Here is a 71,008-nt window from a genome sequence, read left to right as displayed (position 1 = left end):
AATTAAATGAAGAAATTTTGGATATACTCAATGGAGATTTTCACACATATTTGAGCGATGATCCCATTGATTCAACAGATGATGCTGAAAAGGAAGATTTTCCCCTCGAATTTCTTAATAGTATCACTCCTTCAGGAATGCCATGTCATAAATTAAAATTGAAAGTGGGTGCAATCATCATGCTATTGAGAAATATCAATAGTAAATGGGGTCTTTGTAATGGTACCAGATTTATTATCAAAAGATTACAACCTAACATTATCGAAGCTGAAGTATTAACAGGATCTGCAGAGGGAGAGGTTGTTCTGATTCCAAGAATTGATTTGTCCCTATCTGACACTGCACTCCCATTTAAATTGATTTGACAACAGTTTCCTGTGATGCCAGCGTTTGCAATGACTATTAATAAATCACAAGGACAAACTCTAGACAGAGTAGGCATATTCCTACCTGAACCCATTTTCGCACGTGGTCAGTTATATGTTGCTTTCTCTCGAGTTTGAAGAGCATGTGATGTTAATGTTAAAGTTCTAAATAGTTCATCACAAGGGAAATTAGTCAAGCACTCTGAAAGTGTTTTCACTCTTAATGTGATATACAGGGAGACATTGGAATAAGTTTAATCACTTTATCAGTCATTGTTTGCATCACTGTTGTTTTTATTCACGTTTTTGTTGTTTTTATATCATGTTTTTGTTGTTTTTATATCATGCCTCTGTTGTTGTTATATCCTTTTGTTACTGTTTACCCCATATAATAAAAGGCTAATATGCAAATTGACCAAATGGCAGAATGACTGGTCATTATAATGTGCACTGACCACCAGGGGGCAGTTGCTCAATGCAGGAGCTTCCCCCTGGTGGTCAGTGTGCTCCAGAGGCAATGCTAAGGAGCAGGGAGCCTGGCTTCCCACAGAGGGAGTGCCACTCAGCCAGAAGCTGGGCTTACAGCTGGTGAAAGCCTCTCCCACCTCCACAGCAGTGCTAAGGACCCCTCAGGGGATGTCCAACTGCCTACTTGGGCCCACTCCCCTAAGGACATACCCCGAGGGGTCCTGGACTGCGAGAGGGCGCAGGCCAGGCTGAGGGACCCCCCACCCCAGTGCACAAATGTCATGCACTGGGCCTCTAGTTTATTAATAAATTTATATATTATTTTCATATGCATTTTACTAATTTCCTTTCATCTCTCACACTTCTATTATAGAGAAAGGGCAAATAGCAATATTAAAATATTTCCTCTAATTAATTTTCTTTTAATGTGCATGAATTTCATGCACAGGCTACTAGTCTATATATACAAAAGCCTAAGTGACAGTTCAATCATTCAACCGCTCGACCATTCGACCAGTAGCTGATGCTCACTGATCACCAGGGGGCATGTGGTCAACACACAGGCATGAAAACATTAATAGACTGATGAATCTCAGAGGAAAGGGGGGAAGGGGAAGGGCTGGAAGTGATTAACCTAAGATCTTATATGCATACTAGAGGCCCGGTGCACGAATTTGTGCACCAGTGGGGTCCCTCGGCCTGGCCTGCAGGGATCAGGCCGAATTCATGCACTAGGCCTCTGACATCCCCCAAGGGGTCCCGGATTGCGAGAGGATGCAGGCCAGGCTAAGGGATCCCTCCAGTGTACGAATTCGTGCACCAGGCCTCTAGTTACAAAAAAGAACTCAAAAGTTGGTTTTTGCATCTTATCTCCTGTCAATCAATACCGTAAGTGGTCCTGACCAGGCACACATGGCATGAATCCCAAGCCGCAGGGATAGGTGACCCTTGGTGTGCATGCTGGTTTGACTTATCTGGTCATGGAGTTCATCTGCTCCCCCAAGACATGTTTCCTTTTACCAGCCAAGAGTTTTAGGAGGCTGATTTCTTGAGAAGGAATGTAGGGAAATACCCTGAGAATAGCTCTCAGCAGCAGCTGGAAAATCCCCACAGTCCCACACTCCCTAGATCGGCCTGCCACATGTCCAGCCTGAGCCTTCCAGAACTTACCGAGGTCCATACTGACCTACATAATCACACACACACACACACACACACACACACACACACACACACACATGTAACCAAACAAAAAACCCACGGAAAAACAAAACAAAACACAACACAACACAACACAAAACAAAACAAAACAAAACAAAAACTCTAGGGAAGTTTGGCTGCCAGTGGCAATAAAAGCCACACTCATGAGGTAGGTGCTGAAGCAAAAGGAAAGGTTTATTCAGGTGCTGCAAGACCTGGGAGAATGGTGGACTTATATCTCAAAGACCATCTCCCATTCCTTCTCAAGCCTGCTGTTCTTAGAGGGTTAGGTAGGGGAGAGTTTTGGTTTTTTTTCCTATCCAATTATCTTAATAGCTTTTGGCATACTCAGATCCTATCCATTTATCCTTCTAGCTTTTGGTGTTCAAAATGTAAGAACCTCCCTCTGCACCATCTTGGTCAATGAGGGAGACTTCTTGGCGCTCTGTCTATGGTAACAGAACCACCATGGTCTATAGATTCTGTGTTTGCCTTACTTGGCCCAGGTTTAACTCAAATACTGTATAATGTTTCAGACTCTCTTGCAGATCAAAGCAGCCAATAGACAGAGTTCTGACCAATAAAATGAACCCCCTGGGAAGGGTCCATTTTAAAATAATAAAATGAATTACTGCTCCACATTTGTGCTCTGCTACTGTTTTATATATTTCTCCCCATCTTTGCTTGTAGGACAGGAGCCGTTAGACTTGTGGCAGCTGGATTTTGACTGTGAAGAGGACATGTACTCCATGTGGACAGTGGAGCAGGAGGATGTCAGAAGCCTGTCCGTGAGGCCCAGGTTGAGCCATGTCACCCATCTCCCAGGCTGCCCAAGACAGATTGTTGTGACTTGGGAAAAACACGCTCCTTACTTTCTGTAGCCACTGGTGGCTGGGATGCTGGGGTCCTGGTGTTGGCTGCAAGCAGTGTGACACCTGGACTGGGAGGGTTGGCATCTTCCCCTCTGACAGGTACGAACTGCCATCCCGGGGAGTCCTGGCTTTGCTTCACTCACGAGTCAGAGGCCACATGTGTCCACTTCTCACAAGTACCTGTACTCGTTTTTTTGTGAATGTCCTTTCTTTTTTGTCATATGTTTTGGGAAATGCAATAGCTGGCCCATTTTTTTCTGTAGAAATTTAGGATTTATTTTTAAATTTGGGATATTAGCTCTTTGTCTGAAGCCCAGCAAATCATTTCCAGAGTTTGTAAATTCTCTTTTTGGCTTTTTCTCTTGTCTACACAGATACTTTGGATTTTTATGTCATTTTCTTTCTTTCTTTCTTTTTGTAATGTTTGTGTTTTGTTCCTCTGCCCCTCCCCACTAAAGTTTATAAAAGTTAGTGCTTTTGTATCTTGTTGGTAGAAGTTGAGAGTCTCAGGGAGAATGATAGTAAAGGTTTGCATAACACTGTTTGTCATTTTGAGTCTTTTCAGGGAAAAATTTCCGAATAGAAGTGGCCATAGGGAAAAGATGAATTTGAAGATTCTATCAGTTCAACCTACGTTCAGCGTAGAATTTGAAACCGTGGTTAAAGGATGTCTGTGGCAACCCTGAAAAAGGGCAAGGAAGATAGAAAGATGCTTGTCTACTTGAAAGAAGGCTTTTATGCATCTCAGTGGGTTCACAGCAGCCTGCCTGGCTGAAGGTCCTGTCATTGGGATTATTAAAAACATTATTTCTTGCCAGAATTTTATTAAAATTTGCCTTTCTAAGTCTTCATGGAATCTCCCCGTGGTTTGGGACTTGATCTACTCAGCTCAGCGACAGCAACGCTTGTATCTTTGGCCATAGATGTAACAGGTCCCAGAAGGACTCTCAAAGGACTTGCAGAAGCGGTTGGGTCGGCACGTGCAGCGTCTTAGTTTCCAAAAGCCTGTGGAGGGAGGAGGAGGGTCAGGCACAGTGTGGAACAGGCAGGGAGGAAAGACATAGCCAGGCTCATGGAGATCTTCTGAGACACCAGGTGACTACTCACCATAGACAATACCTGACAGGTTAGGGTGGAAGGATCCATGTGCTAGTCATAAATCACAAGGAATCTTACCGGCTCTGTATTGTTCTGCTCCGAGTCTATGATGTAGAGCAGTGATGGTGAACCTTTGGAGCTCGGCGTGTCAGCATTTTGAAAAACCCTAACTTAACTCTGGTGCTGTGTCACATATAGAAATTTTTTGATATTTGCAACCATAGTAAGACAAAGATTTATATTTTTGATATTTATTTTATATATTTAAATGCCATTTAACAAAGAAAAATCAACCAAAAAATGAGTTCATGTGTCATCTCTGACACGCATGTCAAAGGTTCGCCAACGCTGATGTAGATGCTTATGTCCTGACCCTGCTCCCCAACCCTCCTCCAAATTGGAATACCTACTCTTCACTCCACCTCATCCTCTCACCCAATTTTGAGCTCTAACTCTATTACCTGCTCACAAGCCCCTCTAATGGGCCACAGATCCCAAAAGCACATTGGCTGTTGTCTCACCAATACCTTGAGTGAAGCGTTCCTCTCCTGTGAAGGACATGGCCACGTCCTGGTCATCAACCCCGGCCTGGTCCTGGTCCTCAGCCCAGATGTCTTCGGCCTTGGGCTGCTCCTGGGAAGAAACCTGGTCAGCTGTCTCTTGGAGGGTCTGAGTCTGGGCCTGGAGGGCCAAGAGGAGAAGGGCAATGAGGAGAGTGAGGGTCCTCATGGCTGAGGGTCACCTGGAGCTCAAGGTCAAGTGAGAGGACAGGAGTGAGTGTATGGAGGGCACAGTCAGCCTGTACTTATAGGTCAAAGGAGAGGAGAATCAGAGTCACATGGTGCAGGAGAGAAGCTGTGCCTTTGGCTGAACTGGGGCCAAGGCCACCGTCACCCTCAAAGCCTCTTTGATGCTCCTGTTCCTGCCCCTCCATCACAGCACGTGTCCGTGTGCCGAGTGTCCACACTTGTTTCAAGGTGATAACGATGATAAGGACCTGGCGTGTTTTCTGTTTCCCATCTGCTTGGGCACTTACCTTCTGATGTTAAAAAAAACAAGGAACTGTGCTCTCATTGAGTAAGTCAGGGACCAGAGGCCTCTGATTTCTGTTGTGGGCCCTGCTCACCTCTGAGTCCTTGTCCCTGGGACCCGCCCATCCCCGATGGAGTGGAGGGTCCATCCTGCAGGTTCAGGCATCACTCCCTGTGGGGGAGCTTGTCAGGTCCTGGGGTGTAGGCTCCTGTGGTGGAGGGGACAGTGACTCAGGCTCAGGTGGAGTGAGCACTTGAGGACTCCAGGGAAGGAGTTGGTCAGTGCGAAGCTGCAGGAGAGATTTATTTCAGGACGTCAGTGTGATCTACATGCATGGCACATACCGCTCACCACTTACTTGTGCCTTTTTGGAGAAATAGCAAACATAACCGGTTTCCAAAGTCAACTTCTAAAATTTCTGATCTTTAAAAAGAAAATATCTATATCTATATCTATATACATTTACATATTTGCACAAAGAACAAAATTCATAAGATAAATGAGTGAAAAGTAACCATCTCCCCTCCCAGAGTCAGCCCTGCGTTCCTTCTGCAGGAACCCTAACTAAACAAGAAATGGAGGTTTGCCTGCCTGTGGCAATGAAAGCCAAACTCGTGAGGCAGGTGCTGGTGCTTAAGGAAAGAGGTTTATTTATGTGCTGTATGACATGGGAGGATGTTGGATTCTCATCTCAAAGACCATCTCCCCTTCCTGCTCATGCCCAAGGTTCTCCTAGAAATAGGGATAACTGGATAGAAATGGTACTTTCTATCCAATTATCTTGCGAGCTTTTGGTGTGCTGGGGTCCTGTCTGTTCATCTGTCCAGATTTCCATGCAATCATGTTCTGTCCATTCATACTTCTAGCTTTTGGTGTTCTCAGTGTAAGAACCTCCCCTGCAATATCATGGCCAATGGAGGAGACTCCCTGGTGCTCTGATTCTCAGTGTATGGTTACAGAACCACCACAGTCCAAAGAGTCTGTGTTTGCCTTTCTCTGTCCAGGCTTAACTTGAACATTGTTATATCAACAGGTACAGAGCTGCATCCTTACTTTTACAGCATATACTATCCCAATGTTTTCATATGTCATCACTTAACTATTTCTTATTGATCATTAAATTCTTACAATTTAGTTATTTCTAAACGTTTGCAGTTGTCAGCATAACTGCAATAGATATCATTTTACACACATCATCTTGCTTATTTGTGACTGTCTTTTCCTTAAATTTCTCAAAGTAGATTGTGGGGCCAAAGCACACATGTTTTATATTTAACAGACATTAGTTTACTGTCCTCTGCAAAGGTTGTTCCAACATCACTCACTGAAATACATGAGCACAACTGCTCCCCACACACACTTGAAGGACCCTGAGATTCCCCCATTTCAACATCCTTTCTCCTGCCTGGGACCTGGGCAGTGATGTGCTGTGTTACAAAAACACTTAATGTCTCAGACTCTCTTGCAGCTCAGAGTAGCCAATGAAATTTTAGTTCTGACCACTAAAATGTACGCCCTGGAAAAGGCACATGTTTTAAAATATAAAATCAATTACTGTTACTGCTCCACATTAGTGCTATGCTATTGTTTTATGTATTTCTCCCGTTCTGCTTGGAGGAATTGTGGCTGCTCTGTTTTGTCCACGAAGAGGACGGTTATTCCACGTGGACAGTAGAACAGGAGGATTGGAGAAGCTCATCCTTGAGGCCTAGGTTGAGCCATGTCACTCAGTTCCCAGGCTGCCCATGACAGGTTGTTGTGCCTTGAGAAAAACACACTCCTTACTTTCTACAGCAGCCAGTGGCTGGAATCCTAGGGACCTGGAGTTGACTGAAAGCAGTGTGACACCTGGACTATGAGGGTTGGTATCCTTCCCATCTGACAGATAAGAACTACATTCCCAGGGGATTCCTGGCTTTGCTTTTCTCAAGAGTCAGGGGTCACGTGTGTCCAAGTCTAACAAGGACCTGTACTTGTTTTCTCTGAGATATTATTTGGCATCTGTTTTGGAAAATGAAATAATGGGCCTGTTTATTTTTACTGAATAGTATAGTATATTTACAAATTCAGGAAATTAGTTCTTTGTTCCAAGAGCTGCAAGTCATTTCCAGAGTTTGTCCATTTTCCTTTAGCTTTTTCTCCTCTGTACAAGATGTTTTGGATTTTCATGTAGTTTTAAAAAGTTGTGTTTTGGTAATTGCTGAATTTTGTGTTTTTCCCACTGATGTTTGTAGAGTGCAGTCTTCCATGTGTTAGTGCTTCTGTGTCCTGGTGGTGGAAGCTGAGAGGGGTCCATGGAGATTGATAATAAAGATTGAAAATAAAATTGTTTCTCATTTTCAGTCTATTCTGGAAAAAAATTCTCTAAATGGAAGTGGCCACAGGGCAAAGATGAAATCAAGCGTACTATCAGTACAACATAGGTTCAGGATAGAATACAGGTTATGGCTGTAAGGATTTCCATGGCAACTCAAAAGGGGAAATGGAGGGCAGAGAGATTTGTTTTTCTTCTAGAAAAATCTTCTATGACTCTCAATGGCTTGACAGCAGCCTGCCTTTTGGGAGTGAAAGCCTGTCAATGGTATTATGAAAAACATATTGTTTCTTGGTAGAATTTAATTACAAGTACTAGAGGTCCAGTGCACAAAAACTTGTGCACTCGGGAGGGGAAGTGGTCCCACAGCCTGGCCTGTGCCCTCTCACAGTCTGGGACCCCTCGGGGGATGTCCACCTGCTGGCTTAGGCCTGCTCCCTTGGTGATAGGGCCTAAGGTGGCAGTCAGACATACCTCTGGCAGCCCAGGAACCCTTGGGGGATGTCCACTTGCCCGTGGGAAGCTGGCCTAAGCTGCAGTCGGACATCCTTAGCACTGCTGAGGTGGCAGGAGAGGCTCCCACCATCACCGCTGTACTGGCAGGCATCAGCCTGGCTTGTGGCAGAGCAGAGCTCCCCCTGTGGGAGCACACTGACCACCAGGGGGCAGCTCCTGCATTGAGCGTGTACCCCCTGGTGGTCAGTGTGTGTCATAGTGACCAATCATTCCCAGTCGTTCTGCTGTTAGGGTCAATTTGCATATTACACTTTTATTATGTAGGATAGAGGTCTGGTGTATGGGTGGGGCCCGGCTGGTTAGCCCTGAATGGTGTCCCAGATCAGGGTTGGGGTCCTGCTGGGGTGACTTGCCAGCCTTGGTGAAGGGCTGAGGGCCGTTTTCAGGCTGGCCACACCCACTTCAGGGAGGAAGGTCCTGCTGGGGTGCCTGGGCAGCCTGGGTGAGGGGCTGAGGGCCATTTTCAGGCTGGCCACACCCCCTTCATGCCGGGGGTCCCCGCTGGGGTGCCTGGACAGCCTGGGTGAGGGACTGATGGCTCTTTGCAGGCTGGCCACAGCCCCTTCAGGGTGTGGGTCCCCTGGGATGCCTGGCCAACATGGATAAGGGGCTGATGGTTGTTTGCAGGCTGGCCACAGCCCTTTCAGGGTGCAGGTTGCCACTAGGGTAGCTGGCTGGCCTGGGTGAGGGGCTGATGGCTGTTTTCAGGCTGGCCATGGCCCCCAGCCACCAAGCTCCCGGTGGAGACTGGCTGGAAGCAGGTATCTGGGGATTTATTTATCTTCTATGATTGAAACTTTGTTGCCTTTAGTGGAGGCCTGGGGGAAGCTTGGCTTTCTCCATCAACGGGGCAACCAAGCCTCCTGCTTGCTCCAGATCCATGGCTGCCGGCCGCCATCTTGGTTGGGTTATTGAAACTTTGTTGCCTTTAGCGGAGGCCTTCTGGAAGTTTGGCTTCCTCCATCGCCAGAGCACCCAAGCCTCCTGCTTGCTCCAGCTACGAGGCTGCCCACTGCCATCTTGGTTGAATAAATTTGCATATAGTCGCTCTGATTGGCTGGTGGGCTTGGCTTGGGGCATAGCGAAGTTATGTTCAATTTGCATGTTTCTCTTTTATTAGAGTAGATTACTGGTTTAATGTAACTAGTAGACTCGATCTCTTTAAAGAGAGAGAGAGAATTGAGACCAACTCTTTCTTTGGACATTGGGATCATCTACCTTTTGGATTTAAAGGGGACCCTTTCTTTCACTGGTCATTTGGCAAAACCATCTCTACTGACCAGTTTCTGCACTCCCCTTCTCTGGTCATTATTTGAGACCACTGATGCTTGTCAGTACCCTCGGTTTTTGGTGTTGCTGGCACACTGAACCACTAGTTCACACTATCTGGCAGATACAGCTAGGAACAATGTGTATGCTTATCATCAGAAAATATCCACACACATCAATGCCCTTCCACTTCTTAATATTAAAGAACAGTTGACATAGCACAATGGATCCACCTAACCTGGAGTCAACAACACTTTCTGGACACTCCACAGAAACCTTTCACTTTTGAGTTCTATCACAAATGGATTGAATCTTGTAGGTTAAAATCGTCTTAATTAAGAATTATGGAGCTGGCCAGGTAGCTCAGTTGGTTAGAGCATAGTTCTGATACATCAAGTTTGTGGGGGTTTTTCCCCCTCTCAGGGAACATGTAAGAAGCAACCAACAAATGGATAATAAGTGGAACAGCAAATCCTTGTTTCTCTCTCTCAAAAATCAATAAAAAAAGAATTATGCTCATTTTCTTGGTTTGTTGTTGCTGTGTGATGCTGTAGCTGTGCACCACTGAGATGCAAAGGCCAATCAACTTATTGTAGACAATTCAGGGCAGAATTCTCTACACAACTGAACCACACATATGAGTCTTATGGAAAAAACAGAAAAGCCAAACAGTGAGTTTAATGCTTGAAGTTTATTATGGAGAGAGAAAGAAGAAAAGGCACAGGTACAAAGTCTGAAAGCTGCTTCAGTTCTTCAGTGGCATCTCGCAGTGCTTCGGGTTTCTGTGCAAAAGCTTACTAACAGCAAAGCCTGCGTATACGGCCAAGCGACCGGCATAACCCATATTTTTTCCTAGGGAAATTGCACAATTTTCTGTGTGTGCATGTGCATGTGGCTTGTTTCTTAATTCCTGTGGAGAGAAGAGGAGTGTCAGGCACAGGGGGAAAGGGACAGGGAGGAGAGGCACAGCCGGCTTCAAGGAGATCTTCTGAGAGACGAACTCTCTACTCACTCTAGACAATAGCTACCAGGTTAGGATGAGAGGATTCACGTGCTAGTCATAAATCACAAGGAATCTTACTGACTCTGTGTGGTCATGGAGGATCATGAATTTTCTCTGATCCTACTGTATCATGTACATGTTTATGTCCTGTCCCTCGCCTCACGACCCTCCTCTTCAACTCGAGGTACCTACTCCTCACCCCCCTCATCCTCACACCCAATTTTAAGCCCAGACTCCCCATCCCCTCTCACAAGCCCCTCTAATGGGTGACAGATCCCAATTGCACGTTGGCTGATGTCTCACCTAAAGCTCGAGTGAGGCGTTCCTCTCCTGTGAAGGAGATGGCCACGTCCTGGTCACTGTCCTCAGCCTGGTCCTGGTCCTGGTCCTCGGCCCAAACTTCGCCTTGGTCCTTGGCTTCAGGCTGGTCCTGGGCGGGAAGCTGGTCAGCTGTCTCTTGGAGGGTCTGAGCCTGGGCCTGGAGGGCCAAGAGGAGAAGGGCAGCGAGGAGAGTGAGGGTCCTCATGGCTGAGGGTCACCTGGAGCTCAGGTTCAAGTGAGAGGACAGGAGAGAGTGGTGTGCAGGGCACAGTCAGCCTGTACTTATAGGTCAGAGGGGAGGAGAATCAGAGACACACGGCGCAGGAGAGAAGCTGTGCCTTTGGCTGGTCTGGGGCCAAGGCCACTGTCACCCTCAAAGCCTCTTTGATGCTCTTGTTCCTGCCCCTCCATCACAGCACGTGTCCGTGTGCTGAGTGTCCACACTTGTTTCAAGTTGATAACGATGATAAGGACCTGGCGTGTTTTCTGTTTCCCATCTGCTTGGGCACTTACCTTCTGATGTTAAAAAAACAAGGAACTGTGCTCTCATTGATTAAGTCAGGGACCAGAGGCCTCTGCTTTCTGATGTGGGCCCTGCTCACCTCTGAGTCCCTGTCCCTGGGACCCGCCCTTCCCCGATGGAGTGGAGGGTCCATCCTGCAGGTTCAGGCATCACTCCCTGTGGGGGAGCTTGTCAGGTCCTGGGGTGTAGGCTCCTGTGGTGGAGGGGACAGTGACTCAGGCTCAGGTGGAGTGAGCACTTGAGGACTCCAGGGAAGGAGTTGGTCAGAGCGAAGTTGCAGGAGAGATTTATTTCAGGATGTCAGTGTGATCTACATGCATGGCACATACCGCTCACCACTTACTTGTGCCTTTTTGGAGAAATAGCAAACATAACCGGTTCCCAAAGTCAACTTCTAAAATTTCTAATCTTTAAAAAGTATATCCTATCTAATAAAAGATAAACATGGTAATTAGCCATACCTCCACTACCCTTCCCATTGGCTAATCAGGGTGATATGCAAATTAACTGCCAGCCAAGATGGCAGCTGGCAGCCAGGCAGCTTGAAGCGAACATGAGGCTTGCTTGCTTCAGTGACGGAGGAAGCCAACGTTTCCCTCCTGCTGCTGCCGGCCTCTGAGCTTGCAGTTTGAAACATTGTTACAAATATAGAAGCTAAACAAAACCCCAGGAACCTGCTTTCAGCCAGCCGGGATCTCAGAGCTGGCATTGAAACAGTGTTTTGATTATAGACCCCAAACAAACCAGATACCTACTTTCAGCAGCGGAGGCCTCAGAGCTAAAGCTGGCCCAGAATTTTTTTAAAAAAGAGAAAAAAGGGCAGTTGGGAGCTTCAGTCACCCTCCAGCCTGAAAACAGCCCTCAGCCCCTCACCCAGACTGACCAGGCACCCAAGCGGGACCCCCACCCTGATCCAGGACACCCTTCAGGGCAAACCAGCCGGCCCCCACCTGTGCACCAGGCCTCTATCCTATATAGTAAAAGGGTAATATGCCTCCCAGCACCGGGATCAGCGGAGCCGCGAGGCCTCCTGGCACCAGGATAAGTGTGACAGGGGGCAGCCACCAAACACCCTGATTGCCCTGCGGCTCTGTGTGTGACAGGGGGCGGGGCCACAACCTCCCTATCCGACCTGCTCTGTTCGTGACAGGGGAACGCGCCCCAACCCCCTGATCAGCCCTGCTCTGTGCCTGATAGGGGGGAGCTCCCCAACCCCCTGATTGGCCCTGCTCTGTGTGTGACAGGGTGTGGCTCCCCTATCCCCCCCCACACACACGGGCCCTGTTCTGTGTGTGACAGGGTAGAGCCATAACCTCCCCATCAGCCCTGCCCTGAGTGTGACAGGGGGCGGTGCCCCAACTCCACTATCGGCCCTACTCTGTGAGTGACAGGGGGGAGCTCCTCAACCACCTGATGGGCCCTGCTCTGTGCATGACAAGGGGGAGCTGCCCAACCCCCTGATGGGCCCTGCTCTGTGCGTGACAGGGGGTGGCGCCGCAACCTCCCCATCGACCCTGCCTTGAGTGTGACTGGGGGCAGTGCCCCAACCCCCAAATCGGCCCCACCCTGATCGTGACTGAGGGTGGCATCGCAACCTTCTGATCCTCCCTGCTCTGTGCATGACAGGGGGGGAGCCCCAACTCCCCAATCAGCCCTGCTCTGAGCCCAACCAGGGGCTGCACCTAGGGATTGGGCCTGCCCTCTGCCACCCGGGAGCAGGCCTAAGCCAGCAGGTCGTTATCTCCCGAGGGGTCCCAGACTGGGAGAGGGCACAGGCTGGGCTGAGGGACCCCCCTCCCTCCGGAGTGCACAAATTTTTGTGCACCAGGCCTCTAGTGTTTATATATATATACAAAATTCATAAGGTAGAAGATAAATGAGTGAAAAGTAACCTTCTCCCCTCCCAGAGTCAGCCCTGCGTTCCTTCTGCAGGAACCCTAACTGAACAAAGAAATGGAGGTTTGCCTGCCTGTGGCAATGAAAGCCAAACTCGTGAGGCAGGTGCTGGTGCTTAAGGAAAGAGGTTTATTTATGTGCTGTATGACATGGGAGGATGTTGGATTCTCATCTCAAAGACCATCTCCCCTTCCTGCTCATGCCCAAGGTTCTCCTAGAAATAGGGATAACTGGATAGAAATGGTACTTTCTATCCAATTATCTTGCTAGCTTTTGGTGTGCTGGGGTCCTGTCTGTTCATCTGTCCAGATTTCCATGCAATCATGTTCTGTCCATTCATACTTCTAGCTTTTGGTGTTCTCAGTGTAAGAACCTCCCCTGCAATATCATGGCCAATGGAGGAGACTCCCTGGTGCTCTGATTCTCAGTGTATGGTTACAGAACCACCACAGTCCAAAGAGTCTGTGTTTGCCTTTCTCTGTCCAGGCTTAACTTGAACACTGTTATATCAACAGGTACAGAACTGCATCCTTACTTTTACAGCATATACTATCCCAATGTTTTCATATGTCATCACTTAACTATTTCTTATTGATCATTAAATTCTTACAATTTAGTTATTTCTAAACGTTTGCAGTTGTCAGCATAACTGCAATAGATATCATTTTACACACATCATCTTGCTTATTTGTGACTGTCTTTTCCTTAAATTTCTCAAAGTAGATTGTGGGGCCAAAGCACACATGTTTTATATTTAACAGACATTAGTTTACTGTCCTCTGCAAAGGTTGTTCCAACATCACTCACTGAAATACATGAGCACAACTGCTCCCCACACACACTTGAAGGACCCTGAGATTCCCCCATTTCAACATCCTTTCTCCTGCCTGGGACCTGGGCAGTGATGTGCTGTGTTACAAAAACACTTAATGTCTCAGACTCTCTTGCAGCTCAGAGTAGCCAATGAAATTTTAGTTCTGACCACTAAAATGTACGCCCTGGAAAAGGCACATGTTTTAAAATATAAAATCAATTACTGTTACTGCTCCACATTAGTGCTATGCTATTGTTTTATGTATTTCTCCTGTTCTGCTTGGAGGAATTGTGGCTGCTGTGTTTTGTCCGTGAAGAGGACGGTTATTCCACGTGGACAGTAGAACAGGAGGATTGGAGAAGCTCATCCTTGAGGCCTAGGTTGAGCCATGTCACCCAGCTCCCAGGCTGCCCATGACAGGTTGTTGTGCCTTGAGAAAAACACACTCCTTACTTTCTACAGCAGCCAGTGGCTGGAATACTAGGGACCTGGAGTTGACTGAAAGCAGTGTGACACCTGGACTATGAGGGTTGGTATCCTTCCCATCTGACAGATAAGAACTACATTCCCAGGGGATTCCTGGCTTTGCTTTTCTCAAGAGTCAGGGGTCACGCGTGTCCAAGTCTAACAAGGACATGTACTTGTTTTCTCTGAGATATTATTTGGCATCTGTTTTGGAAAATGAAATAATGGGCCTGTTTATTTTTACTGAATAGTATAGTATATTTACAAATTCAGGAAATCAGTTCTTTGTTCCAAGAACTGCAAGTCATTTCCAGAGTTTGTCCATTTTCTTTTAGCTTTTTCTCCTCTGTACAAGATATTTTGGATTTTCATGTAGTTTTAAAAAGTTGTCTTTTGGTAATTGCTGAATTTTGTGTTTTTCCCACTGATGTTTGTAGAGTGCAGTCTTCCATGTGTTAGTGCTTCTGTGTCCCGGTGGTGGAAGCTGAGAGGGGTCCATGGAGATTGATAATAAAGGTTGAAAATAAAATTGTTTCTCATTTTCAGTCTATTCTGGAAAAAAATTCTCTAAATGGAAGTGTGCCATGCGGCAAAGATGAAATCAAGCGTACTATCAGTACAACATGGGTTCAGTGTAGAATACAGGTTATGGCTGTAAGGATTTCCATGGCAACTCAAAAAGGGAAATGGAGGGCAGAGAGATTTGTTTTTCTTCTAGAAAAAAGTCTTCTATGAATCTCAATGGCTTGACAGCAGCCTGCCTTTTGGGGGTGAAACACCAGTCAATGGTATTATGAAAAACATATTGTTTCTTGTTAGAATTTTAGTAAAATTATTGCTGGTTTAATATAACTAGTAGATGCGATCTCTTCAAAGAGAGAGAGAGTTGAGATCAACTCTTTCTTTGGACATTGGGGTCATCTACGTTTTTTATTTAAAGGGGACCCTTTCTTTCACTGGTCATTGGGCAAGACCATCTCTACTGACCAGTTTCTGCACTCCCCTTCTCTGGTCATTATTTGAGACCACTGATGCTTGTCAGTACCCTCGGTTTTTGGTGTTGCTGGCACACTGAACCACTAGTTCACCCTATCTGGAAGGTACAGCTAGGAACAATGTGTATGCTTATCATCAGAAAATATCCACACACACATCAATGCCCTTCCACTTCTTAATATTAAAGAACAGGTGACATAGCCCAATGGATCCACCTAACCTGGAGTCAACAACACTTTCTGGACACTCCATAGAAACCTTTCACTTTTGAGTTCTATCACAAATGGATTGAATCTTGTAGGTTAAAATCGTCTTAATTAAGAATTATGGAGCTGGCCAGGTAGCTCAGTTGGTTAGAGCATAGTTCTGATACATCAAGTTTGTGGGGGTTTTTCCCCCCTCTCAGGGAACATGTAAGAAGCAACCAACAAATGGATAAGTGGAACAACAAACCTTTGTTTCTCTCTCTCAAAAATCAATAAAAAAAAGAATTATGCTCATTTTCTTGGTTTGTTGTTGCTGTGTGATGCTGTAGCTGTGCACCACTGAGATGCAAAGGCCAATCAACTTATTGTAGACAATTCAGGGCAGAATTCTCTACACAACTGAACCACACATATGAGTCTTATGGAAAAAACAGAAAAGCCAAACAGTGAGTTTAATGCTTGAAGTTTATTATGGAGAGAGAAAGAAGAAAAGGCACAGGTACAAAGACTGAAAGCTGCTTCAGTTCTTCAGTGGCATCTCGCAGTGCTTCGGGTCTCTGTGCAAAAGCTTAGCGACAGCAAAGCGTGCGTCGGCGGCCATACAACCAGCAGGACCCAGCTTTCCTTACTGGGAAGTTGCAGAAATTTTTGAGTGTGCAAAAGCAATAGGTTCCTGTCCCACTTCCTGTGGAGAGAAGAGGAGGGTCAGGCACAGCGGGAAGGGATAAGGAGGAGAGGCACAGCCGGCTTCATGGAGATCTTCTGAGAGACGAACTCTCTACTCACTCTAGACAATAGCTACCAGGTTAGGATGAGAGGATTCACGTGCTAGTCATAAATCACAAGGAATCTTACTGACTCTGTGTGGTCATGGAGGATCATGAATTTTCTCTGATCCTACTGTATCATGTACATGTTTATGTCCTGTCCCTCGCCTCACGACCCTCCTCTTCAACTCGAGGTACCTACTCCTCACCCCCCTCATCCTCACACCCAATTTTAAGCCCAGACTCCCCATCCCCTCTCACAAGTCCCTCTATTGGGACACAGACCCCAATTGCACGTTGGCTGATGTCTCACCTGAAGCTCGAGTGAGGCCTTCCTCTCCTGTGAGGGAGATGGCCAGGTCCTGGTCACTGTCCCCTGCCTGGTCCTCGTCCTCGGCCCAAAGGTGGTCCTGGGGAGGAACCTGGTCAGCTGTCTCTTGGAGGGTTTCAGCCTGGGCCTGGAGAGTCAATAGGAGAAGAGTAGCCAGGAGAGTGAGGGTCCTCATGGCTGGGGTCACTTGGAGATCAGGATCAGGTGAGAGGGCAAGAGTGAGTGGTCTGGAGGGCACAGTCAACCTGTACTTATACGTCAAACGGGAGGAGAATCAGAGACATATGGACCAGGAGAGAAGCTGTGCCTTTGGCTGGCTTGGGGCCAAATCCACCGTCGCCCTCAAAGCCTCTTTGATGCCTCTGTTCCTGCCCTTTCATCACAGCCCCTGTCTCTGTGCTGAGTGTCCACACTTGTTTCAAGTTGATCATGATGATAAGGACATTGAGGTGTTTTCTGTTTCCCATCTGCTTGGATATTTACCTTCTGATGTTCAGAAAATACAGGGAGCGGAGCTCTCATTGAGTAAGTCAGGGATGAGAGGCCTCTGGTGTTGGGCCTTGCTCTCTCATCTACACAGATACTTTGCATTTTTATATAGTTTACAAACAAATCTGTTTTTCGGGTTGGCTCTGACCAACTCCTTCCCTCATGTCCCACTGTCCTCCCTCCACCTGAGCTGAGTCACTGTCCCCTCTTTCCCCGCAGGAGCCTACCCACCAGATCCTGACAAGTTCCCCCAAAGGGAGTGATGCCCTGAACCTGCAGGATGGACCCTCCAGTCTCAAGAGCTGTACCTTGCACCCCAATGACGTGTGTCTACAGCCTCGTTGTGCATGGTGGGCTGCACCCTCCTCTTCATCCAAAAGCACACAGCACATGGCTTGCAAAACTGTGTCCGGTTGTAGCCCCATGAAAGAGAGACTCTAAGGCCTTAATGTCTTGTCAGAGTGATGAAGCTGGGATTAATATGAAGTGCCTTGTCAGATGTCTTTGATGTGGACATGAATCAAGAGCATGGTGTCACAGAGAGCACTGCAGGGCACAGCATTTGCATAAAACAACCTATCACTGGCCTCCATTCCCATGCACGTCCCAGCCTTCCAGCCCAGCCTCCATCCCCACTGCCATCAGGAGAATTAATGTTTTTAAGCACTTGCTTTTCCCAGCATGTATCAATGGGCTTAATCCCTCTACTTGTTCCATCAACCTGGTGAAGTAGGTTCTGTCATGTATTTTACAAGTGAAGGCGGTGAAGCACGGGGTGGTTGAATAACTTGTGTGCAGCCACATGGCCAGTTATAGGCAGCCTGGGGGTTCAGAGCCAGCAGTGCTAACCCCCAGGCTTCGAGCCTGTGTGAGTTCACTTCCTGCCCCCATGTGACGTGTGGTTTCATTGTGTGGGGAAGTACTTACAGGGGACTCGCCTAATAATGACACTCTTTCCTGGAGTTTTGATGAAGAATGAGAAGAAAAATTAGAAAATAGGAGACAAAAATGTGTAGCGAGGGAGTTGTGTGAACGTTCCTTTTGTGAGCACTTTTTAATCATATTTTCAAATGTTATTTATTTGCTGTTTCCAACCAAGCCACGTTCAACCCATTTGTTTCAAACTTATTCACCATCGTAGCTGTAACGAAGCCCCCCAATTTAATAGAAACACATTTTCCCCGTCTTCCCCTCTTTTCCATGTATTCCAGCTCTCATGGTCTCAGTCTCCCCTGGTGACACAAAGAGTCCCGGCCTGGGCACACACTAAGGCAGCACCAGATTCCCTGAGACACCCGTGCGCCCGCTGAGCTTTTGGTGGGAGAGTCACTTTCCTGTCACCTTCCTGAGGAGCAGGACTGTGCTGACCTCCGGCATCTCTGGGGCTCCTGTCCCTGAAGACATTTGCTGCTAGCCAAACCCACTTCACCAGCGCCGATGGGTGCCGGTTATTGTCCCTGGGTGGCTGCCAGGACCATGCAGCTCAGCTGGGAATTGCACGCTCAGTGGCTTATCCGGTTTGCTTGCTGCAGTGTGAGCAGAACACCAGCAGGCCACTGGCCTCACCTTCAGGAACAACCCGAGAATGAAGAATCAGCTGAGTGAACGGGCTGCTGCCTACAGGAGGGAGAGGAGGTGAGTGCAGACTGAGCAGGGTTTGGGACTGGCAGGAGGTCAAGCCCGGCTGTGTTGAGTCCCTACAGTGTTCGGCAAAACATCCCATTACACTGAGGCCAGCACCTCATTCTCACCCCTTTCACTCATCTGCCCTCCGGCACCTGCATCCTCTCAGCAGCACCTGGAGCCAGAGGGCTCGGAACTGAGGAGGAGACTTGGGATGTTGCTGAGGAGGGATCTGAGGCCCAGACAGGTGGTGAGACTTGTAAGTCAGGGGCAGAGCCAGAACCTAGGAATCCAAAATCTTAGTGCATGTTTTCTTTTCCGTGTCATGTTCTCAAGCTCCTCGAGCTATTTCTGTGGCTGGATCCAGGTTGCATAAAGCGAAGAGGCAGGTGCTGTGCACGTAGGTGGGACTCACATGAGTTTGGGTCCCATGCGAGTGTCCACCATCGGTCCTATGGCCTCATCCATACAGCAGTGTCCTATGACGGTTTTGAGGATGAAATGACCACCCAGGGAACCTGGCATGATGCCATGCCGGTGGTGAGGGCTCAATGGCACTTAACTTTGGGCACTTTTTAAAAAATACATTTTTATTGATTTCAGAGAGAGGAAGGGAGAGGGAGAGAGAGATAGAAGCATCAATAATGAGAAAGAATCATTGATCAGCTGCCTCCTGCACTCCCCCTACTGGGGATCAAGCTCCCCCCCACCCCACCATGTGCCCTTGACTGGGAATAGAACTGTGACCTCCCGGTTCATAAGTTGATGCTTACCCACTGAGCCACTCAGGTCGGGGAGGCTGATCCTGGGATTCATGGCTGGGCCACTGGCCTCCATATGCAGATGACCTGTTTCACTTAAACTGACCTGAAGTAAACTACTGGGAGCTTGTGATGGTGTTTGTCGGGTTCTCACACGAAGCAGGACGTTGGCAGATTGGCGCATGCTCAGCAGTGGACAACCGCCTCTGAGGGACCCAGGTTCCTGGTAAGGAGCAGAGCCGGGGCTCTTGAGGCAGAGAAGGGAGGCCTCAGCCAACTCGGTCTGGGCTTCTGGAATCCTGGGCTCCATGGTTTTTGAACAGTGTTTCCTGGTTTTAGGCTAAAGTTGTTCCGTCTGATTCATGCCAAAGGGCTCAGCGCCAAGGAGACAAAGCCTAAACACACCCAGGCTGGCGCTTTCAAAACCTTGTCATCTCATGGTGACCAGGGGGTCAGCAGGGACAGAGCACCAGCTGGTCCTGATGGCGAGATGGCTCTGTCTTTGTGTCAGAGAAGCGGTTCCTCCTGTACACGTGGCCTGTCTAGTTAGGGTAAGGCCTCCTGGGTCAGAGAGTTGGGAGCATGAAGCAGCCTGCGCTGTTTTCTCAACAGGAAGAAGAGTAGTGACACTAAGGCAGGGCCACCTGCCACCTGCTTGGGGGCGTCTGCCCTTCTGGTTGGGCTCTCACAGGGGAACAGGTATGGGGGCCTTTATTGTCCCCAAAAGCAAGGAGAATTTTTGTAAGAGTTTCACATTCTCTCCCCCACTTCTCTCTCTCTCTCTCTCTCTCTCTCTCTCTCTCTCTCTCTCCTCTCTCTCTCTCCACCTCTGCTTTCTTTCCTCCCTTCATTACCATTTTCTTTCTTTAAAAATATCAGCCATCCTTACATTTGACAATTTCTCTCACCATCCCTACATGTTCCAGAGCTTTCTCTCAGGGCTTATGAACAGTAGTGGCCCAAATTTCTGGACCCAAAGTGGATTTTCTCTGGCTCTATCTTTTCAATAAAAAAATCTCGACTTGAACTCAGTAGGCTCGATTTTGGGCCCTAAAAGAGTGGCAGACGCAGTCCGAGGGTCACAGATGTGGGGTTCTGTGTTGTCATTAAAATTCTCCTGGGTCCTTCACTGGACGCTGCCCCATTTCTGAGCCCCCAAGACATGGGCTGACACCGCAGCCTGTACTTAATGCATGAGTTGAAAGTCTTCATCATGTCCTGGAAGAACAATCAAAGGTTTTTTCGGAAGAAAACACATTAACAAAAAACGACTGAAGCATTTGTTTTTTAAAAAAACTTTCTTTTTAAAAAACTATGTTTGATAAAATCTTGTTTGGTTCTTTTGGATATTAAGGAAGTCAATCTTTGATATGAGAAGGGAGGAGTAAGAGAAACAAGAGAGCAGAAACTGGGGGATGGGGACAGACAGGGAATTTTTTATTGTGGTTCCAGAGTTCTGCAAAGTCAGGGGCCTTGGCCACAGGCTGACCGCGTGACAGGACCGTGACCTCTGTGGTTTGGCTGTGGCCTCTTCCTCCGTGAAGTGAAAGGTGGGTTATGTGGTCTCCAAAGGCCAGAGATTGTTAGACACTGTGATTCGATGAGAGAAGAAAACTGTAGGCCTCTACCCCATGGTCAGGAGGTTGACTAATTGTTATTACAAAGTCGTGATTTGGTGATCGAAAAACCATTGAGAAGTAACCACGCAAAAATAAAAAATAAGAGTTTAACCCATAGGCAAGTGACAAAATTATTACACAAAATCTTTCTCTATGCAAATAGTAGCCAATTATAAAGTACAATGAGAGAAGAATGTGACTCAAAAAGAAAGAAAAGCATAAACTACTGAGGAAAGTTGTTACAGAACACATCCCGGGCTCCCATGAAGACCTTCCTAAAGGGCACAGCAACGTGACATGAAAAGAGAACAAAAACATGGAAGGTGAGATTTTATTGTTACAAAGACTGCATCATCCATGGCATTTTTCTTAAATAAAACCTGGACCATCTATGCAGTGTTAGTAAAGCAATAGAATTGGTTTTGATGCGATGAAGGAACAAGAAGTTACTTTGTAAGAGTGAAGCATTGAGAGTGGCATGGTGAATGCGAAGAATGGGTGAGAGGGAGCTTCCACCACCAGGAGTGCCAGGAGCTGGGGCAGGGAGGTCGTGCCATGCTGGCTGGGAGCACGGGTGAGACCAGAATCCACGCTGTGACCTGGGACAACCTGGGCATTGCGACCTGACAGGTTGGGTCGCAGGTGCTCTGAGTGCAAAATGTCCCATCTTTCTCTCCAGACGTCCCACTGTTCTCAAAACATCAGGGTAGCCCGGCTGGTGTGGCTCAGTGTTTGAGGGTCGATCTATGAACTGAAAGGTCATGGTTCGATTCCCGGTCAAGACACATGCCTGGGTTGTGGGCTTGATCCCCAGTAAGGGCCGTGCAGGAGGCAGCCGATCCATGATTCTATCTCATCATTGATGTTTCTCTCTCTCACTTCCTCTCTGAAATCAATAAAAATGATATTTTTTTAAAAACACAAACAAAACATCTGGGTGACCCTGCTCATCTTCCGATTCCTTCCAATCACATATGATTTTATCTCTCTTCTATGTAAGACTCAGTTTTTTTAAGGGAACAGGGCCATGAACTCAGCTGTTGCCTGTTAGGAGAGACTGGGCTAGGAGAGCGCCGCATTCCTGTGGGCCTAGCAGGCCCCTAATTCTGGGTAGGGTGAGAAAACGTTGTCCTGTCACTGCCGGGAACTAAAGTCTGTCACAGCTTTTCAGAACAGGCTCCATCTCAGGAGAGAAAGGGCGAAGGACAAAACTGATCTGGAATAGAGACAGATAGGTAAATACAGACAAAACAAGTACTTATAGCGAAAACCAAACATGAGCAGAGTAAAAAGTATCATTTAGGGTCACCGTAAATTTGGGCTATTAGATGAGCGAGCATGAAGTAAAAACAAACCAGAAACAATCCTTATAATGACCTGGCATGTGCGTGGAGTCCTTAGAAATCAGTAGGAAAAGACAAATAGGAAAATAGAAAAATGGGTAAAGTGCATGGATAGGTAAGAGATAAAAGTAACTAATGAACATTTTAAAAATGCTCAACCTCAGTAATAATGTTTAAAAGAGATATTAAAGCAAACAGAAAGTATGCTATTCACTTATATGATTTTCAAAGATTAAAACAATTGACAATAACCAGAATTGATGGAGTATCAACAGTCAAAAGATGCTCTTGTGCATTGTCACTGAGACGATAAAGTGGCCAAGCAGTTTCTGGAGTGGGCAATTGGGCAAATGCCCGTTGCAACTTGAAATATGCATATATGCGCCCACTCCATTCCTAGGAATTTATGCATAAGTAATTGCTACATAAATTTCTAAAGATATATGTATAGTCATGAAAATATATGAGACAAGTATATCTGAATGGATAGATATTCAAGAATTCCCAAGATAATATTTAAGTGGGGAAAATGCAATAGAACTGGCTATAAAGTATGATTCTATATTTAAAATAAATATTTACATAATTTTATTTGTAAAGTAACAGAACTGAAATACTTTGAATTGTAAATTGTGGCTATAACTAGAGAGGGGGGTTAAATCTATCTTTTACATTTCTTCATTATTTGGAATTTTTCAATATGGAAATATTATCAGAAAAATAATAGATTTAAATGAAAGTAAATTCTACAGATGATTAGGTACATTTTTCCACTCATCTTTAACCACTGTGGACTCTCTCCCTTTAACATGGGTTCTCTAGGGAGGTTAGAATGGACCCCCTGCCATTCTGGATCTTTCTTGTAAGGAGCCCTGGCCTCAGAATCTCCTCTGAGGAGCTTCCTCGCCTGCAAGGGACCGTCCTTTTCTCCCTTTGCCACAGCCTGGCTCTCGGCTCCCACTCACCTTCAGACGCCTCTGGTGCACCTGTCACCATCCCTGTGCTGGGGCCTCTCAGGAGCCTTGGGGCAAGGCAGGCGCCCGGGGCATAGGGAGCGAGAGCACCGTGCTGTTGGGAAGAGCAGGGCCTCAGGCAGGGAGACGCTGATCTTCATGTTCATCCCTGGCAGCTGCAAGTTCCTGGGACAGAGAACCCGGGTGCTGACCTTGCCCTCCGACCCTTCCCCAGGTCTCGGGAACCGTGGTGAGTGACAATGAGACTCCTGCACATCCTCCTCACTGCTCTCCTTACCATCCTCCAGGTACTGCCCGGTAAATACCAACTTTACTGCCCTTTCTACCCCCTCAGTCAGAGCTGGGAGCACAGGGCACCTCCACCCCCGCTCACCGCAGGGAAGTTGGAAGAGCTCTGAGAGCTGGTGGTGTGTCTTTATGCCACTGCAAGTCCTGTGGGTAGTGGTCGACTTGCCTCCCCTTCCCACAAATGACCTGGATGGTTGAGAACCAATTCAGTTGAATCCCTTGGTTAGTGTAACATGGAGTGGAGACAAAGATTAGATGGACTCTGAACAGAGACCTCGTGCCGCTTAGATCACAGGAGTGACCGAGAGTGTAGCTGGGCAAGGCTTCTCCTGGGAGGGATTTGTGTGGTGGGACAGGTGAGATAACTGGTGAACCGGTAGGCAGTCATTACAGACTCAGCACACCTCCCCGCCCAGTTCATGCCCAGAGGTTCCCGTGGCAGGAAGGACAATATGGCCAGAGGTGGTATCAGTATCAGTGGCATCTTGTGGAAGGATGCGAGGTGATGAGAAGAGCGGGTACGGTTGGTGGCTCGCTGGGAGGGATGGGCCCGTCTGATGGGGAGGCAGGTCTCAGCTCTCCCCAGATGCCAGCCTCACACAGACTTCACTTCCTTCTTGCAGACAGCACCTGGGCTCTCAATTTTGAAAGACCCTGCTACCTTCGGGGAGGGATCTGCCTGAAGCGGGGCACCCCAAACTGTAAGCCCTTCCCGGGGCCCTGCCGAGCTTTCACCATCTGCTGCCGCATAAAGAGGAACCAATGAGAGTGCTGGGTGAGAGAGCCCGGCCCTAAGACCTGGCCCGTGGCTCCTCAGGTCAAAATAAAAGCTCTCAACACTCACGTCTGTACATGGATCATTTTGTCTTGAGGGTTGATTAGAACACCGTCTTCCCAGAACGGGTGGCCGGGAGGGAATCAATGATAAGAATTAAGTGTAAGTTCCGCTTTCAGTTTTGCAGGGCATTTTCATAAGAACCGCTCTGGGTTACCAGCCCCAGGCCACAGATGTAGAAACTGAAACCCAGCCAGGTGCAACAGCTCACCCACATGAAGAGTCAGCACAAGAAGGAGCATAATTTAAGGCTGTGGTCAGTTCCAGAACTCTCTGCCTGCATGGAAGGGAAGTTGTGGTTTCCTTTGAAACCTCAGGGAGTGTGCACAGGAGAGAATTCACTGTAGTGGGCGAGTGATGTGAGGACAGGGCTTGGTCCTGGGTCCGCCGCTGCCATGGGGAAGGAGCTGTGGGGGTAGCACAGGGCTTGGGGTGGTGTTGGGAACACGCAGGAAGAAAGCACAGTACAGAGACTACCCAGAAAGGAATCTCAATGGCAGGTCAGAAGGCGCACACTCCGAGGTAGAGCCTGGGATGAAGTGACTGTTTCCTGTCTTCCTGCCCACTGTTACTGTCCAGGCCATGAACCCTCTGTGGCATCGTAAGTGATCTCTCCACTACGCCACATCCTGACTCTGGTGAGGAGCCAGTCTGTGGATCAGCATCACCGCCTGCAATTTACAGCACAAGTTGGAGGAGGCTAGGGAGGAGGCAGCAGGTGCCCAAGGTGCCCAGGAAGTTGGGAGACAGAAAAAAGATAAGTTATACTTGCCTTCTTCCAAAATATAAACAGTCCGTGGAAAAGAATGGAGCTTGGCTGGCACTGTGACAAGTAACAGTCCGGGCCAACTGTATGGCTGGGTCCCATCAATGAGTAACCAGTAGGACTCAGCTCAGTGTGCGGACCCACAATGGGCTCTCACGGCTGCCAGTCAGTGTCGGTGAAGATGCTGGACACAGACAGAGTGTGATTCCCCACATTCCTGATCGGCACTATCCTCTTCACAGTCTGTGTCCAAGGATCATCGCAGGGTTTGCTATGCCCAGTGTCTGTGGGGAGAGTCAACGGTGAGTCCTGTCCTTGAGTGGAACAGTCTACCATCGCCAGGAGAACTTAGGAACCTATGAGTGATTTAAAAATAATTCATTTCCTACTTTGTGTTTCTTCACTATGAAGTTGAAACCTTCTTTGCTTTGTCACATAATTCTCCCAGCATTCACAGAGTCACTGACATCTCTCCGTTTCAAAGTCTCTGGTCAGCCCCATGTAGCCCATGCCTCTATTCCTCTCTCTTCCTTCTGTTTCTTCTTTCTTTTTTAAAAAAATATGTTTTTATTCATTTTTAGAGAGAGAGAAAGAGAGAGAGAGAGAGAGAGAGAGAGAGAAATCAATGATGAGAGAGAACCATGGATCAACTGCCTCCTGCATGCCCCACACAGGGGATCGAGCCCACAACCCAGGCCTGTGTCCTGACTGGGAACCAAACCATGACCTCCTGGTTCAGAGGATGATGCTCAGTCACTGAGCCACACCGGCCGGGCCTCCCATTTCTTCCTGATTCAAGCACAGAGGCCTGGCCTGGGAAAGCAGAGAAGAACTCGAGGGGCGAAATGGAGGGCAGGGACCCTGGTGGGAATGCTGGGAATCATGGTCACGGGTGAGAAAGAGCAGAGATGGGAGCTCCAGGAGTAAACACTGTTGGTGCTTGTGGTCCCAGCTCCGACAACCTGTCACGGCCCATCAGTAGAGTGACGTGTGACCGGGTTTGGCTGCCCCTGTTGCTTGACTCCAGGGAAATTCACCGATTGTGTCAACTTTCATGCATTCCTTTTTCTCAACAATTTATTTATTTATTTTTAATCTAAAAATTTTTTAAATATATTTTTATTGATTTCAGAGAGGAAAGGAGAGGGAGAGAGACAGAATTATTGATTGGCTGCCTCCTACATGCCCCCCACTGGGGACCGAGCCCGCAGCTGGGGCCTGTGCCTTGACTGGAATAGAACTGTGACCTCCTGGTTCATAGGTCAGCACTCAGGCACTGAGCCACACCAGGCAACAATTTATTTATTGAGCAGTGAACCAAACAGAAAAAACATATTTTTGCCTTCATGGTGCATATATCCTAATGGAGGAAAAGACAATGGAAATAAGTAACATTTAATGCACTATATATTGATAAGTGCAAAATGCAAACTACAGATGATGTATGCTAGAACTGTAGAGTTGAAACTTATCTTGTTAACCAGTTGTCACCCCAGTAAATTTAATAAAAATTCAAAAATGGGAAGCAAAGGTACTGGGCAGAGGCTCTGCAGCACCGAGCGGTGTGGGCAGGGGGTCCGGCGGAGGCCTCACTGGCCACATGTGAGTGACAAAGTCCTTTCAGACTCTGGCCATCCGTGTGGGTTAGTGTTCTGGGCCTCAGGCTGTGCTCACTCTTGAGCGTCCTGGGAACTGTTAGAACAAATAGCTGACTGAGGGTGTGGACTCCAGGTCTTGCCCAGTTCCTCTTGGCCCAATTTGGACAACACTCCTGCCGCCCCCATCTTTTATTTATTTATTTTTTTTTGTTAATCTCCAGAGGATATTTTTTCCATTGCTTTTCAGAGAGTGGAAGGGAGGCAGGGAGGGAGGGGGGAGAGAGACATGGACTGCTTGCCTCCCAAACGTGCCTGAGAGATGGGGGGCAAGGGGGAATGGGAAGCAAACTCCAACTCAAGCATGTGCCCTTGACTGGGAATCGAACCTTCGACCCCTTGGTGGGCAGGCTGATGCTCAAACCACTGAGTCACACCGGCCAGGGCTGTTCCCACCTTTTAGCTCTACTTACTTATTAACTGGAAACGTGTATAGTATTTCTACGGCATGATTTCCTACTGTAATAGTTGTATACGTTTTTAGTCTCAGAGGACATTGCTTAAAAGAATTCACTAAAGCCCTGCTCCCTGAGTTCCAGTTTCTAGAACCTGCTGGAACCCATCGACACCCGAGCCACTCAGAAGGATCCACGATGAACCCTTGCAGCAGCAGAGATGACAGGGGCCACCTCAGCTGCCACACTGCTCTGGGGCAGGCGTCCAGTGAAAGTACTAGCCTGCCTTGCCCTGGGACAGTCCCTACAGTCCCTCCTGTGGCTCTTGAGTTCCAGTAAGAGACACTTCAGGGCAACCAAGCCACCCATGAGTCTGGTTTAGGTCATGCACCACCTTCAGTTATGCTAAAGCAATCCCTCAGGAGAACCAGAAGCAAGGGTACAAGCACAGACATCCCTTGCCTCACGAGGACCGACATCACTAGAACACAGGGGGCAGGGCAGGCAGGACCCAGGGGACAGTTATGGAATGTGCCCCTCCCCCCCAAAAACGTTCCAGTTCTGCCCCAGGGATGCCCATGGGAACGTGGACCCGGAAGAAACAGGACTGAGAGCAGGGCTTTCAGACCTGCCAGTGTTAATGAGCTCTACAAGCACCTGTTAAGGAACCCAATACTTTCCTGTTGTTAATCCTCACCCGAGGATATTTTTCATTGATTTTTAGAGAGAGTGGAAGGGAGAGGGAGAGACACAGAGAGGGAAACATGGATGCGAGAGAGACACATTGACTGGTTGCCTCCCGCACGCTCCCTGACCAGTGCTGGGGATGGAGCCTACAGTGGAGGTATGTGCCATTGATGGGAATCAACCCCAGGACCCTTCAGTCCATGGGCCTTCTATCTACTGAGCCAATCCGGCTAGGGCAGGAACCTGGTATTTTTTTCTCTTCCTGGGCCAATGCCACATGTTTCAAGCCTCAGCATCATTGTACATTATTATACCTGATAGTGGAAGTCAAGATTTGTTTGTCTTTAGAAAAATAATCTTGTTTATTCTTGCACCTTTCCCCCATTACAGTGAATTTTTTTTAAATTAAATCTTTATTGTTCAGATTACATTTGTTCCTCTTTTTTCCCCCCCATAACTCCCCTCCTCCCAGTTCCCGCCCACCCTCCGCCCTCACTCCCCACCCACTGTCCTCATCCATAGGTGCACGATCCTTGTCCAGTCTCTTCCCGCATCTCCCATTCCCCTTTCCCCCCCAAGAATAGTCTGTCCATTCCCTTTCTATGTCCCTGATTCATTATAATCACCAGTTCATTCTGTACATCAGATTATTTATTCTACAGTGAATTTTTAAATATGCTCGTTAATATCACAAAAACCTTTATTTTGAACCTCAAATTTCCAAATTCTCGCCGAAACCGGTTTGGCTCAGTGGATAGAGCGTCAGCCTGCGGACTGAAAGATCCCAGGTTCGATTCCGGTCAAGGGCATGTACCTGGGTTGCAGGCACGTCCCCAGTAGGGGATGTGCAGGAGGCAGCTGATCGATGTTTCTCTCTCATCGATGTTTCTGGCTCTCTATCTCTCTCCCTTCCTCTCTGTGGAAAATCAATAAAATATATTTAAAAAAAAAAATTTCCAAATTCTCATGATTCAATGGAACATTATCAGCCAATTTATACTTCTTAGATGTGAACTGATAGCCACCGTGATCTGAAGCTAATCCCCGTGTGAAGGGACTAGGAGTTCCTTCCGCAGGAGACCAGACTAGAACTCGGGTCTGGGGCCTGGTTCCTGATTCTAACATGGGCTTTGCCACGTGCAAACTTCACCACCATGAGGGTCTCATCTTCCCTTCCTCGTGTGTGCACTGGGGATGGCATGGGCGCCTGCGTGAAGCAGACGGTAGGCCTCTGGCTGCAGGAAGGCAGATGCCCTCCGTGTGCTCTTCTCAGTCGGTCTCTTATTACAGAAACACACGTCAGAAGTCAACCATGACCTGGAAACAGGAGGGAACGGCACAGAGTGCCTACACTGGCCACTTCTGCAGATGCTTGCTGTGGACGAGTTCGAGGTTCCTTCAGAAAGAGGGGCATCACCTCTCATGAGGAGCCCAGGATTTTCTGGTTAAAAACAAGTGAAATCTCAACCCCAGCTCCCCGGGTCTCGAAGGTAGGGTCGGCGGGCCACACCTGGGACAGAGAACAGACACAGCAGGTGAAGTCAGATGAGGGGCCTGCAGACCAGGGCCTGGTGTGGGAGGAGGCCTGACTTTCACTCTGGCTCTGGGTCAGGAGGAAAGCCCCTCCGCCTGCACCTCCCCAGAGCTAAGCCAGGCGTCCGCGCAAGGACCATGGCCACGAGGTTGATGGGTCATGAGATCTCACCGTGGCCTGGACAACGACCTGAGTCAGCAGAGTCACCCTGGGGCAGAAGCCCGATGTCACTGGTCAGACCGGGCAGGACCAGGCCCCAGTCAGAGCATGTGACCCAGTGACACGGCCTCTCTGCGCATACAAGAGGGCATACAAGAGGCTGCGGCTATCTGAGGAGGGAGCGGAGCCGGGAGGAGAGTCTGAGAGGTGAGTGATGGCTTCATTCTGCCGAGTGCCAGCGCCCTTAGTGGGAAGATGGGAGGTGGCATTGGCACTTGTGTGTGCCCAAGTTCACGCAGCAGATTGTCCAAGTTCCAAGAGAGTAAATGGGGAGAAAGCCATATACTCTCCAGCGCATTCATAGAGTAACACCTACCTGCTGCAGCCATTCTTTTACCTCCATGACCACTGCTGCGCTTGCCAGGGTCCTTGGCGGGAACAAAGGGCATCGCCCAGCTCACCATTGTGCCCGTTCATTTCACGGGCTTCACTGCTCACTGTACATTCAGTGAGTGCTCTGGCCAAAACTGGGCACTCTTTCCAGCAGTGAGTCGCCCTGGTCAGATCTGTACGGGGAAGCTTTAAGCTACTTTTTATCCAGTAACATGGTCATGCACCCGTTTTCTTCTCCCAGGAGTTCCGAAATCGGTCCCCACAGAACCGGCCCATGAAGCTGGTTTATGTCCTCATCTTCGCTGTCTTCTTCCTGTCTCAGGTGACACCAGGTAAGCCCTCGCTGGCACTGTCTTCTCATATCTGAACCCCATGTCCTTCCTCCCACCACTCCACTCACAGAAGGACCCCCGGGCCCCAGAGCCAGTGTAGGGATGTTCACCGGGAACAGCGAGGAAAAGGCAGCCTCTCAAGGGAGTGGCAGGGTTAGCACCTTCACGTCTGCACCTGGGCACCTGTCAGTGAGGTCCGCACCTGGGCACCTGCTTTCCCAGACCATCTGATGACACCCTCACACACATGCTCTCCTCTCTTCAAGCTTCCGCCTCAGCTATGGGTATTGTGTTGGATGGCTGGCTGCAGGAGCAGAAAGAGAAGCTGAGAGGTTTTGCAAAAGCAGCCAGTTCACATACTTAGAACTGTGGCACCTGGGAGAAACAGGGGTATGTGCTGCTCTGTATCTTGCTCCAGGGCTGGAGGGATGAGCAGAGAGGAAGGCTGGGGTCTGCCCCTTGCCAGTCCGTCCCCTGCAACACAGAAGTGCCCAGTGTCACAGTCGGCCCAGGGGTGGAGTGTGAGCACACCTGGATCCGGAGAGAAAGGTGGCTTGTGAGGGCTCAGCCCAGGGGTCAGGCAGGGCACTGAGGGCCGCTGTGCACTGTGCTCACCCCCTAGTCCTTGTCCCCCCAACTCTGTTCCTCCCTTGTGTTCCGCACTAATAGAAACCTATTCATCTAATCACATGTTTCACTCCTCGTCTCAGGGCTCACGGCTCCATGTGCTAATTCACACTTCGACCAACAGGAGTTGACAGGAGCTGGAAGGAGGGGCCTGTCCTCAGCCACGGTCCTCTGGGTTAACAACCTGTTCACTGTGACCCGCTGGGAGTTGTGATGGGTTTTGCTGTGACACTCAGAATAGTGGCCCCATCAATGTCCTCAGCTTGAGCTGCTTTTCAATCAAAGAGAGGGAAGGTCAATTGTGGGGGGCAGGGAGGGGCCCTTTAGGGAAGCACAGGGAGGGAGCTGGCAGGACACCTCCCGTGACAAGCCCCTGGGTGCTGCCCCGGGGCACAGGGATGGGGGTGCTTCCCAAAGATGGTCGAGGTGTCTGAGGCCTCGGACATAGTCCTCTGAGGAAGCACAGGGTAGGTGTGGGTGGTCCTTTCCTGGCAGCCTCTGGCCGGAAGATGGGCTACAAAGACCGCTGACAAGCACATCCTGAAGTTCTGCTAAAGCCTGGCCCTCACACTCCCTGGCAGCGTGTGGGTGGGTCAGGGCAGGTGCCATCAAGGACAAAGGGCTGAGGTCTGTGAGTGGGTGAAGTCAGGGAGCAAGAGCCTTTGGCCCTATGGCCAGTCTGAGGCCAACAAGAGCCACCCCGGGACCTTTGCCTCCTGGGACCCAAGGGCGGTGACTTCTGCTGATGCCTGTAACGGACAGGCTGGACAGGGACTGCTGAGACCCTTGCTCCGTGGGGCCGAATGCAGCCTCTCACCTTCTAGGAGGCAGGAAAAGGAGTCTTTTCCAGGAGGCTTGGAGTCAAGTGCTGTCGGTGTTTTTCTCTCTTCTAGAAAACTCTCACCTTGGCTCCTGCCCCCAATTCCTCTGGGTCTTTTTCTTTAGAGACGTGAATTTTAGGTCTTTAATTTCATTTTTTAAGGCATATCTGTTACATCCTGAAGGCAGGTGGGGGGGTTGTTCCATGCCTGGGAACATGGGTGAACTTCAGAGGGTGGCTGACATGCCTCACATGCTCTGAGGTGTGTCGTGCATGTTTACATGTTGGAATGAACATGCCTGTAGCTCCTCCTTTCCCAGAGGAGGGGCTGTAGTGTCCTCTTATTCTCAGTGGGATTCTCCCCAGGCGGTTGAGGACATCGATGTTCGTGTTTGCTTCTAAAGGACATGGCTGACCACTCCACAGTGACAACCTCCAGAGCACATCAGGGTCAGGGACTATCACCCCAAAAAGAGTGAGCACAGTGCCTCCTTCCAGATCCCATGGCAGCACAGACATTTCTGTCATGGCCACCGTGAAGGCTGGCCTCGTCCTCCTGCCCAATGAACATGCGGAAAGGGCAGATAGGAAGAGGGGGTGCCTCAGACAGAATGGGTTTGTGAGCAGTCAAGTTTGGGGGTTCCTGGTTGGATGGAATGTTTCCTTCTAATGCACGAGAGCTCTGCCTCCCCACATTTTGGTTCTTTCTTCAGGATGTGGGTACAGAGACATGCACGGGTTCTGCGACTCCATGATAAGCGTGTGCCTGAGGAGGAAGAAAAATTGCATTTTCCGCATGCCAGGGCTCTGTCCTGGGAGGAGCTTCTGCTGCATCCGAGTGAAGTGAGCTGAAGGGCCTGCCTGCGATGTGTGAGCCCTGCATTAAATAAATGGAGACTTCACCGTAACCTTCTGCTCTGAGTAATTCGAAAGGCTGAGACCTCCTGATAGCGTTTTCTTCACTCCTTGGTTCATTTACTTTGTTGCTACCCAGTGACCGCCTGCTCCCATAGATCGCTGGGGACGTGGGTTTGAGGTCTCCTCTGTTGAGACACACAGCACGGAAGTCTTATCCAAGTTGGGTGGGTCAGGAATGCTCCCACAAGGCGACTAGGAGCTGGATCTTAAAACATGGGTGAGAACTAGGCAGGGAAGGTTGAAGGAGACGTGACATAAGTTCCAAGATGAAGAGAACAAAATGCGCAAGGGCACAGTACTGAAGATGTGACTGGCCCCAGTTAGGGGTGGGTCTCGAACCAGAAAATGGTAAGAGATGAAGCTAGAGAAAGTGTGGCCAGTGGATGGAGGACTCTAAAGAAAATTTTTACCTTTTAAGCTGCAGGGAAACATGAGCGGATTTTAAATGAGGGTGTGGAGAGGAGATGGAGAAATGAGCAATCCATAGGCCACATAGGATATTATGCAACAATTGAAGTGGAAATGTTGGAGGTGAAGGGTAGGAAGTAAGGCATTGCCAACGACAGGCAGGGGAGGTCAGTTATGGACAAGACATTTGAGAGTAAAAGCGTGAGGAGTTGGTCCTTGGAAGTGGAGAGGGAGGAAGAAGAGGTTGCTGTTATCTTTGACTCATTGGATGTTGGGGGTTTTCAGGAGTGGGTCCCTGTCTAGAGTCTGCAGGAGATTGAGAATGGAGATTATGGTTTAGGAGACATCAGGAGGGATGGGGCAGTGGTCAGGGCCCAGAGGCCAAGCTTCCAGCAGAGACTGAGGGGAATCAGAGATGAGAGAGACTAGAGGGTGGAGATGCCAAGGAAGCCTGGGGGTTGGGATGCAACCTATGGGCACTTCCTCTGCAGCCATCTGGTAAACTGCCCTCCTAGTTCCATGCCGGCAACACCCTCATCCGCTCAAAATTGCCGAAGGTCTCTGGGTTCAAGCCATTCTGATTACCATTCCAACCCCAAAGTCTATTATAAGGATCATGTCTAAGTTAATAATTAGATTAGACTTTTTATTTTAACTCTTCAGTTAATTAGACTTAGAGTGCACATTATCTAGGCCAGTGGTCGGCAAACTCATTAAGTCAACAGAGCCAAATATCAACAGTACGACGATTGAAATTTCTTTTGAGAGCCAAACTTTTTAAACTTAAACTATATAGGTAGGTACATTGTTATTAACTTAATTAGGGTACTCCTAAGGCTTAGGAAGAGCCACACTCAAAGGGCCAAAGAACCGCATGTGACTCGCAAGCCACAGTTTGCCGACCACGGACTAGGCCATCACATATTGCCCTTTGGCCTCTGATAGTCTAACCTCCTCAATGGCACCAGTGGTGGGATTTCCCCATGTCCCACGATTCTAGAGGACAAGCACCATAGGCTTTTTCTCATGAACGAGTTGCTGATGCCTTTGTTTGTGAAGGGAACATCCTTGGGACCCTCTCAGGGCCAGCCAGAGTGTGCTCTGTGGTCACACGTAACAGATCAATTCCCATGTTCCTCCCTCGGTCCTGGGTTCCTTTCTCTAAGGTGTATTTCAGATGTCCTGACACCCCAACTTTCTTTAATGTGTCACTAAGTTAGGGTTTCAGTCAACTAAACATCTCTTCCAGCCACTGCTAGCAGCCTGAGCCAGATTATTTAAGCCAGAATCACTGATCACACTGTATATGCCCATTAGTGTCTCCTTGCTGGCAATTATGAAAAGGCTGCCATGAACATTTCTCACAGATTTTGAGTCAGAGCACACATTTCACGTCTCCAGGGTAATACCCAGGAGGGTGACTGAGCTGTGCGGTCAGCATGTTTCACACTTGCCATCTATCTTCCAAAGCAGCCTTTCCATTTCACACTCCCTAGAGCAGTGATGGTGAACCTATGACACGTGTGTCAGAGGTGACACAGGAACTCATTTTTCTGGTTGATTTTTATTTGTTAAATGGCATTTAAATATATAAAATAAATATCAAAAATATAAGTCTTTGTTTTACTATGGTTGCAAAGATCAAAAAATTTCTATATGTGACATGGCACCAGAGTTAAGTTATGGTTTTTCAAAATGCTGACACGCCGAGCTTAAAAGGTTCGCCATCACTGCCCTAGAGCGTGAAATGCGTGAGCGGTTGATTCATTACAAAAACGAAGTCACCAAGAATAACTGTGGCTAAGAAACTATGTCCCCACCATTTCAAAACGGGGGACACTCCATTCCCATGGGTGGAAGATTGTGTTTCCCAGTCTGAGCAGCAGGCTCTCCATTACAATTCAGATCTCAGCCGGCCTGGAGACGATCTCTTGGGTTCTAACATCGTGGTTTTAAAGGAATCTCACTATTTGGACACCACCTTTGGAGAGAAGAAAATAATCACTACATCTAGCCTGGCTGGTGTTGCTCAGTGGTTGAGCTTTGACCTATGACCCAGGGGGTTGCAATTCAATTCCTGGTCAGGGCACATGCCCAGGTGCAGGCTCCATCCCCAGTGTGGGGCATGCAGGAAGCAATTGATGATTCTCTTTCATCATTGATGTTTCTATCTCTCTCCCTCTCCCTTCCTTGTTGAAATCAATAAAAATATATTTTTAAAAACCACTAGGTCTCCGAGTCTCAGTTCTCCTTGGAAGGATGGGCTGGGTTTTGCAATCTCTGGTCCTATGGGTGATGCCTACGTGCCAACTGAAAGCTTTCTGCTCCTCAGGGCCCCAAACTAGCTTGCTTACCTGGCATCAACTGGGCCATGGCTTGATACCCAAGAGCCACTGAGGGATGTGAAAATGAGAATGCAATCTAAGGGACTTCTCCACACATCACACACACACACACACACACACACACACACACACACACCCTCGGAGTTCTTACCCTCAGCCCACAGGTATGCAGACACACATGAACAGACTGCAGGTGGCTTGGAGAACAACAGCTTCAATAGTTGCAGGTACAGAGACTGAGACCTAGAAAAGGAATGGCCTTGTCCAAAGTCAACCAGCTGGTTAGTGGTGTAAGCAGCCATAGAACTTAAATGCTCCCCCCACTCCATTCAACGGCCTGCCATTTGAGCATGCCCATCCAGGAAAGACCTAGTCCAGGACCCACGTGAGTGGTAGGCCTTTATTGAGCAGAGTCAGCAGGGCAAGCAGCAGGGATGGGCGGGGCGCCATGGTGTGGGAGCTAGACTCTGCAGCAGTGCTTGTTCCGACTCCTGCACTCTGCAGGCAGGATGGAGCACCCGTGGGTCTTCTGGTGCTTGCAGGCGCCCCCCATGTCTTCACATTCCTTGTTTTTCTTTCTTTTTTCATAGCCTGTAAAGCAGGGGAGGTGAAGAAAAAAACATAAAGTGAAATAAAGGCATGGTGCCCCAAAACTGCTGGAATTCACCTTGCACAGTGAGACTGCAAGTCATGTCCACAGGGCAAAAGCCCGCCACCTCCTTCGCGTGACCTGCGAGCTTAGCGTGGTTTTCACATGTTTTAAATGAAAATGACATGAAATTCAAATGTGAGTGTCCATCACAGATTCAATTTTATAGGAAGACGAGTGGCTCCTTGTTTCCATATTGTCTGTGGCGCCTTGAGTCTACAACAGCAGAGGTGGGCTGTCTTGATGGAGACCTTATGGCCCTGAAGCCTGAAATATTTACTTCCTGGCCATTTTCAGGATAAGCTGCACCAGGAAAGCTTCCTAAAGCATCTCCTTCTCTGTAAAGGGCAACCCCGGCACGTGCCCTGATCACGAATCAAACTGTGACCTCCTGGTTCATAGGTCAATGCTCAACCACTGAGCCATGCTGGCCGGGCCTGGCCATTTTCTTGACACAAAGTAGGATCTACCTTTTGTGTAATTGGGTGGGGCCATGGGACTTGCTTGTTTAATGAATTTTTAGCAGAAGTGACACGTTCTCCCGGAGCGCGGGAACCCTGGGAGTGCTTTCCTCGGACACAGAGACCAGCAGCTTCGCGGGGGTGGAGGCTGCCTTTTCAACTTTATTAATTTTTGGATCTTTTTATGCATCTGATGAAAAGGCAGCCATAGCTCACCTTACATCATCTGCAAGAGACACACGAGGAGGAGAAGGGGAGGAACAGGAACCTCATAGTGAGTGGATTACTGGGGTTATGGGATGACCTGGTGGTGACTGGTGGTGGCTGGCTCTAAGCAGCTCCAGTGAGCAGAGCTCCTCTGTGACCAAGATGAGAGCTTTGCTCCTTTGAGATGCCAAGATTTGGGTGTCCTTGTCACCACAGTGTGACCTGGCACGAGCTGACACATGCATCAGGTCACCAGGGGAGACATGGGACACCCTGTTAAGTTTGAATTCCAGATAAACAACAACAAATCTTTTCGTGCAAGGATGTTCCAAGTATTTCTTGGGCCATAGTTATACTAAAACGTATTCATCATTTCCATGTAGTTTAATACATACATTTACTTTCTGGGCTTGTTGACTATTTAATGAAAACCAGAGCCACTTGGGCTTGAGTTAAGGGCTTCACTTCATACAATCTGTGTGACTGGGATCACTTACTTCATTTCTTATTCTCTTCTGTGACACAGGCCTAAAGTACCTGCCCCATCAATGTAAATGCTTCTATGAGGTGGGATAGGAGGGGGAAAGGTTTTGTTGTGGTGTTTGGTCAAGAGGAAGTGGTCAATAGTGTTTGCTATTAGGACGTGTTGTTGTTTGTAAGCTGTAAAGCCCCCTGTACATGTTATCTATCTCTGTGGCTAGTTATGGGTTTATTACCAACTAGTAATGATGGGCAGCCTTGGGAAAATCTTTTTAATAAGTGGCAGGTCAAGGACTTTGTACTACACTTCTTTCAGCTACAATCCTCATCGGTTGTTACACATGTCAGTGCATCCTTGGATCAGGAACCACTCAGCCCTCTCTGCTCCCGGCTCATGATCAGCCACTGTGTCACCTTACCAGCCAGATCCACAGCTCACCTGACACCGTCTGCGAGAGACAAAAGAGGAGGAGGAGGAGGAGGAGGAATAGGAGCCTCATTGTGAGTAAATTCCTGGGATTATGAGATGAACTGGTAGTGTCTGGCAGTGGCTGGTTCTTCAGTGCACATCCACGGAGGCAGGTGACCTGGGAAAGAGTTTGAAACATTCAGCAGGAGGGGAAATGCTTGCATTCCCAATGAAGATGCTCAGCGAGGGGTTGGGTGTCATTTGAGAATGTTTTCTCTACAGACAGATCCAAGTTTGTGGCTGATGAAAAGGAAAAAGACCTCTATCATAAGTCAGCATTTTCTAGCCCATCTCATTCGGCTTATGACTTTGAGGTTTGGTGCTTTTTCTGTTTGAGAAAAAAAATAATGAAAAAAAAAAACCCAGTTGCTTTGCAAATCATCCAGTTATTCATTTATCTTTATTGCATGTCAGCTTCCCTTTTAGGAATACGAAGAAAATCTCCCTTTTTCGAAGGTAAATAAGGAAGAGAAATTTTGTAAATGAAAATGATTTCTCCTTTTTACCCTCAGTAACTTTTTTTGCTTCCTATTTAAGAGAAGGTTGATCCACTCTGGACAAGCTTGCGCCCATGCCGCCTCTTGCATAGCTCACAACCAGGCGAGACTTTGGGGACCAGAGTAACTTTTTCTTTTTATGTTAAATTTTTTAAAATGAAATGTATTGGGCTAACGGTTAAATAAGATCACATGAGTTTCAGGTGGACATTTCTATAACATCATTTACATGTCTCACCACCCAGAGGCGAGTCTCCTTCTGTTACCATATAGTTGACCCCTTTACCCTCTGCAACTTCTCCCAACCCGCTTCCTTCTGGTAACCACCATACTGTTGTCTGTGTCCATGAGTTTGTTTGTTTTGTTTGTTCATTGGCACTTTCTGTTTAAAAGCCCACATGTGAGTGAAATCATACAGTTCTTGTCCTTTCTCTCCTCCTTATTCACTTAGCATGATACTCTCAAGATCCATCCATATTGTCCCAAATGGCAGTATTTCTTCCCAGAATTTAAATATTTTTTAAACATTTTTATTGATTTCAGAGAGAAAGGGAGAGGAAGTGAGAGATAGAAACATCAATGATGAGAGAGATCATTGATGCGCTGCCTCCTGGGTGCCCCCCATACTGGCATCAAGCTCGCAACTGGGGCTTGTGCCCTGACTGGGAATGGACCCATGACCTCCTGGTTCATAGGTTGACACTCAACCACTGAGCCATGCCAGTCGGGCCCAGAGTATTTCTTAATACAGGTTTTACATCAATGCATTATTGTGGTAAAGCCAGAAGAATACAGAGTAAAACATTGAAATTCTTTTCCATCTCTTTCCTCTCTCCATCTGAGTTTTACTTTATATTGCTCATCATTCTATGTTTCACTATGCCATGAATCACTAAAGTAACAAGTCCTATTATTATCTCACATTCTCAGCACTTTGAACAGTGGGCTGGTATAGAGAAGGTAGCCAAATATATGTTTAAATGACTGAGAGCTAGTTTAGAGGAACCAACTAACAGGTGAATGAAAAAATGGATGCATGGAGGAAATAAATGAGGGAGGGAAGGAAGAGAACAAAGGAAGACCCTAGCCAGTGTTTCTCAGTGGATAGAGCGTCGACCTGTAGACTGAAGGGTCCCAGGTTCTATTCCAGTCAAGGGCACATGCCCAGGTTGAGGGCTCGATCCCCAGTAGAGGGCCTACAAGAGGCAGCCAATCAATGCTTCTCTCTCATCATTGGTGTTTCTATCTTTATGTCCCTCTTCCTTTCCCTCTGAAATCAATAAAAATATATTTTAAAAAAGAGAGAGAAAGAAGGAAAGAAGGAAAAGAGGGGACACAGGGAACTCGAGTTCCTTACTTATCAAACAATGGCCACTAATATTGGGGAGTAGAAAGGTATATTATGACCAAGATGCAGACATCAAAGAAATCATCTGAGCCATAAAGTCAGCAGTGATCTTTTCGGGAATAAAAACAAAAGGAGTTTCGCTTAATAGTTAAAGAGCATTGGGATCATATAGACCTTGGATCAAAGGCCTTGATCTGCCACGTATTAGCTGAGTGATCTTGAAATAACCTTTCAAAGCTCCAGCTCTCCCTGTACATTTGGTGATGATACAGTACCATTCTCCTGAGTCCTGTCTCAGAATCAGGGACGTTGAGGGAGTCAGTGGCTGGCCAGTCCCTCTGCAGGCAGAGTTGTGGTCTAGCCAACATTTCTGCAGGGGACCAACCCAATGGAAGAAGGGCTTCCTAGGTGACTTCTGGGTCCCAGAGATCTCACAGCTGTTAGCTTCTTCCATCAAGAGCTGGAATATCTCAGAAAAACACTGCAATTTAAAACTGGAATTTGACAAAATTGTGCCTTATTTGAGCCCATGAAATTAGAAGCTGGTAGTACAACTTTGGTCATTTCTGGGATGGGAGGAAAAGATGGTTTAAAGAAGAACCTAGAATTGTAGTAAGTACACCCAATTCCCTATTAAACTTCACTTATTATATGGGACCATGGATGCATAAGTTTATATAATTTCTCCCATTCTCTCTTACTGGAGCAAAGGTTAAATGAGGCTTCTGAAACTTTGCATCAGCATCTGAATTTTTCACAAAATATAGACCTCTTGTAAGTTTAGTGATATTCACCTAAAAATGGACTAAGTGTAGTAATCTATTTAATTCTACATAGTAGCTGTGAGGCTTTTACTTTCTTAACCCCAACAACAATACTTTAATAATAATAATAATAGAGATAATGTTTTAAAAATGGCAGCATAGGTAAACACCTGAAATTGCTGGTTCACACAACCACTTCAAAAATACAACGAAAAGACAAAACAGACATCATCCAGAACCACAGGAAGGCTGGCTGAGTGGAAATTCTACAACTAGCAGGAGAGAGAAAAGCACATTGAGACTCAGAGGAGGTTCAGAAGTAAAGTGCAGAGGTACGGAGATGCGCAGAAAGGGCTGGCAACTGAGGATGTAGTTGTCTTTTTCAATCTGGAGGAAGACACAAGCTCCCGACTGCTCTGAACTCCAGTTCTGGGTGAGTCTCTGGGCACCCAGACTCATATGGAGAGAAACTGGACTGTCTGGCATTGGGCGGAACTCGAGGGCGGATTCTCTCAGAGGTGCTTGCAGCGATTACCGTGGGACACTGAGACCCGGGGCCTCTTAGGGCAGGGCTGAGGATCAGCCATAGCTGTTTGCTCTGCCCTGTTGATTCCCTGAGACCCCACCCCACCCAAGCTGTGCCCAGAGGCTTTGTATATGAATGGCCTGGCCCTTTGCAATCTAAAATTACCTAAAAAACTGCAGCTGGGCCAGACAGACCTAGAACTTCCAAAAGAAGGCCCAAGACCCCACAGCAGCTTGCATTGCTTCACAGCTGGGCCTCATCTGGGCACCTCCAAACCCCAAACAAAGAAGAGGAATCTGCAGATCTCTCCATAGCTCCTGCTGGGTAGCCTCAGGAAGAGGCTAAATTAGCACCTCCTTAGAGATCCAAGAGCCAGTGTACCCAGTGGTCAGAGTGGGACCATCCAGATTACAACTCCTCAGATCCATAAGGGACACACTCAGGGGGCAGACTCAGTGAGCACCAAAGCCCCACTGAAGCAAGTCTTGCCCCAGAAGGGTGTCTCCAGCACAGAATTTCTCCCACTGCAGACACAGCTGATTCTCACAGCCAATTGGCCTGGAGGTCAATTCCTCCCAGTGTTACCTACAACAATCAAGGCTTAACTACAACAAGACTGTGCACAAAGCCCACATAGGGGTGCACCAAGAGTGTCCACCTCAGGTAATTGGGGAGGCTGAGCCACTGGGCCCTATAGGACACCTAGCACAGAAAGCCATTCTATCAACACAGGGAAGCAGCCAAAATGCGGAGACAAAGAAACAGATCACAAATGACAGAAATGGAGGAAAGCAAACTACTGGATATAGAGTTCAAAACCACAGTTATAAGGTTTTTCAAGAACTTTCTAGAAACCGCCAATAAATTTAGTGAGACCCTCAATAAATCAAATGAGACCTTCAATAAATCTAATGAGACCCTCAAGAATATGAAAAAGGACCAACTAGAAATTAAGCATACACTGACTGAAATAAAGAATATTATACAGAGATCCAACAGCAGACTAGAGGATCGCAAGAATGAAGTCAAAGATTTGAAATACGAAGAAGCAAAAAACACCCAACTGGAAAAGCAATAAGCAAAAAGCAAAAAGAATCCAAAAATATGAAGATAGTGTAAGGAGCCTTTGGGACAACTTCAAGCACACCAACATTCAAATTATGGGGGTGCCAGAAGAAGAAAGGAGAGCAAGATATTGAAAACCTATTTGAGGAAATAATGACAGAAACCTTCCCCTACCTGGTGAAAGAAATAGACTTACAAGTCCAGGAAGCACAGAGAACCCCAAACAGAAGGAATCCAAAGAGGACCACACCAAGACACGTCATAATTAAAATGCCAAGAGCAAAAGACAAAGAGAGTATCTTAAAAGCAGCAAGAGAAAAACAGTTAGTTACCTACAAGGGAATGCCCATACAACTGTCAGCTGATTTCTCATTAGAAACTATGCAGGCCAGAAGGGAGTTGCAAGAAATATTCAAAGTGATGAATAGCAAGAACCTACAACCAAGATTACTTTACCCAGCAAAGCTATCATTCAGAATTGAAGGTCAGATAAAGAGCCTCACAGATAAGGAAAAGCTAAAGGAGTTCATCACCGCCAAACCAGTATTATATGAAATGCTGAAAGGTATCCTCTAAGAAGAGGAAGAAGAAGAAAAAGGTAGAGATACAAATTATGAACAACAAATACGTATCTATCAACAAGTGAATCTAAAAATCAAATGAATAAATAATCTGATGAACAGAATAAACTGTTGAATATAATAGAATCAGGGGCATAGAAAGAGAGTGGACTGACAATTCTCAGGGGGAAAAGGGTGTGGGGGTGTGGGAAGAGACTGGAAAAAAATCGTATACCTATGGATGAGGACAGTGGAGGGGGGGGTAAGGGCAGAGGGTGGGGTGGGAACTGGGTGGAGTGGAGCTATCAGGGGGCAAAAAGAGGAACAATTGTAATAATCTGAACAATAAAGATTTAATTAAAAATGATAATAATAATAGAAAGAAAAGTATCGACTGAAAGCTTTTGTCCACATTCTTGTCCCCTATGCTTGTATATTTAAAACAATCACTTTTATTGACTCCCTAGATATTGGGCATATAGTCCCACCCCTTTTTCTACCATGTATGGTTCTCCTGAAAACCTACCTTGCAATGGGTTCCTTCACTCTTCCCAGGTGGTCTGCTGCCTGTCCATCTGGCAGGGACCCCTAAGGCGCTGCCCAAGGCACACAATTAGGGGCCAGGTCAGATCAACAATGGGCAGATGAAGGGCTGATGAGGTCATGCAGGTGCATTATGATCTCGTGTGGACAGGGGTCCTGTTGGTGGAGAGGTGGGAACGAGTCAGACTTGAGTGGCATCAAACCCCTGGGAGCTGGATGAGGGGAGGTGGGAATGGTGCAGACACTCCTTCCAAAAGGTTTTGCTAAAAAACTAGGCAAAGATAAGAAGCAATAGCTGTTGAATGATAGAGAGTCAAGGAAGAGGTGTGTTTAGTTTTTACAGAGAGCAGGTGAGTCTCATCCATCAGCAAGAGGAGGGATCCAGGACTCAATGAAAGGTTGGCCTTGGGCCGGAGCATGAGCCCATTTGTTTACTATTCACATAGAAAAGACGCCCTCTTCTGGTGACCGGTGGGGATAGCATCTCTCCCGCGTGAGACCCGTAATAAGGCACTTGGACATGTTATGGCAATAAAACTACCAGATTTTGTAGGATAGAAATTAGAACAAATAATTAAAATTCCAGTGAAGAAGGTAAACATTAAATAGTCAAAACAAATTATAATTGAAATCAGATGCTAGTGAAGTGATAATAAAATGAGCTAAAAGTAAAGAATACACAGGCTGTACGATATGAAGCATTAGATTATCATAACAAAACCGATGAGATGAATTTCACTTGTACTGCATGTGGGAAAGCAACAAAAACAAGACAAACAAAAACTCATGTACACAGACAGTGCAAGCATGTCAAACTCCAAGGCTAACACTGTCCAAATAAATAAGGTTTACGTTTATGTGGCTGCAAAAAAACAAAAGCTTCAATGTTCATAGGAATGTAGGTTTATTTCGATAGAGACATGCTGTCATTAGCGAACATTGTAGTTTGTTATCAATAACTAGAGTCCCAAGTTCGTGCATGGGTAGGGTCCCTCAGCCTGGCTGGCGATCAGGTGATCTGGGCCATCTCACCTAGTCTTGATGGGGGCTGATCAGGTGGGCCAAGGGGAGGGGCCATGGGAGGTTGGCTGGCCCCAGGAGGTTGGCTGTGGGAGTGCACTGACCACCAGGGGGCAGCTCCTACCGTGAGTGCCTGCCCCCTGGTGGTCAGTGCACATCATAATGACTGGTCAACCAGTGGTTCAGTTGTAATGATTGCTTAGGCTTTTATATATATACTAGAGGCCCAGTGCACAAAAATTGGTGCACTCGGGGGGAAGGGGGGTTCTTCAGCCCGGCCTGTGCCCTCTCACAGTCTGGGACCTCTCGGTAGATAACGACCTGCTGGCTTAGGCCCGCTCCCGGGTGGCAGAGGGCAGGCCCAATCCCTAGGTGCAGTCCCTGGTTGGGCTCAGAGCAGGGCCGATTGGGGAGTTGGGCCTCTGCCCCCTGTCATGCACAGAGCAGGATTGATCTGGAGGTTGCGATGCCACTCCTAGTCATGCTCAGGGTGGGGCCAATTGGGGGGTTGGGGCACCACCCCCTGTCACACTCAAGGCAGGGTCGATGGGGAGGTTGCGGTGCCACCCCCTGTCAAGCACAGAGCAGGGCCCATCAGGGGGTTGGGGAGCTCCCCCCTGTCACACACAGAGCAGGGCAGATCAGGGGGTTGGCGCGCCGCACCCTGTCACACTCAGGGCAGGGCCGATGGGGAGGTTATGGCTCTACCCTGTCACACACAGAGCAGGGCCCGTGGAGGGGGTTGGGGTGCCACACTTTGTCACAAACAGAGCCACAGGGCCGATCAGGGGGTTGGGGCACCACAACCTGTCATACACAGAGCAGCAGGGCGATCAGGGGTTTGGGGAGCTCCCCCCTATCAGGCACAGAGCAGGGCTGATCAGGGGTTTGGGGCGCCATTCCCTGTCATGAACAGAGCAGGGCAGATAGGGAGGTTGTGGCCCCGCCCCCTGTCACACACAGAGCCGCAGGGCGATCAGGGGGTTTGGGCACTGCCCCCTGTCATGCTGATCCCGGTGCCGGAAGGCATATTACCCTTTTACTATATAGGATAGAGGCCTGGTGCACGGGTGGGGGCCGGCTGGTTTGCCCTGAAGGGTGTCCTGGATCAGGGTGAGGGTCCTGATTGGGTGTCTGGCCAGCCTGGGTGAGGGGATGATGGCTGTTTGCATCTGGTCACACCCCCTTCAGGATGAGTGTCCCCACTGGGGTGCCTGGCCAGTCTGGGTGAGGGGCTGAGGGCCATTTTCAGGCTGGTGGGTGACTGAAGCTCCCAACCTGTCCTTTTTTCCTTTTTTTTTAATTCTGGGCCAGCTTTAGCTCTGAGGCTCGGCTCCAGCTATGAGGCCTCCGCTGCTGAAAGCAGGTTTCTGGCCTTTGTTTATCTTCTGTATTTGAAACAATGTTGCGATCCTGCTGGCTGAAGCCCGGCTGACTAAAGCAGGTTTCTGGGGTTTTGTTTAGCTTCTATATTTGTAACACAGTTGCTTAGAGTTGCAGCTCAGAGGCCGGTAGCAGCAGGTGGGGAACCTGGCTTCCTCCGTCAGTGGAGCAAGCAAGCCTCCCTGTTTGCGTCAGCTGCCTGGCTGCCGGCCGCCATCTTGGCTGGCAGTTAATTTGCATAAGGATATGCTGATTCGCCAATGGGAAAGGTAGCGGAGGTACGGCTAATTACCATGTTTCTCTTTTATTAGATAGTATATAGATTATGTATAACAGGATATTGTAAAAATTAAGTTATGAAATTTTTTATTAACACATTTCTTACATGCCATTATATTGGCTGGGCTGCAAAAATATTTGTTGTGGGCCCCGAGTTTGACATGCTTGGTCTGTAACAACCCCTGAGATCAGCCTTTTATGTTCAATTCAAGTAAAGCTCCAGCCCCTATAATGCAGGCAAATACACATCTCTCAGGATTTCCTATTGGTGCTTATTCTCAAGACATTGTGTCCAAATTCCACTTCCATCTTCTCCATGGCCTTCTCAGCGATTCCCACCCATTTCCTGCTGGCAACCACCCTCCTTTCCATAGTTTTGCACCAAGCACGACAGAGGCTCCTCTAGTACCCAAGGTTGATCACCACAGAGTCATTGAGTGAAATGAGAAGTTGTGAAAACCTGATTATTAAGGATGGATGGTTGCTGTGAGGAAGTGCCCGAAAATAAAATTAGAAAGCAGAGTGCATTTCCTTGGACTTTCAACAAGGACTGTTTTCTTGATTCCCATCCTGTCCTCCTGGAGAGCAACACTTTGTCCAACTCCGTGTTGCCACTCAACTGATAACAATGCATGAAGCAGTGCTTCCCCTCAAAGACTGTTCGTAAATGACTTAGACAAAGTCACCCCCCTGGAGTTTTTGTAGCCACGTGGAGAATTATAATGTGACCCACACGATTGAGTGAGAGGCATGGACCAAAAGGAAGTGAGCACTGGGGCAGCGCAGAGGAGGGAGGGGCCACTTCCTGTGGGGATCAGGAGTGGTGTGCTGAGGAGGAGGTGCTCTGGTGGGGACTGGAGGAGGGGGGCTCGTATGGGAGTGCCGTGGGGCAGGTGAGGGCATACAGGATGGGAGAAGCAACGGCAAAGTGCACCTTTTAGTAAAGCACAGGGAGGACTGGGGAGCTCAGGTGACTCTAAGAGCACCAAAAACCTGAAAAGCACAACAGGTCCCCCAAGGGGGTCCCTGAAGGTCTGCAGAGGAGCCTGAACGGGCCCTCCAGGATTTCAGAGATGGGCCGTGCAGTAACCACCAGGACAAGAGGGCAAGATTCTGAGTCTAATGTGATTTAATTTTATTTAAATGTCACATCTTTGTGAAGGACACACTTCGATGCATCATCAGTGACAGCAGCTTCTTCATCTCCCATTGCTATACTCTGCAGCATTTGACTCCTGGAAAGTAACAGTAGTTGCCTATTGGTTTTCTACCTCCAGAGCAACGAAATGCCATGCAGATTCCACCTTTGTCGTTGCAAGTAGGAACTCTAAACCGAGCAAAACCTAAAATGAAAATAAAAAAGGTAAGAGAGTCAGACATCAAAGCCCCATTTCAGAGAGGCCCTTGGTGTCAGCGTTCCCTGGAGTGAAACCTCGGGCGGAGGTTACGCCATCGAGGTGAGAAGAGGTGAGGCTGTGATGCTAGGGTCCAGTTTTCCGACAGAGACTAGAACTGCTGAGGTTGGAGAGGATTCTTGCGTTTCCAGAACTAGTGTGGGACAGGCTCTGAGCGGTGGCTGTGGGACAGGACAGGCAGATAAGAGTCTGTACCATTTCCGTTCCTCCAAAAGAGAGAGTCACCAGGAAGTGAAGGTGACACCGGGCCAGTGCTTTCAGGATGGGACACAGCCAGCAGGGGTCAGTGTTTACGTCTTTGTTTTCTCCATCATTTCCTCAGTGAAGTATTTGAGCTGAGATGCCTCTTCTGGTGCAAGGGTTGGTTAAGGAGAACTTAATATCTAAGTAACTCACAATGGAAAATAAGGATAGTTTTAAAAACCTCTTTCGTGCCTGAGCCAATTTGGCTCAGTGTATAGAGTGTTGGCCTATGGGCTGAAAGGTCCCAGGTTTGAATCTGTCAAGGGCACATGACCAGTGGGGGGCATGCAGGAGGCACCTGATCCATGATTCTCTCTCATCATTGATGTCTCTCTCTCTCTCTCCTCCCTTCCTCTCTGAAATCAATAAAACAGGTGTAAGGAAACCTCTTTCCTAATGGTGTCTCTAATCTCTGAGAACTCTCTGCTGGTCCTGCTCTCACAGGCCCTGGCCCTCCCGGGAGGCTCCCTTGAGTCCTTCCCGCCTTCCCTCTCATCCTCCTGCTCCTCCCGCCTCCTAGGCCATGTCCCCTCCACCTCCCTCCCTGGTAAGGCTTGTCTTGGAATACAGCCAAGAAGAAGACAGGTAAAACAAGAGCTTTCCAACATAATTTAAGGTCTACTCCTTGCCTCCTGCTTCTCCCTCCCTCCTCTCCTTTTAGTCTGTTTCCCTAACACGAAAGAGCAAGGACAATGCTGGCATCCAGGTTTCAGAGCCACTGTGCATGGGCTGCCTGGCCCTGAGCCAAGAGCAGCCACAGCAAAAGTGTGTTGAAGGACCTTCCCGCTGGGAAGACGGGGCACAGAGGTGCCCCAAACAGTGGCTCCCCAGTCGAGGCTGGGCCTTGCTATTCTCTGGGTTACCAAGGGCTCCCCACTTTAGTGTAAAGATCTGTGCAGTGATACTCTGCACTTCTGGGCTGGAACCAAATCAATTTTTTTTAAAAGAAAGAGTGGAAGGGAGGGAGGAGTGGGGAGGAGAGAGGGAGAAAAAGAGAGAGAGAGATCAATGTGAGAGAGACACATCGATTGGTTGCCTCCTGCACGCGCCCTGTCCCGGGCCACGGGCCAGCGATCGAGCCTGCAATCAAGGTACGTGGCCCTGCCTGGGAATTGGACCCGCAACCCTTCAGTTAAAGGACCAACGCTCTAACCACTGGGTAACTGGGTAGGGAAGTGGTTGGAAAACTGCAGCTCGAGAGCCACATGGGGCTCTTTGGCCCCTTGAGTGTGGCTCTTCCACAAAATACCGACCATTCAGTCTCTTTGATCCAAAGTGTGTGTAGAAGGAGAAGAGAGAGGGAGACGGAGATGGAGAGGGAGAGAGGGAGGGGGACACAGAGAGAGAAGTCCTGTGATGTCCGTCTGCCCCCCCCCCCTTACCTGGGACAGGCAACAGGAACACGAAGAGGAACGCAAGCAGGAGAAGTTGGAGCCTCATGGTGAGCCAGGAGCTGAGCCACTGACTGAGGGAGCTGCGCTTCGCTCCTTATAAAGGGCCCGGGTTGGCTGCAGCCTTGGGAACCCAGAGCAATTAAATTGATCCTCTCGCCTGCCCTGTGCGTCACGAGAAGGGCCTCGGAGCACAGGGCACACCCATCATTTCATGCGAGTCCGGATGGGAAAACCCCAGGGGACCTGTCTTTCTATCTTTCTGGACGAGGCCAGGATTTTCCGTGTGGGAAGCGACTTCCTGGAGCTCAACTGCCCGCCCGAGGCCTTGGAATCTGCCTGTCTGGCATTTGCTGAGCGTCTGGGGACAGTCTCAGGCCATACCAGGAACCAGGCTGGTGTCACTTGGAGGGACAGGAGACGCGGGGGCCCGAGCCTCCCTGGGTGCCCGTGGAAGGTGACATTCAGGGGGAAGCTCCTACAGCTTAGCATTGCCCCTGTGGCGGGTGAGGGGGCAGGTAGGTCCTGTGTCTCTTCCTCAGAGAAAGGAAGGGGGATGCAATGGGGACAGACCCAGCTCCGCAGTCTCCGTGTCACAAAGCAAGGACAGCCTTGGGGTCACTCAGACACCCAGGCCACATCCAGCTCTCCCTGCATCAGTGCCCGAGAGCCCATGGTTTGTGCTCTTCTCAGACCCATCAGAGCTGAACTCTCATGGCTCTGAGACTGGGGATCCTGGCGGACACACTGTGGGAACGGCAGCTGCCCAGGGCCCTCCCTGTCGTTGGTGAGACCCTGTCCTGAAGGCACCCAGGACCCCAGGCTCTGTGAAATCTCCCGCTGTCTCCCACAACCTCACTCTTGCTCTGAGACCCAGCGAAGGCAACGGTGGCCCAGAGACTGGACTGAGCCCGGCGCCCCACGCTCGGGGTAGCTTTTTCAGAGGCAAAGGAAGGTGCATTCGTGATGAGTCCTATCTCTTTAGTCCAATGATGTTCGAGAGCAATAGACATGTTTACCTACATTATAATCACCTGCAGAGAATACACTCAAGTGTTGCTTATCGATTTGGCTGGAAACACTCCCTAATCCAGGGTCTTTTTTTCTTTATTTATGAATTTATTATTTATTTATGTATTTATTTATGTATTTATTTTTATCCTCACCTGAGGATATTTTTTCATTGATTATTAGAGAGTGGAAGAGATGGGAAGACAGAGAGAAACATCAATGTGAGAGAAACACATCGATTGGTTGCCCCTGCACATGCCTCAACCATGGCCCAGGCTGGGGAGGAACCTGCAACCGAGGTACTTGACCTTGACCAGAATTGAACCCGGGACCCTTCTGTCCACAGGCAGACGCTCTATCCACTGAGCAACACCGGCCAGGGCCAGGGTCATTTCTGATGAGTGCGCTAAGGGGTTTTGGGAGGAAGGAGTAGAATCTGGCCACGCCCCTCTGTCATTTAAAGGCCTGGTCGACAGATCCTGGTGACACCTGGCAAGGAAGTGCTTCCAGAAAGCAGGGTGCCTCTGGGTGTGGGGATGGTGGTGGCCATCGCAGGGGGAGTTTCGATGACTGTGACCAAGGTGGCGGCCAGTGCTGAGGGAAGTTGTGAAGGAGTTCCCATCCAAGGCCTCGTCCCCACGAGTCACCCTGAGTCACGTCCCTGATGGCCACTTTGTTTCCGTGTGTGGAAAGCAATTTGCATGGAGCAGTCACTGCAATCCTGACCCTAAACTCTTCCTTCCTGGCTGGTAAGGGGACGGACTAAACAATTGAGTGTGAAAGAGATTTAGTATTAATATGTGTCTGTAGAATTAACCACTTTATCATTGGGAAAAATACCTCTGTTTATCTCTGGTAATACTCTTCATCCTAAAATCTATTTGAGGATGTAATTTAATTGTATTTAAATGTCACGTCTTTGTGAAGGACACACTTCGACGCATCGTCAGTGACAGCAGCTTCTTCATCTCCAATTGCTATTTTTGTGGAATTGTCTTTCCCACTCTTGTTCTTTTTTTTCTACCAATTGCTATTTTTCCGAACAATCCTTGTAGAGAGTATGTGACATCCAAAGGCAGGAGGGCCTAGCTGCGGCCAGCTCTGGTTGGAGATGGTACAGTTCTATTGTACAGGTGCTAAAACAACAACAACAAAAGAAGAAAATGGAAAAAAAACCAATAGAGCCCATTTTCTTTTCTTTAGATTAATATTTCCATAGTATATCTGTTTCCATCCTTTCATTTTTAATCTGTCTCTTTATGTTTGATATCTCAAATGGTTTTTTTAATAAACAATGTGCAGCCAAAACCGGTTTGGCTCAGTGGATAGAGCGTCGGCCTGGGGACCGGGGGGTCCCGGGTTCGATTCCTGTCAAGGGCATGTACCTGGGTTGCGGGCACATCTCCAGTGGAGAGTGTGCAGGAGGCAGCTGATCGATGTTTCTCTCTCATCGATGTTTCTAGCTCTCTATCTCTCTCCCTTTCTCTCTGTAAAAAATCAATAAAATATTTAAAAAAAAACAAAAAACAATGTGCATCTGAGTCTCATTTTTCTCTGAATTGACAGCCTCTCTCTTTAAGATAATGTCTAGAATCTTAGTAGCCACGTTCGTTCCATCACGTAGAGCCAAATTCCCATCAGGCATCACTTTTCTTCTGCCTGAAGAGTGTTGGTTTTTTTCAAATACTGCAGGTTTTGCTGATGAGGAATTTTCTTAGTTTTCTTTTTGTTGTTTAAAAAGTTTTACCTTACTGCCAGCCGGCAAGGCTCAGTGGTTGAGCTTTGACCTATGAACCAGGAGGTCATGGTTCCATTCCCAATCAGGGCACATGCCCAGGTTGCTGGCTTGATCCCCAGTGTGGGGCATGCAAGAGACAGCCAATCAGTGATTCTCTCTCATCCTTGATGTGTCTATCTCTCTCTCTCTCTACCTTCCTCTCTGAAATCAATAAAAAATATATTTTAAAAAAGTTTTACCTTACTTTAAGAATAGACTTTATTTTTTAGAGTAGTTTTAAGTTCACACAAAATTGAGGAGAAGATACAGAGATTTCCCATGTGTACCTTCTGCCCCATAATCAACATCCCCACCAAATGTTATACTTGCTGCAACCAATAAACCTACACTGACACTTTATCATCACCCAGAGTTCATTTTACCTTTATGTTTGAAATATATTTTTCTAGTATTGAATTATAGGTTGACAATATTTTTCTTTCTTTTTAAAAATTTTTTTTAAAATTCTCACCTGAGGATATGTTTATTGATTTGAGAGAGAGAAAAACATTGATGTGAGAGAGAAACTGGTTTGCCTCTCACAAGCACCCAAACCAGGCATGGAACCTGCAACCGAGGTCTGAGCCCTGATGGGGATTTGAAGCCCTGACCTTCCGTGTACAGGGACAACACTCCAATCAACTGAGCCACCCTGGCCAGAGAAACGATCTTCTTCTTTTGGTACTTGTAGGTATTGCCACCTTTTATTCTGGCTCTTGCAGAATCTGGTGAAAAGTTTGCTGTAATTCCTTCTCTTGTTCCTCTAAATTTAATGTGTCTTTCTCTCAGGCTACTTTTTGAGATTTTTCTATGACCCACTGGTCACTGTGATGATGATGTGCTTTGTGTGGTTTTCTTTGTGTTCATTCTGTGCAATTTCCATGGGCACCAATGTTTTGGATCATATTCTCATCAGATTTGGAACATGGCAGGCCAGTCTTTACTCAACCATACCCTCCCTCTTCATCCTCGTTCTGACTCCAAACACATATCACAGACAGCTTGATGTTTTCCCACAGGTCAGTATGAACTGTTCTCTCTCTCTCCCTCTCTCTCTCTCTCTCTCTCTCTCTCTGCCTTATTTATTCACTAGAGGCCCAGTGCACAAAAATTTGTGCACTCGGGGGGAGGGGTCCCCCAGCCCGGCCTGTGCCCTCTCACAGACTGGGACCCCTCGGGGGATGTCCACCTGCTGGCTTAGGCCTGTTCCCTGGGGGATTGGGCCTAAGCTGGCAGTCAGACATCCCTCTGGCAGCCCGGGAGCCCTTGGGGGATGTCCACTTGCCAGCAGGGAGCAGACCTAAGCTGCAGTCGGACATCCTTAGCGCTGCTGAGGAGGCGGGAGAGGCTCCCACCACCACCACTGTACTGGCAGCCATCAGCCTGGCTTGTGGCTGAGCAGAGCTCCCCCGTGGAAGCACACTGACCACCAGGGGGCAGCTCCAGCATTGAGCATCTGCTTCCTGGTGGTCAGTGTGTGTCATAGTGACCTGTCATTCCTAGTTGTTCTGCTGTTAGGGTCAATTTGCATATTACCCTTTTATTATATAGGACTAGACGCCTGGTGCACAAAAATTTGTGCACTCGGGTGGGGGGGGGGGGAGGGTGGGTCCCTCAGCCCAACCTGTGCCCTCTCACAGTCTGGGACCCCTCGGGAGATAATGACCTGCTGGCTTTGGCCTGCTCCCGGATGGCAGAGGGCAGGCCCAATCCCTAGGTGCAGCCCCTAGTCAGGCTCAGAGCAGGGCCGATGGAGGAGTTGGGGTGCTGACCCTGTCAATTACAGAGCAGGGTGGATCGGGAGGTTGCGATGTCACCCCTAGTCATGCTCAGGGTAGGGCCAATTGGGGGGTTGGGGCACCACCCCCTGTCACACTCAAGGCAGGGTCGATGGGGAGGTTGCGGCGCCACCCTGTCATGCACAGAGGAGGGCCCATCAGGGGGGTTGGGGCTCTGTACCCTGTCACAGACAAAGCAGGGCCAATCTGGGGGTTGAGGAGCTCCCCCCGTCATGCACAGAGCAAGGCTGATCAGGGGGTTGGGGCTCCATACCCTGTCACAAACAGAGCAGGGCCCATTTGGGGGGTTGGGGCTCCATATCCTGTCACACACAGAGCAGGGCCCATCAGGGGGGTTGGGGCTCTGTACCCTGTCACACACAGAGCAGGGCCAATCAGGGGGTTGAGGAACTCCCCCCGTCACTCACAGAGTAGGGCCAATAGGGGAGTTGTGGCACCGCCCCCTGTCACACACAGAGCAGGGTGGATCAGGGGGTTGGGGCGCTGCCCCCTGTCATGCACAGAGCAGGGCCGATCAGGGGGGTTGGGGCTCCATACCCTGTCACACACAGAGCAAGGTCCATCAGGGGTTTGAGGAGCTCCCCCCTGTCACTCACAGAGTAGGGCCAATAGGGGAGTTGGGGCACCGCCCCCTGTCACACACAGAGCAGGGTGGATCAGGGGGTTGGGGCGCTGCCCCTTGTCACACACAGAGCAGGGCAGATGAGGGGGTTGGGGTGCTGCCCCCTGTCATGCACAGAACAGGGCCGATCAGGGGGGTTGGGGCTCCATACCCTGTCACGCACAGAGCAGGGCCAATCAGGGGTTTGAGGAGCTCCCCCCTGTCACTCACAGAGTAGGGCCGATAGGGGAGTTGGGGCACTGCCCCTTGTCACACACAGAGCAGGGCGGATCAGGGGGTTGGGGCGTTGCCCTCTATTACCCACAGAGCTGGGCTGATCAGGGGGTTGGGGAGCTCCCCCCTATCAGGCACAGAGCAGGGCTGATCGGGGGTTTGGGCGCTGCCCCCTGTCATGCTGATCCCTTTGCCGGGAGGCCTCGCAGCTCTGCTGAACCTGGTTCCGGGAGGCATATTACCCTTTTACTATATAGAATAGAGGCCTGGTGCACGGGTAGGGGCCGGCTGGTTTGCCCTGAAGGGTGTCCTGCATCAGGGTGGGGGTCCCCACTGGGGTGCCTGGCCAGTCTGGCTGAGGGGCTGAGGGCCGTTTTCAGGCTGGCAGGTGACTGAAGCTCCCAACCGCTCCTTTTTTTCTTTTTCTTTTTTTTTCATTCTGGGCCAGCTTTAGCTCTGAGGCCTCTGCTGCTTTGTTTGCCTTCTGTATTTGATACAATGTTGTGGTCCAGCTGGCTGAAGCCTGGCTGACTAAAGCAGGTTTCTGGGGTTTTGTCTAGCTTCTATATTTGCAACATAGTTGCTTAGAGTTGCAGCTGAGAGGCCGGCAAGGCAGGCGGGAAACGTTGGAGTCCGCAGTCACTGGAGCAATCAAGCCGCCTTGTTCGCTTCAGTGCAGGGCTGCCGGCTGCCATCTTGGCTGGCAGTTAATTTGCATATCGCCCTGATTAGCCAATGGGAAGGGTAGTGGCCGTATGGCTAATTACCATGTCTCTTTTATTAGATATGATAGAGGCCTGGTGCATGGGTGGGGGCCAGCTGGTTTGCCCTGAAGGGTGTCCTGGATCAGGGTGGATGTCTCCCCTGGGGTGCCTGGCCAGCCTGTGTGAGGGGCTGAGGGCCGTTTTCAGACCGGCCACCCCCCCTTCAGGGTGAGGGTCCCTGCTGGGGTGCCTGGCCAGCCTGGGTGAGGGGCTGATGGCTGTTTTCAGGATGGCCATGCCCCCCCAGCGACCCAAGCTCCCAGCTTCTCCTTTTTTTTTCCTGGGATTTATTTATCTTCTCTAACTGAAACTTTGTAACCTTGAGCAGAGCCAAGGGCTGGCCAGGGCAGGGGAGAAGCTTGTCTTCCTCCATCACTGGGGGCTACCCAAGCCTCCTGCTCACTCCAGCTCTGTGGCCAAGGCCATCTTAGTTGTGTTAATTTGCATACTCACTCCTGATTGGCTGGTGGGTGTGCCTGGTTGGTGTGGCTTGAGCGTAGCAGAGGGACAGTTAATTGCATGTTTCTCTTTTTATTATATAGGACTAGAGGCCCGTTGCAGGAAGATTCCTGCAAGAATAGGGCTTCCTGCGGCCGGAGCAAAGCAAAGAAGGGAGTGAAACCCACCAAGGCTGGCTTCGCTCCCATCTCCACCGTCCCGTTTGCTTCCTTCCCATCTCCACCACCCTGCTTGCTTCTCCACAGTTTCACTCCCTTCTGCAGTGCTTGGATTCCTTCTAGTTGTTTTCAGTCTTCACTCCGCACCTGCGTATGGAAATTACCCACTGTCTTTGTTGGGTTAATTTGCATACTCATCTGATTAGCTGGTGGGTGTAGCGGAGTGGCACCAATTTGCATGTTTCTCTTTTATTAGTGTAGATTTGTTTTTATTAACACAGGCTCAGTCTTACTTATCTTTTCTTCTATAATGTCATATGCCATTAATCCAATTCAGTATATTTTTACTCAGATATTTAGTTTTGGTTCTATGTAGCTTTCATTTCTCCCCTCATCATGATGAGGTGTTTGTTTTGCTTTCCTAAACTTTGCAGACATTCATAAGATTTGTAACCATTCTTATAAGCCCCTATTTCTAATCCTATCATCTTTGTCAAGGGGGCAGGTGGGTCTGTTTGTACCGACTGACTTTTCTCTTGAGTATAGACCATATTGTCCTGTTTTGTTGCAAACCTGGTATTTCTGATTGGATTCAGTCTATTATAAGCTTATCTTCTTGAGTGATGGACTTTGTTGTTTTCCTTCAAAGAATGTTTGATTTATTCTGGCTCACATTTAAGTTGTTTGCAGATCAGTTGGATTCTTTCAGAAATGGTTTTACAAAAGTTGTCAGAGCAGTTCCAGAACAGTTTAATTTAGAGCTCAACAGCCCTGTTATGAATGTAAGTTCTTTCTGAGGACTTTCTCGTGGTGTCTCTACTTTGCTGGTGGGAATTCACTCTTGCCAGCCTTGTGTGTGGTCTTGGATTTCTTTGTCTAACCCAGGGGTCCTCAAACTACGGCCCCGCGGGCCACATGCAAATACAAATATTGTATTTGTTCCCGTTTTGTTTTTTTACTTCAAAATAAGATATGTGCAGTGTGCACAGGAATTTGTTCATATTTTTTTTAAACTATAGTTCAACCCTCCAACGGTCTGAGGGACAGTGAACTGGCCCCCTGTTTAAAAAGTTTGAGGACCCCTGGTCTAACCCCTGCTGGGTGTTTTCCTCTGGTTTCTGAAGTTTGACCTAAGGGTGCTCAGATCAGTGCTAAGGCCAAGATTCACAGATCCCTGCTGCTCCACCCCCACCCAGATGGCCCTTTCTGGTTTCCTGCCCTGGAAACGGAGATGTCTCTTGCTGTTGGAGGATTGCTGGTCTGTGGGCCTGGCACCCAGCAGACTGGAGACATTTGTCGGTCTCTCCTCAATCACAGCCCTGCACTGCTTGTTGTCTACTGCCTGAAACACCTGTGTTGCACCTGTGCCTGGTTCTCCAGTTTCGAACTGTGGAAGGAAGTTCCCGTTGCAGGTAATCCTTCTGTGGTGCAAGGCCCTTTACTAGGTAGGCGGAGCTGATGAAGACAAGGTCCTGGCCCTGGTCAGTGTGGCTCAATGGGTTGGCGTTGTCTCATGCACCATGGCCAGTTTGATTCCCTTCAGGGCATAAACTTAGATGTGGGTCCGAGTGCAATCTGGAGGCAACTGGTCAATGTTTCTCTCTCACATCGATGTTTTCCTCTCTCTTTCTACTTCACCCTTCCTCTCTCTCTAAAATCATAAAAACATATAAAAATTTTTAAAGACAAAGTTCTTTCCTTTAACAATTGTGTCGAACTTAAAGATTGAAAACATGCAAACGCATATGATGCAAAAAAATCTGTCAAGATTCATAGATAGAGCCCTGCAGTGAGAACCCTATGGTGAAATCATAGGAAAGATCCCATTTGTGTGGGAAATGAGCTGCGTAGTCAAGAAGGAGGTAGAATTTGAGATGGCTCCCGAGGGAAGGGCTGAAACTTAGAGGAAAAGCTAGGAGAGAGCTTATACGTCATGTGTGAGGTCAGCTGGAGCAGAGGCATGGCCGAGAGGAAAACAGGAGCATCTGAGGGAGAGCCAGGTCCCCGTTTCTCTGAAGTGTCCGGTGTTCACAAGCACTCAGGTGGCCCCCAAGGACGCACTGCTATCCTAGAGATGGATTACATGGGGAGGGGCTGTGTCGGGTGGAGAAACAGAGTCCCATTTCCTGGGGCATAAAATCGTCAAGAGGACTAACCCTTGGAAACTCAGCTCAGGTCCCCTGTGGTTCCCCTGAGGTTGGATGTGACGTGCATGAAAGGAGAATCAGTAACACTTTCTAAGGAGCAACACCCACAAAGACTAGGATTTTATAAACACAATCAAACTTCTGATTTTTTTTGTTGAAAAAATATTTACTGTAATTTTGCTTTTATAAACTCCATGCAGGCATCTTCCGACGTGACAACATTCTCCACGTTTCGGGACCTTCACTTCCTCCTCCGGCAGCACTTCCGGCCAGTGAGCGAGCAGCTGCCTATGTGCTCCTCCTTAGGGAGGCAGCTCACCAAGGCGCAGCGGCCACTCCTCACTTTGCAAAAGTACCTCTGCACTGTGCTTATGATCCCTCCGTTGCCTGCAAGGAGAGAGCAGAATACATGGGAAGGTTCTTGGAAGGCTGGGGATAAATGCAAGGTTGTGGGAATTCCTCAAGTAGACTGATTTGTTTTTATATCTTTCTTTCTTATTCTATGAAATCGGGAGTGAAGTAGAAGGCGGCACCAGCCATCCAGTCAACCAAGTATCTAAGAGCTGCAGCTCAGCTGTGGACCACATGGTGCTGGCAAGTGTGACCACAGGGAGCACCCATGGGGGACACATGGAAGGTGGGCAATGGCCCAAAGACCCTCCCTCCCACCAAGTTAATACAATGCAAGTCTGTGCTTCTGTTCTCAGATTAAATCAACTTTTTCTGTTGGTTCTAAAAAGTCGGTGTCACTTCCTTCATGTCTCATTAACAAGGATAACAGTCTTGAAAGGGTGCTGTTGGGAGCTACTCAGTCTGTTCAGAGGGGCAGGGTTGGGGCTGGTGTAAGTGGAGAAGAGACTGAGAAGCACAAATTGGTGACACAAAGCAGTCACGAGGGAGCAAGCAAAGCCTAGGAAATAACGTCAATAATAATTGAGACGAGTATGTATGGTGCCAGCTGGGGAACTGGAAACGTCAAGGAGATTATTGTGTTCAGAATATGATTGTCTTGAGCACCTAAAACCAATACAAAATAACACTGAAGAAAAAAACAACAACAACCCCAAAACAGAAATAAAAAGAGTGGATCAAAAAAGGTTGGGGAGCCTGCTTTCAGGTTCTTGATCCTTATCAGGAACAAAAATTGGTGCAACACATCTCCCCATCTACAGCGTCCTGAGGAATGAGGAGGGACCGGCTCTGATGGGCATGCCCTCCACCCTCGCCTCCCTCGCACCCCAGCCCAGCTTACCTGGAGCAGGCACCAGGCACAGGAGCAGCAACCCAAAGACCAGGTAATAGATCCTCATGCTGACGGCCTCACAGCGCGGGAGACTGGCCGGGAAGCTGTGCCTGTGGACTTTATAAGTTCCTGGTCCACAGCATGGGGAGCGTGAGCCACGGCTGCAATTCCTGTAATATCACAGTGATGACAACATGAGTAGTTCCCAGTGCTTCATGCCAAAGCCTCTTACCACACAGGCCACACCCACTAAGCCGGGAGGCTCATTACAAACCTAGAGGGGGAAACGGAGTCGGATAGGAGTCTCCTGCTGTCCTGAGGCCCTTGGGCTCTTGGAACTGGTCCAGGGTTGGCTCACATAGAGTTGTAGGCACAGGTGGGAAGGACCCACCTCCTCTGTGAAGCTGTCCTAGGGTGGTCCGCACCATGGTTTTCCATGCATCTGCCTTCCTCCTAAAGTCCTGGGGTGTCTGAGGCCCACCTGGGAACCACATCAGCCCAGCCTTGGTAAGGCATATTCAGACCTCGGGCTGGGTCACCCCCGAGGCTGCACAGGTACCCCTGAAACTGAGATAAGACAGGGTCAACTTTCAGGTGATGAAGAAAGGGAGGAAAAAGGGCTGCCTTCCTGGGTTACTGACCCTATGTCTCTCGGCCATCACAGGGCCCTGTAACTTGGGCGAAACATGGTTTAGACATTGTCATTGTCTGAAAACTTCCAGGTTCATGACTCAATATGGTGTCTCATCTTCCTCCATCAGAGAAAGAGAATGCAGGTGATGTATTGGATGGATTGGCATCTGATCCTCCTTGGTGATACTCCCATGCAAATGCGAGGCGTAAGACGATGCCCTCAGACCTGTTACTCATGGCTGATGGGACTCCAGGAAGTCCAGGAAGCAGGTGACATCAGCCGGACACAGAGTCAATGTTGAGTGGTTCGACTGCTTTTTACAGTTTTATCAGTGATTAGACTTGAATGTTAAGGAGCCCAGTCAATGGGTTTTTGGTCAGTAGGGGCAGTAGGAGCTGAAGAGATCCTGGCTGTGCCTGGCTGTGCCTGGTGAGTGCAGTTATAGGGCTTGGCCCACCTTCTGGGCTGTGTTGGTTCAGGAGTGTGGGCTCAGGGGCCTGGTGCAACTGTCAGATTCTGTAAGCAAACTCCGAACACCTGCTATAGGTAGAAGAGGTTCCACATGCTTGGAAGGGGGCACTTTCAAGAATTTGACATTATCATAGCAATGATAATGATCACGATCATATGATGATGATGATAATCATCATGAGAGCTGACATTAGTTGAGCATATACTATGTGCCAGGCACTGTCCTAAGCAATTGGTATACATTAACTTCATTTGATTCATGCATAATTCAGTAAGGTTGCTATAAGAGTCTAGGTTTTACAGATGAGAAAACTAAGACTTAGAGAGGCTTGGTCACCCCCTGGCCTTAATTACATACCACATTGGTGCTCCTGGCCCTCTTTTTGCAATGCATAACACTTGGGATGTGGGTTATCCATGCCTCTATGCAGATGACTTCTATTATTATCACTAGTCTGGGACACTTGTCCAATTATCCTGACTGATAATTACATCCATGTGAAGACCATTACCATCTTGATAATATCTAGCACCTTACCTCACCTTAGTGTAGTCAAAGTCTTCTCCCTTTCTGTAAACATCACCATCACTCTCTAATTGTTTGATAACAGAGGCTGGAAACTGACTTTTCTCTTGTCCTAATTGCTCAGATACAACCACTCACAGCATTTGGCCAACTTCCTACACATTGGTTTGCACAATCAATAGAGCCCAGCCCAACACCAGCTCCTCAGGATCCTGATCACCCGGGTTGAACGTGATCGCTCCCTATGCTGCATTTATGCAGAATATATTCGTTCCACACTCAGAACTATTGCCAAACTCTGTGGTGAATGCCATACACTCTCACTGTTGGTGAGCATTTCTTACCACCTTTCACAGATGCCATCTTTCCATTTGTGTCTGTGTTATGAAAAAGTAGATACTCAACCATATATAGCATTCATCCTTTGAATAGCTGAAGATATTTTCAAACTAGGAAACAATATCACAAAGGAGAACTAACCCCAGACTTAAGGCAGAGAAAGGACAGCAGTAGGTAACGCACGGTCAGCAAAGGATTTATAGCAAGAGAACAAGTTTACATTTTAGCAAACACTCATAGCAAAGTTGATATGGGGGATGAATTAGAAGATGGATTAGAGGGCTGTGAGGCTCAAGGCCAGGGGACTGAGAGCTGAAGGAAAGGCTGTGTTTCCAGTGACAACAGGATGAAGTGGCAGACTTGGGGGCTGGAGCCTGGGAGAAAGAATCAAAGGTCAACATGATTGAAAAAAGAATGAAGTCTCGCCATTTTCAATCACATGGATGAACCTAGAGGATGCTATGCTCAGTGGAATAAGTCAGACAGAGAAAGACAGATGCTATATGCTTCCACTTACATGTGGAATCTAAAGAAAAATATAAATGAACAAACAAAACAGAAACAGACTCATAGACACAGAGAACAACTGAGGGTTGCCAGAGGGGAGGGGGGTTGGGAGATGGGTGCAAAGGGTGAAGGGATTGGGAAGTGCACAGTGGCAGTTACAGCACAGTCATGGGATGTGAAGCACAGCACAGAGAACAGAGTCAATGATGTTGTAACAACTATGTATGCTCTCAGGTGGGTACCAGACTTACTGAGGGGATCACCTTGTAAGTTACATAAGTTACAGTGTTGTACACCTGAAACTAATATAAAATAATATAAAACATAAATAATATATGAATGTTAAGTATAATTGAAAAAATTTAAAGTTGATATGATTGAACATGAGAAGAGTGGAGGAGGGTGCAAAGCAGTGGTTTGAAAGACTTGCAGTGCCTGTGGGAGAGCCAATAGCTAGCACTGGACTGAGACCCTCATTCCAACGGCCAGCGAGGGACTGACTCCTGCACCAACCACGTGAGTGGGTCCCAGGCCTGGCCAATAGCATGACTGCAACTTCATGAGCACCTTTATCCAGAAGCAACCTGAGTCAGGCATGGCATCCACAGCCACAGAAACGGTCAGGTCTTCAGTGTTGTTTTCAGCCAGTAGGTGTTGGGGTCATGTGTTATGCTGCAATGGGTAACTACTGTAATAAGGTGTAGTACAACCAACATTCTTCAAGGGATTTGCAACTTGTGCATTTGTCACCAGTGGGTGTGAATTTAGGTTAGCGATGGACCCTCTGTGCCTGCAAAGGGACAGGAATCATGGTGTCTGAGGTTAGGACAGCCTCATCCCCATAGTTCATTAAATGAGTCAAACTGGTTCTTGCATCTAAACCACAGACATGGATTGGAAACTCATGGGTGGAATATAGCCCCCAACTTGTGATATTAATAGCCAACATTTAAAAGATTTTGCATAAAAATCCATATCTGTGGCTGCTTCAGAAAAAATTGAAGGTTAAGCCAAGAGGGCCCCTGTTCCTACATGGGAACACCGGATCGCTCACGCCTTTCCACAGATCCCAAGGCCCGTCCACCTTTCCCTGACCTGTCTCGCTTGCATGATGGATGCCTGGCTAAGTGGACTTTAGGGAGCTGCTTAAAATATACTTCATCTTGCTTTCAGATCTTCCCAAAAACAGAGCCAAGGTACTCTCCTACCTTCTGGTCACATCTTGAATGCAGGACTTGGGCTCTTTGAGAAAGACTCTCTGTGTCCTAACTTCCCCATGGACCTCAGAGGACCCAGCACAGAGCTGGGCACGAGGCACATCTGGTTCCCTCGGGGCCTATATTCTCCTCTGTCCCTGCCACTCACCCAGAGGCCCCTGGTCGCTCCCCTGCGCACTCACAGACCCCCTGGCCCAGGTGCGTGCGCACATACACACACACACACACACACACACACACACACGCACACACGATTCACTGAAGCTCATACAGAGCCCTCCTGATCCCTCTGTTCCTGATTTGAGAGCCCGGAAACACTTCCCCTTTTCCACCGCCTGCAGGACCTCACTGCCCTCACGCATGGTGGAACTTACCCTCAGACACAGCCCTGGTCAATCCTTGATTCTCTGTCCTTTGCTCTTTCCTGTTCATTTTTTTCTTCCATTTCCTTCTTTTTGACCCCCTCCCTTACAATCATGGTACACACACTTTTTTCTGCTGACCTCTTTTGTTTGCATCTTTATTCTCATTCTTTTGCGTGCTAGGTACTAGCCCTCATGAACAACTCAGCCTATGTAATGTAGATATGTACATACATATTTAAGTGACAATGACTGAACATTTATTTTGTGCCATGGGACTCTGTGCTTTGTTATACGCATGTTGCAGAGTCAGGCTTCAGGAAACTTCTCTCAGCTCAATTGAGGTATAACTGACCAAATGGTGAGATACTAAGATTGCACGGCCTGATGGATGTCCCCATATAGTTAGTGATACACCCTTCATCTCACACCTTTATCTGTCTATTCCTTTGGTGCAAACCTTCTTCCTTTTTTTTGTTTTCTAACCTTGAACACAAATTTCAAACTTGCCTCAAGTGGCCCCACTTCACTGAGGTAGCTCTACAAACTGCTCAGATCTGTCCCAAGCCTGTCAGACCCCTATGGGGGAGCCTCAGGCAGTATACATGATCCTAAGAGCTGCCAGGGTGGCACTGAGAACCAATGGATTGGAGGAAGGCAATTTCCCAGGAGGGAGGCTGCTCACCTGGCGAGACATAAACCTGGCCTGGTGGCTGGCCACCAGCTGTGCTCCTCTGGGCTCCCCCTGTGGCTGCGCCAGGACAGCAGTCGAGTGAAACTGTGGCTTTTCCAGTTCCTTTGGCCGTGCTTGTTAGGGACTGCACCACACCCAGCTCCATGCCTGAGCATTCAGTTTCCTGAGTCACCGTGATGCTTGGCTGTCAGCTGCTCAGAGGGACCAATGCCAGGGCCCTGCCAGGTGCCACCCACTGGGAGTGCTCTCAACTTCCTTCATTTCTTCCTTCCTTTCTTCCTTCTTTTCTCCATCTCTACTTCCCTCCCTCCCTTCTTCTCTCTCCTCCCTCTTTCCTTCCACAGCCATGCAGTAGACACAGAGCTAAATGTTCAAGAAAAAGCGTTGCACACGAGACAGGCTCTGGGCTGTGAAGGAAGCAGGTGAAGGTTCTGAGTGGAGGGGGGTCCGAGCCCCTTGAGGTGTAAAGGAGGGAATGCCTGTCATTCATTCCTGGTTACTCCCTGAGTCAGCTCAGAAGAGGAAGTTCCCGGAGGGACAGTGGGGATAATTATACTTGCCTCTGGATGAGTCACTGTGGGGAGGATGCAGACCTGCCCAGCATTCACCACTGGACCCTGCTGGACACAGTCTGGTCCCTGCCCCTGCCCCTGCTGGCTGCCTGGGTCCCGGACCACTCCCAGAACAGCCAACCCCTCCAGGGTCAGAGAGGGTGCATGACCCCGGGCCACTTCCACCAGGATCAGAGGCAAAGTCCCTGTCTGCCTGCACCTCCTCCCACCGCAAGCTGGAGGGGATATAACGTACACAGTGACACCCCCACAGGTCTGGCACCCACCTGACACCCCACACAGGGCAGTGTCTCCGAGGGAGGACAGGCAGGTGGGCCCCATGGGGAGTGGGCCCAAGGTCCCAGGTCGGGCTGCAGGGAACACATCTTTTGCTTTCTACTTGTTTGCCTGCTGGCAATCCTGTCCCAGTCCCTGTAGAATCCCCGGGGGAGGTGGCCGTGGGGCACAGTGAGTGGCAGGCCTGGGCGGCACCCGGGGGTCCTCCTCTGAGCCAGTAATTCCCACTGCCTTGGGCTTCCTCCCACAGTTGAGAGTGCTCAGCACTGGGCCCTGGGGCATCTGAACTCCACAAGGGGCAGGGGTGAGCTTGGCCCTCACTGTCCGCTGTGCTTCGGTGGCCTGGCCCCTCTCCCAGATAAGAAGAGGTGCACAGAGATGCCTTAATGGCAGCCTGATCCATGCAGTACACACACCTGCAATGGAACTTGGAGCTGGGAAGAGACCAATGAGGCATTCCAGTCTAACTCGTGCCAAGAAAGACAAGCTAGGCATGCTGGGAAGTCAGGCTCCCTCAGGCTCAACCTGACTTTATTTCCAGCTGCTGCTCTTCTCGTTTTCAATGTTTTTGTTTTATATATTTAATTCATTTCAGAGAGGAATGGAGAGGGGGACAGAGAGAAAAACATCAATGATGAGAGATAATCATCAATCAGCTGCCTCTTCCACACCCCACACTGGGGATGGAGCCTGCAACCTGAGCCTGTGCCCTGACTGGGAATCGAACCCTGACCTCCTGGTTCATAGGTCAACCAGTGAGCCATATGGGCTGCCTAATTTTTTGTTTTTTAATTACATTTGACATACAATATTATATTAATTTCAGGTGTACAGAATAGTGGGTAGACATTTATATAACTTACAGTGACACCCCCCTAAGTGTAGTACCCACCTAGTTACTGCAATAGTATTGACTATATTCCCTGTTCTGTACTTTGCATCCCTGTGACTATTCTGTAACTGCCAATCTGTACTTCTCAACCCCTTCCCCTTTTTCTTTCTTTAGCAAGAAGCTATTATCAAAACCAGCCAGAGGCATCGGAGATGGCAGCGCGCCCTCTGTTGGCTATTGTAGGGATCGACAGACTGCCTGTGGCCAAGATAGTTTCTCGCTTTGAAAGATGGTCATCATTTGGGGCTTCCTGCTCTCTTAGAGCCACACCAGGGCGTCTTAGGACCACATTCAACTCAATGCTTTAAAAAAGGGGAAGGATGCTGTGGAGATGAAGGGACTTATTCCATATTTCAGAGAGGCAGTGCAAACACTGGCATCCAGATCTTTGGGACCATTTTCACAGGATGAAGTAAAGGGTCGGATTGACTCTAGTGCAGCTGCTGAGGACACCTGGCACCCCTCCCGCACCTGGGCCTTAATAACCTGCCCGGCACCTTTGCCTCCCGAAGCCCCAGCCAGTGCTGGGGCACCTCTTCCTTGCCACCTCTGACAAGGGTATACCAGCACTCCTGCCAGAGAGCCTGACACTGTCACCAGGAAGGCCCCACCAGGCCCCATTTTCACTAGAAAATGTTTCTGTTTCCATCAGGAAAGGTAAACAGTGCAGAGGAGGCCGCATGCAAATCCCCTGCCGGCGGGTCCTGGGCTCTGCCTAGGGCCCAGCAGGCTGTCTGTCACCTGACCCTCCATGGACAGAAGATCCAATGGTTTCCTCTCCTCACCTCCCTGATGGAGCCCCCCACCCCTAGGACCACTGCTGCAGTGTTGAGCCTGCTCTACAGCCTGGAGAGTTGTGAGGGTCCCAGTGTCTGGGCCAGCTGCCTCGTTTTGTTTTGGAGGAAAATTAGGCCAAGAGAAGGGACTGGCTGCCAATGGCACCTTCTCAGCAGAAGACAGGGACCGCAACCCACTTTCTAGCATCTGGGCCTGGCCTGTCCCTCCAGGTTTTGTTGGGTTTTACTCGCGGGTGGAGGTGGAGTGTTGGTGCTCTGGGCAGAGCCTGTGTGTGCCCACCTGATAGGGCAGGAATAGAATATCGGGGACCAGCTAATTGTAAAAAATAGTAATCCACCCTAACCGGTTTGGCTCAGTGGATAGAGCATTGGCCTGCAGACTGAAAGCTCCCAGGTTCGATTCCGGTCAAGGGCATGTACCTTGGTTGCGGGCACATCCCCAGTGGGAGGTGTGCAGGAGGTGACTGATAGATGTTTCTCTCTCATCAATGTTTCTAACTCTCTATTCCTCTCCCATCCTCTCTGTAAAAAATCAATAAAATATATTTTTAAAAAGAAATTGTAATCCTGCTCTGTTAACTGTGATTGTGTTGTTCTGACTAAAGAAGGTACATTCTAACCTGCCTGGGATGGGACCTGGGAGCTCACCTGGAAATGCAGCCCACCAGGGAGCTGCCTGTTATCATGGAAAGATTAACAACCTGTTGCAGAAACCAGAGTTGCCAGACCACTGAAGACCCCAGCCCTTCGCATATCACTAGCCTTTGAAGACCCCCAGCCTTTGCACACCCACAGGCCATTGCAAATCTCCAGCCTGCATTACCTGTAATCTGCCCATTTGCCCTTCTGCCTACTTTCCCATGTAACCTTTGTCCTTCTCCCTGATGTAAGCCACTGGCTTATGGTGGGGGGCAGAGCAGATTTTGTGGGTGACCTGCTGTTCTCCCATGCTGCAGGCAGGATTAGAATGAACGCTCATATGTGACTCAGCTCTGTCACTGCTGAATTGGCTCAAGCAGTGACAGGCAGCCCAGACCCCTTGGATGTCCTGAAGCCTGAGATGTGTGTTTCCTGGGGACCTGACATCCACCTGGTCCACATGCAGGAATATGGCAGATCTGGAGTGGCCCCTGCCCTCTGAGAGGGGGGCAGAGGGCTCCCCGGGGGTGCCCGTGGATAGGAAGGGTTCCGCTGCAAAGCCCCATGGGTTTGTCTGAGAGATTGAGGAAACAAAGCTAAGAGTGAGTGCTGATGAGTCTGGGAGAGGCCCAGGCATTACCCCAATATTCACCGGACTTAGGCTTGGAGACAGGCAACAGAAGTCTGCTTTCCAGGGACTCCGGAGGCAAGCTCAGCTGATTCATGGACCACTGGTTTGGGCAGTGGACAGAAACATTGGAACAGGGCGTCTTGTTGAGCTGTTAGTCTAGAAAAGCTGGGCACTGGATCTTGTACATCAGCACGTCCGATTTTATTATCTTTTATGTGTCTGACCTGTCGCTATTCACTGCCCTGGGACCCACTGGCTCAGAGATAAGCTATGAAGGGCAGCTTGAGCAGCATCCAGAGGAAAGAAAAGGGGAGGGTGGAATACTCAAGGCAGTATGTGTGGGGGAAGCGCCACATGATTTCACTCATGTGTGGGGCACAAAGCAAACTCGTGGACACAAACAGCAGCGTGGTGGTGGCTACCAGAGGGAAGGGCGTGGGTGTGCATGGGGCCTAATATAAGGTGATGGGAGAAGATTGGACTTTGGGTGGTGAGCACACGGTGCAATCTACAGATCCTGTAACACTGAAACCCACACCTGAAACCTATATGATCCTATTAACCGATGCCACCTCATCAATGTAATAAAAAGATTAAAAAAACAAATAAAGCTCCAGGGATCCTATTAGAAGGCACCCCACCTTGCTTCAATTGCCCAGAAGTATGTTCCTAAGAGGCAACTAGAACAACAAGCCCTTGGCCAGCAGGTATGCTGAGAATCCCACTTAGGAATGGCTAGCCCGGGCAGTACGCTTAACCTCCTGACTTCCCTGCTACAATAGATTGTTGGGTTAACCAAGGGAGGTTACTAAGAGTAAACCTGTGAAAACAGTACAGTCCTAGGAACCCGAGACCTCCTGGGGTTATTGCTGGAGGGGCCAGGGGAAGGGCACAGTGCTCCCTGTTATCTGGGAGCACATAGGATGAGCTGATGTTGGGTTTGATATGGTCACTCAAGTGGACAAGAAGCAGGTGGGTTGGCTGTAATTCTGTCCCTGTGAAGATAAGATGGTTTAGACCTTGGTTTCAAGTTCACCCCCATCTGTGGGTAGGTAGGAGACACCCTCTGAAACAGAGAAAGGGAGTAGAATATTACAAAGTTCTGAGACTTCTTTTTAATTCTCACCCGAGGATATTTTTTTCGTTTATTTTTAGAGAGAGTAGAAGGGAGAGGGAGAGACAGAGAAAAACACCGATGTGAGAGAGACACATCGATTGGTTGCCTCCTGCATGCTCCCTTCCAGGGCTGCGGAGGAGCCTGCAACCAAGGTGCATGCCCTTGACCGGAATCACACCCAAGACCCTTCAGGCCACAGGCCGACACTCTATCCACTAAGCCACACTGACCAGGGCCCAAATTCTGAGACTCTGAAAAAACACTGACAAAGACAAAGTGAGAAAACTTTTAGGAAAATTCTTTCATCAGACCTCCACCCTGGGTGCTGGACTCATTCAGCAAAGGTTTATTGAGCACCTATGTAAGCCATGTGTCCTTCTAAGCCCTTGGGGGACTTGAAGGTCCTGGATGCCTTCCAGAAGCTTCCATGTCAGCTTTGTCACTTTTCTCCAGTTTATTGTTCCTCTCTTCCTCTGCAGTGGATATGCAGCACCTGTTCCAAGGGTCAGAGCAGATCTCCCCCTTCCTCTCACCACCGTGGCAGAAAAAGAGTCTGCAGGTTCCGTGTTGCATCATGCAGATAATATTTCGAATTCCAGGTGGGATATCGCCTGTGGACACGATAGAAGAGAGTTGATATTTCCTTCACACAGAGAATGAAGGCGGAGCCCAGCCCACAGCCCAACTCCAGGTGGTGACTGTATTTTCACAGCGTTGACTTTCTCGGAACAAGCTCCAGGCTTCCTGAGCTCGTTTCCCAGCTTTAAAACAGGAACAATAAGCTATGCCTCAAAGTGCCGCCTGGACTTGTCCATTATATTCCAGATTATTAGGGTGTGACTGGTTCCAACCTCCCTGGGTACGATGTGAGCTAACGCATTAGGGAGGGCAAAGGCAGTTTGGGTGACCGGAGTGGAAGAATGGAGGGTGGGTCTTGGTCACCAGGAAACTTGGAAATAGTTCTGACCCTCAGTTTGTGGCCCAATTTTCATTTTTATATCCTACAATGAAAGGCAGAAAATAAAGCCTCTCTCCTCACCCTACTTGTGCATGTGTAGGTCAGGCACAAGCACCTTATGTCTCCATTAGGAAAACATTTCATATTTGTCACAAGAAAAAAAAAATTGTAGCTATGTGAAGCAGTGGATGTTAATGAGACATGTCTGGTAAATAGTTCACAATATACACAAATAGCAAATCATTGCATTATACACCTTAAACCAATATAATGTTATAGGTCAATTTTACCTCAAAAATAATAAAAACCATTTGCCATTTGGAATGAGAGAATTTTAAAAAAGGTCTTATGTCGGGCCTTCAAATGCCAACTGTCATGACTAAAAGGACACACACCTAAACTAAAGAGACACCACCCCACCCTCCCACCCCGACTCCCCCACAGTGTAGGTCTGGCACTATTAGAAACCTCGCATGTGTCTTGGCCACAAGGAGGCACGGCTGGGGTCCTGCCTCAGTCAGCTCCATTCAGGTTTGGGGAGGACCGTGAGGTGAGCAGACAGCCCATGTCTAACAAAGGTGGAGGGTCCAGAGCCTAGTGACCTGGAGAATGGATTCTGGTCTTGCTGTTACAATAACGAACTATTTCTCCATGGACCTTTCATTTCACCGTCCCTGCCTCCGTTTTCCCATCTGTCAAATGGGCCCCGTGTGACTGACTACCAGGCCCGTAATTGTCCATCGCACAGCAGAACGTGAGTCAGAAGGTTTTCTCTCCCCGAAGAGTGAGCAGCTGTCCCTGGGGGTCCCGTCCTTCCTGGCTCTGCCAGGAACACCTGCCCTTGCCTTCTAAAGGCCTCACCCTGCAGTGCCCGCTTCCCGGCTGTCCCAGAGCAGAGTGCCCTGTGCCTTTGGCAGGATCCTGATTTCACATCGGTCTTTAAAACACTCTTCACAGGGGAGATGAAAACAGCCCAGAGCTGAGCCCTGGGGAGGAGGAGAGAAGGGGGCGGGGGGGGGGGGGGTACCTGCACCCTAACCCAGTGCAGACACACAGCCCTGTGGGGACATGTCCGTGAGTTCCTGCAGCCTCCCCGGCCTTCTTGGCCTCCCCCAGCCTCCTCCCTGGTCCAACAGGGTTACCTGAGTTCATCAGGACCAGGCAGTGGAGAACAGCGAGAAGAAAGAGGACCTTCATGAGGCTAACTCCTCGCGTGCCCAGCCCTCCTGTGAATGGATGACGGTGCGGAGGAGCAGAGAGCAGCGGGGCTCAGACGGCCCTTATAGGGTTTGGGCCACACGTCAGCCCTGAGCACGTTTACCTGGTCCACTGAGTACAGCTGTGGGCAGAGGGTTCAGGACGCTCTTCTGCCTAAAAATAGACAGGCTTTCTGTGCTCAGAGGAGGGGGCTGACCAGCCCTGAGTGATCAGGTGACGTGGGAAAGGAGCCTGCAGC

At 48.7% G+C, this 71,008-nt stretch overlaps 2 protein-coding genes and 1 long non-coding RNA gene across 3 annotated transcripts; 1 reads left to right on the top strand and 2 right to left on the bottom strand.

The window, feature by feature from the left end:
• Window positions 1-29,737: 29,737 nt before the first annotated feature.
• Window positions 29,738-32,664, top strand: LOC139004812 (uncharacterized). Its single transcript, XR_011470599.1, has 3 exons — window positions 29,738-29,791; window positions 30,219-30,309; window positions 32,470-32,664. It is a non-coding gene; the product is annotated as an uncharacterized lncRNA (long non-coding RNA).
• A 25,177-nt stretch (window positions 32,665-57,841) lies between these two features.
• Window positions 57,842-59,072, bottom strand: LOC139004811 (beta-defensin 103A-like). Its single transcript, XM_070407352.1, has 2 exons — window positions 58,930-59,072; window positions 57,842-58,064 (listed from the first exon to the last, which is right to left on the bottom strand). Exons 1-2 carry the CDS (start codon window positions 58,985-58,987, stop codon window positions 57,919-57,921), a joined length of 204 nt encoding a protein of 67 aa, XP_070263453.1. The 5' UTR covers window positions 58,988-59,072; the 3' UTR covers window positions 57,842-57,918.
• A 9,900-nt stretch (window positions 59,073-68,972) lies between these two features.
• SPAG11B (sperm associated antigen 11B) lies at window positions 68,973-70,749 on the bottom strand. The gene is made up of 2 exons (XM_070407772.1): window positions 70,695-70,749; window positions 68,973-69,205 (listed from the first exon to the last, which is right to left on the bottom strand). The coding sequence occupies exons 1-2, from the start codon at window positions 70,747-70,749 to the stop codon at window positions 68,973-68,975; spliced, it is 288 nt and encodes a 95-aa protein (XP_070263873.1).
• Window positions 70,750-71,008: the final 259 nt, after the last annotated feature.

This window comes from Myotis yumanensis, unplaced genomic scaffold, assembly GCF_028538775.1.
Source record: "Myotis yumanensis isolate MYYU_CA2020_CCGP unplaced genomic scaffold, mMyoYum1.0.hap1 SCAF_3, whole genome shotgun sequence".
Classification (NCBI taxonomy): domain Eukaryota; kingdom Metazoa; phylum Chordata; class Mammalia; order Chiroptera; family Vespertilionidae; genus Myotis; species Myotis yumanensis.
The sequence above is the reverse complement of the archived record's forward strand: the minus strand, read 5'-3'. Positions and strand labels throughout refer to the sequence as shown.

Coding starts and splice junctions, on each gene's coding strand:
- LOC139004811 (XM_070407352.1), bottom strand. CDS start 58,987: ATGAGGATCTATTACCTGGTCTTTGGGTTGCTGCTCCTGTGCCTGGTG. Junction 58,065..58,929: donor GTGCCTGGTGCCTGCTCCAG/GTAAGCTGGGCT, acceptor CTCTCCTTGCAG/GCAACGGAGGGATCATAAGC.
- SPAG11B (XM_070407772.1), bottom strand. CDS start 70,749: ATGAAGGTCCTCTTTCTTCTCGCTGTTCTCCACTGCCTGGTCCTGATG. Junction 69,206..70,694: donor CCTGGTCCTGATGAACTCAG/GTAACCCTGTTG, acceptor TCGTGTCCACAG/GCGATATCCCACCTGGAATT.